We start from the raw sequence: 72,089 nt of genomic DNA on the forward strand, positions 1-72,089 counted from the left end.
CTGGATCTAGATCATCATCATTGATACTTTTTTGCAATTTTTTCACTGAATGAGGATCAAAATGATCACGAGATGGACTATCAAATAAAGTGCTTCCTATCTGTTGTTTCAGAGTGGTTTGATAGGGACTGACAATTGGAAATGAAAGTGTATTTACAGGTTCTTCAATAGCTAAATCTGTTTCTAAATCATTATCAACTTCTGTAGGGTTTTTAATGTCTACAGGTTTTGGTTCTGTTAATGTTTGTGTTGAATCATCAATGGATTCATCCTTGATATCTGGTTCTTTTCTACTCTTCGAGGATAAACTGTTGTCAAATTGTTTCTTTCCATTCTCAAATGCCAAACTCTCAGATTGCTGGTCCAACTTTCTATAGTCTTGAGTTGTTGTATTTTTTTGCTGTGGTGCAGAGGTGGATGGGAAACTAGGACTTGTCTTCGAACCAAAGTCTTGATCTTGTTTGTTTTGGCGATATCTTCCACCTCCCGTGGTTTTATGCTGTAGTTTTTTATGGTGATGGATAATATTGTTCTTCTGACTCAAACCAAGTTGATGACAGATGTAGGAATTAGGGCAGATATCGTAGGCCTTTTGAAGTAACGCCTCAGCTTCTTCAAATTGGTAACAATGTCTGAGAAGTTTTCCAGCTTTCATTAAGACGGCGGTGTTTTCAGGTAGACATTGTACTCCTTTGTTGACTAAATCTATAATATAATATTTATCAGTGTTAATAAGCTTGTCAGTAACATTGGCTGTCGAGTATAGGTCAGCCAGCTCAATATATGATCTTGCTTTGAAAAAACGATCTTTTTCGTCAGTGCAGTTCTCTAAAACATATTCTAGGTGTTTTTCAGCTTCATTAAAACAGGTCTCCAACTGTAAATCTGGAAACATTGCCTGGATGTTTGTGTTCATACATCTTCTATAAATAAGAGCTAAACCAAATTTCCATGGGAAGTTGTTAGGGTTTCTTTCCACAGCTTCTGTATATGCTGCAATGGCTTTCTTGTAAAATGTTGCATTAAGTCTTGTATAGGCATAGGCCAATTCTGATTTAGCTACATCAATATTGTAAGGATCAGCTGCTAATTCTTTGATGCGGCTTAAATTTCTCTTAGCTTTTGTGATCTTTCCTTTTCTATAGCTCAGTATGGCCATCATTGCACAAGCATTGATACTAGAAGAGTGGGTATCCTCCAAAACTTTAGAAATAATGTTTTCAGCCTTGTCCACATCACCTAAATTATATGAAGCACAGGCTTCCAAATTCTGATTCTTTATTCTGTCCAAATCACTAGAGTTCAAAAGTTCCTCTTTTTCATCTTCAACTTTTTTTTCAATTTTCTTCCAAAAGTTGGAACCGCACTTCTCTGTTCCCATTTGAAAATAATTAGGATATTGTTGAAGATCTTGTAGGAATGCATTGTATTCTTCATCCAATTCCATGATCTGAAAAACACAGAAACAAGAGGTAAGCACAAAGAAATAAATGGAGTTTTACGTCCTACTGTTCTACACCTTATGGACTAATGTAGAAGGAAAGACGTCATGCAGTGTGCAATGAGAGAAATTTTGCCAGGACAGCAGCATTAGCCTACTGTTTTTCTATATCCAACTGTAGGGGAATCTTTATCATGCACAGCCTGTAACTCATATAACCTACGTTTTGCCATGTCAGCTCTCCGAACCTACATAACTGACAAGGGGAAACCAGGTTGAAAAATCAGAAGGTACTATCTCCACATTTGCCAGCATTGAACCCTGGAGCACTACTGCTCCAGAACACAAAGAAAGGACTAAAAGAAAGCATACAAAAAAGTAAAGATTAAAGGGTACCATTGGATCTGCAGCAGTTGACATGAGTAAAACATTCAACAATCAAAGTAAGATATACTGAGGATGTATGGAAGGCGGAATGGCTTTATATTCAATGTTCTTCATTGCTATTTCTTAATTCTTAATTTGCACGCTTAATTTAACATTTGTTATTGGAAATGACATTTGTATACTAAATCATAATTTGTACTGAAAATGATCATTCTTCGATAAACTTTCGGTTTTCAAGTTCTTGAATTAATAGAATTCTTGCCAAAAATATCCTCAAATACAAATCTACAAATACAAATCTAGCTCAACATATCTTCAAATGCAAAACGTCAAACACAAAACTCTACCAACAAATGTTCAAATACAAATCTCTCTCAACAAATCTTGTGAAACATTTCTCCAAATACAGAATTTAGAATTAAGAATTAAGAAATAGCAATAAATACCATTGAATAAAAAGCCATTCGGCCTTCCATAAGTAAGGATGAAGCAATAGTCAACCACAGTGATATCATGGTGTAAGTCTGATACAGTTGTCTCATTTTTTGCTTGACACAGTTTAAGCTGTATGATTTCACAAATTTGACACAAGTAATTAAAATCAATTGAGATTTAAGTGACATAACCTTGTTCATTCAACATTTACAAAAGGTTAAAACAAATTTGGTTGGTCTTAATAAGGCTAGTGAATTTCTATAAATTTGGAAATACTACTGAATACTAGTGATAAATAAACCAAATACTAACGATCTGAGCCGCTAAGCGAAACCTGAAGTCCAAGCTAATTAACTTTCCACACAAGGAAGTACCGGTATATCAATCATAAGTGAGTAAGTACACCAGATTATTACCTGCATTAATGACAGTATGAAACCTGGTTAAAAAACATAAGTGATAGTCTCTTCCAACTAAACCTGTTTGTAAGAATTAAGAAATCAATACCGTTACTAACCTTTATTATTTAGGCTATCTGTTTAAAAATCCAATTCTTTCCTCTAATTTCCTTGGTCAGTCCATCCAAACCACATAAAAACAAAATCCAACAACAGGCAATATACACATTAAGGACAGAAAGCAATATGTCCAAAAAGCATAATAAAATCACAGCCTATACACAACATGACTAATAGTCATCTGACAAAATATTTCTGTGTAATTTCGTAGAAAAATCATCAAGTCTTTAAAATACCTACTTTCACTTTCAACATTGTAGTACACATGACCTAGTTTGTGTGCATAACATATTGTTGCAGGGTTATTGGTTGTATTTACCAGTCATGTCTGACTAGAGTTCTGGCCTGTTGATTTGACATGTCTGAATGGGGCTCAAGACTGTTGATTTGGCTGTATTTACCAGTCATGTGTGACTAGTGCTATAGACTGTAGATTTGGCTTTATTTACCAGTCATGTGTGACTAGAGCTCTAGATTGTTGATTTGATTATATATACCAGTCATGTCTGACAAGAGCTAAAGACTGTTGATTTGGCTGTTTTTACCAGTCATGTCTGACTAGAGCTCCAGGCTGTTGATTTGGCTGTATTTACCAGTCATGTCTGACTAGAGCTCTAGACTGTTGATTTGACTGTATTTACCAGTCATGTCTGACAAGAGCTATAGACTGTTGATTTGACTGTTTTTACCAGTCATGTCTGACTAGAGCTCCAGGCTGTTGATTTGACTGTATTTACCAGTCATGTCTGACAAGAGCTCTAGACTGTTGATTTGACTGTATATACCAGTCATGTCTGACTAGAGCTCCAGGCTGTTGATTTGACCTAATCTATATATATGATGATTGCAGTTAAAATTTCATCTTGAACTATGCACAACTCAATTCAGTTTATTATTTGAAATCAGGTCAGGTGTAACAACAAAAGTAGCGAAAGTAAAAATAAGGATTTTGAGGTTTTGAGAGTATAGATATAAAACTGAAATCTCTGAAAGCTCTGAAATCTCTGAAAGCTCTGAAATCTCTAAAGCTCTGAAAGCTCCAAAAAACAAGGTCAGTCAAATTAAACTATAAAGGCCCGTCTATAAGATTATACATTTGTTCAAAACATCGTCATACATTTGTATGACAGTGTTCGTGGACAAATGTTTGATCGTGTAGACGGCTTTCCCAACAAGGTTGAACATGGTCAAACATGTATGATGTTGTTCAAATTTTTAGCTGCATGTTTCATCTTTCCAACAAATGTTGTTTAAATTAGTTATCAATCTTTAACAAATCAGCTGCCGTATGGACGTCATGTGACTGCCTTCCCACCTTCAAAATGGCGACCAACGCAGAAAAAGTTTGGACCATACAGGATGTTACTAAATTAATTAACCTATATGAAGACAACCCGTGTCTTTATAACACTTTAATTAAAGGCTATAAAGATAAGGCATTACGAAAATTAGTAATGCACCGAATTGCAGAGGAATTACAAACAACTGGCCTGGTCTGTTAGCTGTAAATCACCCAATCAGGCCTGATAAGCCCCATGTTGACCTCTTCTTTGGATCCAGTCCCTAACCCATTGGCAAAACTTTCGCGCTCTCCTCTTTCGCTTTTTCGCGACGAAGAATTGTTAAAATGATAACTGATGCAGCAGCACCACTCAACAGACTGCTTTGAGCATCCTTGTTGAATTATTTTCCCACCAAAAATAATATTTACCCTTCATTATTGGTCATACATGGTCAAACATCATCATACAAATGTTGGATCATGTTTGATGGTGTTTGATAGTGTAGACAGAAATCCACAACAAGCTTGAACATGTTCTTACAAATGTATGATGATGTTTTGAACAAATGTATGATCGTGTAGACGGGCCTTTAATTGTTGTGTGCATATTCAATTTTGACAAATGAAACTATGTGATGTTCTTACACTTCATATAGAAAGATATCACTCTCCTCATATGATGAAAGTTTTGAACCTGGGTTTTGCCCAGTGGCACTTCTATTAATCATGAGTGGGACAGGGCTGATCTAGAAAAGAAATGGAGTTTTACATTCTACTCTTCTGCATCTTCTTGGGCTTATGAAGACCGGCAACATCATGCAGTGTACAATGATGTCACCTTGACATTTACGACGTCATCTTATTTTATGATTGACAGTCGAAAAATGAAAGGTCAAAATAACAAAAATAAGGCGAATTATGTAAGAAATATGTGAAAAACATTCAACGCTTTGAAGTTAATAAGTTCTCATTACACACAATGGCAAGTTTCATTTATTCCCTAGAAAATAGTTACAATAAGGTATAGCTGTCGCTAGTTACACAAAAAATTACCAAAGACAAGATTTTGGACTTTAGTGAAACAGTGTCATGTGTTCTTTTTACCTCTTGTTTCTGTGTTTTTCAGATCATGGAATTTGATGAAGAATACAATGCATTCCTTCAAGATCTTCAACAATATCCTAATTATTTTCAAATGGGAACAGAGAAGTGCAGTTCCAACTATTGGAGGAAAATTTCCAAAAAATTAGAAGACGAAAAAGAAGATCTTCTAAAATCCAGTGATTTAGACCAAATACAGAATCATAATTTGGAAGCCTGTGTCTCATATAATTTAGGTGATGTGGACAAGGCTGAAAACATTATTTCTAAAGTTTTGGAGGATACCAACTCTTCTAGTATCAATGCTTGTGCAATGATGGCCATATTGAGCTTATTAGAAAAGGAGAGATCACAAAAGCTAAGAGAAATTTAAGCCACATTAAAGAATTAGCAGCTGATCCTTACAATATTGATGTAGCTAAATCAGAATTGGCCTATGCCTATACAAGACTTGACGCGAATTTTTACAAGAAAGCCATCGCAGCATATACAGAAGCTGTGGAAAGAAATCCGAACAACTTCCCATGGAAATTTGGTTTAGCTCTTATTTATAGAAGATGTATGAACACATACATCCAGACAATGTTTCCACCTAGAATATGTTTTAAAGAACTGTGCTGATGAAAAAGATCGTTTTTTCAAAGCAAGATCATATATCGAGCTGGCTGACCTACATTTTACACCTGACAAGCTTAATAACACCGATAGAAATTTTATTATAGAATTAGTCAACAAAGGAGTACAATGTCTACCCGAGAACACAGCCATCTTAATGAAAGCTGGAAGAATAATGAAACATTGTAACCAATTTAAAGAAGCTGAGGCGTTACTTCAAAAGGCCTACGATATCTGTCCTAATTCCTTCATCTGTCATCAACTTGGTTTGATTCGTAGGAACAATTTTATTCATCACCATAGAAAACCACAGCAATATTCCAAGAGAAACCAAAGATATGGCCCAAGCCAGGCTTCCGGTTCATGGAGAGGTTCTTCTTTCCCATCGACCTCTGCTCCAGTCCATACAGGAAGCACTTCATCAAATGAAAAATCAGATGTACAAAACAATCCAATGATGAAAAGACTGATAAATTCACAGGGAAGGAAACTTAAGATTTTTAATTATCCAGAAAACTAGACCCTTGCATTGATCTGTTTAGGCAGTCTGCTGAGTTAGGACAAGAACAAAACATGGCTGTATATTATGATTGGGGAATCACCCTATTACAGATGACACCTACTAACTATGATGAAGTAATGGAGAAATTCAACCACATTTTGGAACATGATCGTTCTCCATTTAATCGATATAGATGTTACGAACAGTATGGGATGTGTAAAATTCGTATGAATGAGTCGCAAGATTTCGACCAAACATCGAGAGAAAAATATCGTAACGATGCTGTGGAAATGTTTCGAAGAGCAATACGATGCTGGGCATATTGTCAAAAAATAAAGATTAGCAAACATTTTGATGATGCTGAGGCAAATTGTACTTCTTTGAAATCAATTCGCGAAATTATTTTGGGAGAAGATTCAGAGCATAGAACAAAACCAAAGAAGGATATGGCAAGTCTGTATTACTTGGTGAAAAAGTATGGCTTTTCTCTAAGCCTTTATCAGGAAGTCCATGACGAGCTCAAACGTACCTCTTATACTGACACTGACAATGAGGTTATTCAAGGTATCATCAACAATCATATACAGCTTCAACAATTCACTGGTGTCCTCGATCTGCTGGCTCTACTGCTGTGTTCGAAAGAAGGACTTAAATGCCTCGAGTTCAAAACTGAAGTACTGACACAGATGATGCACCATTCAATTGATACAAATGATTACAACCTAGCAGAATCAGTTTTTAATTTTGAAAAAGATCCAAATGAAGAATGTGATAGCGATGTTGCAATAATTTTCAACGAATACGATCAAGTTACTAAAAAGACAGGAGCCACTCTGCAGAATTGGTTGTGTGATTTCAGCAAGTCTGGTCTGAAGATGATAAAAAGTTCTGAGACAGCAGCAAATCTGCCCGGAATACAAGAACAGATCAAACTTATCCAATTATCATCAATGAAGGAATGGTTCCTGATATTTTTCAGAATTCCAATTCTATGAAGATGACTCAGGATTCAAGTACTGTAGATGAGCAGTGCAAATCATCATTCTTGAAAACATTTAGTAAGATATTTCTAGAGTAAACTACATGTATTGTTGTGTTGTTTAACACGAACACAATTATATGGATAACAATTACTTTAATAAATAACTTGCGACGTTTCGACGTTGATTCTTTCGTCTTTATCAAGCAATGATACAAAATAACAAGGCATTCAGGATATATAGTGTGGGGCAACAATAACAAGGATTAAAACAATAGGAATACATTAATCAATTATGTAGGGGTAATCACAAGGGTGTGTGATTAGAGAAACCATTAAAGGGGATGTAGTTGTTGTTTAAAGAACAGTTTAGAGTTAGATTTTGACACAAGTTTAATGTTTGTTAAGAGTTTCTGTTAAAATGTATTTATTGATATGAAATGATATCTATATTGCCATGATATATTGCTGTGATATTAGAATATTAAAGATAGCTTGCCAGTCAAGGTAATATACGCCCACTGGCAGCTTTGATTATGAATAAAAATATTTAGCAGTACAGTAACAATCACCAGTATGAAATATTCAACCTTCAGTCATACACTTCTTTTGAACTCTTTGGGGCGATACTGAATAATATATTAAGTATGAGTTATTGCCTTTGTTCTTGCAAACATAGTCAATTTTTAGCTTGTGAAAACTCTAGAAGGTCAATATTCAATCTTCAGCACGGTACTGAATAATAAAACCAAGTTTTATCAAAATACAGCCAGAATCATGCCGTTTAGTGTTTAAGAGCTAAAATTTGAAAGTGTTTTCAAGAACGAAGTCAATAACTCCTATGAAACATATTTCGATTTTTTTGATTTTCGATAGAGTTCATCCATGAGTGATAATAAACAATTTCAACAAGTTGCGTCAAAATCTGTCACCAATTGTGCCTTCTAGAGTGTTTACAAGCTAAAAATTGAAGGGCAATAACTCATACTAAATATTTTTCAATTTTTCTGATTTTCAATAGGGTTCATCCTTGGGTGATTACGAACACTCACACCAATTTTGGTCAAAATCAAAGTATTGTCCCTTCTAGAGTGTTTGCGAGCTAAATATTGAACGTTTTCAAGAACAAGGGAAATAACTAAATATTTTTCGATTCTTCTGATTTTCAATAGGGTTCATCCACTCATACCAAGTTTTGTCAAAATCTGTCAAGAATTGTCTCTTGTAGAGTGTTTACGAGCAATTGTGGATGGACGGACGGACGGACGGATTGACGGCAATATAGGCCCCCCATTTCATGTGGGCGTATAAAAATTATAATGTCTTTTAAGTGATTAATTTATTTTCATTTATCTCAACATAGGTTTTATTTCTTTTATGAAAATGAAAATGCTAATACTTATATAAATAGAAAGTAGAGGCGTTTTAATGAATGGGAAAAATGTCAGTTTGTCTCACGCTAATTCATCATTTACTTAGAAGAGAATTACCAATGAGTGACCGATCAAGAAAAGTCAAAAAGTCTTATTTTTTTATTTTTCAGACTGTACATACATGGATATTTATGATTGGTTAAAACTTTTAATTATATGAAATAAGAACATTTCTTATGATTAAAAATACGTGATAATTCATTAGAAACACCAATTAATCAAATAGTTTACTTGCAATGTCCTAAACACTATAATGTTACCATATTGTGGGAGCGTGATGTTCTAAACACCATAATGTTACCATATTGTGGGTGTGCAATGTCCATATCATGGGTGTTTGATGTTCTAATCAACTGTAATGTGTAATGTTAACATGACAATATAATTCAATACACCATGGTTATAAATATGGTTATAAACATTCATTATATGTTTTAACTATATTGTTTCAATTTTTAATCAATTTTTAAATTATTCATGTAACATATGTTTTGATATCTGATAATAACGTTACATTAATACAGATTGATATTTGATGTTCTTACTAGAGGGGCCACGGTGACTCAGAGAGTTAAAGCCTTACTCCTAAACTAGGGTTCAGGGTTCTATCCCCAGCAAAAGTCAAGATGAACTTTTTCAACTCAGTGATGCAGATCAGAGGGGCTGATATGAAAAAAGCATCTAGTCATTTAGATGGGAAAATAAACCACAGCCCTGTGTGCTATAGGCTGTGCACGTTAAAGATCCATCCACAGTTTTTTTTTATGTGGACAAATATCTGTTCCGATTATAGTTGTCAATCACATGTCAGCCCACCTTTACAATGTCAAGGTATTATGAACTGCTTCTTAAACCTTGACTGCAATAACCACATTTCCTGTAACACAGAAGTTTGTAAATACAGAAATTTAGATGCATAATACAATACAAATCATTGCATTCTGTGTTAAAAGTAAGGTGGCTATTGCAGTCAAGTTTGTAAGACCTTGACATTGTGAAGATGTCAGTCTGACAAATATTATTTAATAAAAACTCATTTACAACAGTAAACAATAAGTAAGTTAATTAATATGCAACTGATATGCAAATGATATGTAAATGAGATCAGTGTTGAATAAGTACATGATCAATTATAAAAAATAATTATAGATAGTGATCTAAAATAGGGAACTGACGGACAGACGACAATGCATGTCAATATTTATAGCTGTGAGGGATGTAAAATAAATTATCTATAACATTATTATAGTCGCGGCTGTTACTCCTAAATTTCTCAGTTGAATAATCTGATCTACACAAAAAAAAATCAAAAAAAAATATAATAAAAATAAAACATCCAGGTATCCTGAGAAAGAGAAAGAAACTGACGCAGATCGAGATTAGAGGTAGGTAGGTAGATGACAAGTTAACGTTAGCTTCCATCAGATGGTAGTTATTGGTGGTCGTAGTAGTTGGTAGTTTGATCGAGATTAGAACCCACAGCCACCATTTGTAACTAAGCAAATCACAATACGTAAAGAACCAACGCAATGCGATGCAAAATAATAGCTGAAAAGGAGTTGCCTTCAGGAAAACGACGAAATAAAACATATCTGCAGTTTAGTCAGATAGGAAAAGAGTAATGAAATCAATTCCTATGATGAAATGATAAGAGTTGACTATTGTCTCAAACCAATCTTTATTCTTCACCTTACTTCACCAATAAATTCACTCGTTTGTCATTCCAGTCTCCAACTTAAATCAGTTGGAAAGATAAGACATTTGATTGGATCATAAATTGGTTCAGATCTAAAGACATGTGGGTCATAAAACCAGCGTAATGTTCAACGATATTGTTTTCAGATTTAATCTGAGAATAGAACTCTTATCTTAACCTTGTCTCTTGTGGTTTAACATCATAAAATACTCGTAAAATATCTGGCCCTATTTCATTGTCCCGAGCTGTCTCTAGCCTCAGTTTCAATGTCCCTAGTCTCTGTGTCATTTTGTTAATATTTTTCTTCCTCAGTTATTGTATTCTATGATTAGATTGGGTTGGACTTCATTAAAATTCCATCCATAAACATTTCCATAAAATTTGGCATTTTTGCTCATGTGATGTCCTTTGTTTCAAAAAGTTAATTCTTATGGGAAAACCATGACAGACGTCAAATTTACTAACTGGGACTATAAAACGTCAGCCAGTCAAGTCTGACTAAAGATTCAAAGAGACTTAGTTGATGTGGTAAAAGAGTCTTTTGAACCCTTCTTTATCTGATCTAGATGGTGATGAGAACATAGTCTGATGAAAGCACTGGCCTAGGTGCAAGTTAATGGTTAAGATAATTAGATATGTTAACTAAGGATGTCTCTGTAATACTATCTGTGGTAGTATCATTTCTTTAGCTGAAATAGCTGAAAATATAAGAGTCAATGTTCTTCTGATATATCAATAATCATCTCAAGATAAAACCTGTATCATGAAACATAGGCTTTGAGAATTACGCAACTTTCAGTGTTAAAAACACGATTTACCTGAACAGAATGATTTTCAGAAAATTATATAAATATTTAAGTACATTCTTACAACAAAAAATACTTTTGCCATTTTCCAAATAAAAAGAAAGTTATGTTTTAAACTTCAGATTTTAAATTTTACACAAATCTTGTAAAAGTGAAAATAGGCTTTCCTAATAAGGATACTATAAAAAATGAAATGCAATTACCCAGCAAAAGAACTATCAGCAGGCTTTTATCAGAAATATTTTCAAAGCAAACAAGATGATTCAGCCAAGACAAAATCAAAAAATACAAAATCTCATCAACGTGCCTGTGTCAGACTGGCCATTTTGAATTGACAAAGCTGTCATAATTATAATAAATCTGCCTGCCGTGTGACCATCCACAAATTGGACACGGATCTAATTTCCTTGAACAAATCAACTTGGGGTTGATTGTCTTTTATTGTGAAGAAACTCTGGCTAAAATAAACAGTTAGTTTTCTAGAGAGTCAATGAAACCTGAACTAGATCTAAAACTTGGTAGCAGTTACAATAGGGCACGACTTAATAAATCAAGTACTAACGATTCGATCCGCATTACAAAACCCGAAATCCAAAACAACATATTAGCGAACTTTTTACATGAGGAAGTAAATCAATCATAAGTGAGTATTTCATAAAATATGAGACATTATGGTTTACAATCACTTTATTCCTTAAACACGACTACGTTTCCACAAGATTTCACTAGTCGTTATCAAGTGTATTGTTTTATTCTTGTTAAGAAGGTATGTTTAAAATTCATGGTTTCGATTTATTGAATTATAATCACTGTGGATTACATATTATTATTAACTTCAGATTATATATTTTTATTAACTTCAGATCGAAGTTACAGGATGTTGATCAGAACTTAGACATTTGTTATGTTCGGACTCGCTTAGCTACATACAGTCCTCCTGGATCTATCTTAACATTTAGACTATCATAACATATACAAAATAAAGAAGCATTGAGGCAGTAGATAATAAATACAAAAATCTAAACAGTGAGTTGTGAATAGAAATGTAGATGGTGTTTTTGGTGAATTTTGAAGAAATATTATAACTTATTGGTCTCAATTACAAAACAAGATGGAATCAAATGAAATGAGTTCAAGGGTTGTAACTACACAAATAAAAATTGCTAAATATATGGTTTATTTGATGTCTATATTAAAGGTAGGTACTGTTTCAACAGGTACAGTCAATTAAAAGTGTTACAATGAAAGACATAACTGACTTCATAGATAATAGGATTTTTGCCTCATTGAAATAAGACCCAAGTTACAGCCCCGACCCAAGACGTTAGGAGTTTTAGCTCAAATTTAGCATTTCCATATTTCTAATATTTTACAGAAAAAAGAAGAAATATTTGAGCATTCCTCATCTAACATCACAAATGAATCAATTTCAAGAACAAAAGAATTTTTATTACTAATAAAAACCATAATAGAGAAATGACAAATATTGGTCTTCTAATAACTGGTGGTATTCATAGTCACATGACTGTCACATGTCTGTCACATGACTGTCACATGTCACAACGATAGCATTAACGACAATTCCAAGACAGGTCCCTGTGAGGGCAGGAAAAGGTTATACGCAGGGCTATTTCAGATCTCGTGACAACTCAAGATATGCATGCCAATACAATCTCATTGTTGTTTTTGTGATGTTTAATGCAGGGCTGTTGATTGATCTGTATTTGCCAGTCATGTCTGATTGGAGCTCCAAAACGACTGATTGCAATTTTGATCTTTAGGACATTTTCAATGTGCTAGATTTCTTGGCATCCCTATGGAAAATGATACAAGTTCTAAATTTACGTTCTTAAGGCCAAGGATAGCTTTCTGAAGGGTCCACATAGCTTAGTTATTAACAATAGGTGTTATACTATTACAGCTAAGGTTGATACTTTAATGGATTGATGTTAAGAGTGAACTTCATCATATTGTTTATTTTTAAGTATATTGATTATGTACATATTAGTCATGCTCATATGTTGGTGGGGAGCGGGGTGTCCAGTTTCATAATCAAAAAAGAATGTGCCGTGATATGCAACCAATAAACCAATCAAATCGCAGTTCAATATTGGTTTAAATAAAATGATTGGATATAATTCTTCACCATATCTCTGGCTTTATTTCACTAACTAGATTCATTAAACACAATCCCTTTCATTTCCCGAGAAATAATTTCAACTTTAGAGGAATTTAACATCGTCAAATTTCATTAATCAGAACAAGATGGACATTCTTGGAGACAGAACAATAGTTGTGGCTTCCGAGATTTCAATTAACGCCATTCAGTCACCAAAATTTGATTAGGAAAGTCGTGATAGTGCTACTTGTATGATGAGTGTCCATTGTTACGCTCTTTCTTCAGGAATTTAATTTATTCCTTGATTAACAATAGTCGTTAATTATTTATTTACCCATAAACCACTTCACCTTCCCATAAACCACCATCTTTCAGGCATTCATGACCCGCAGAGAAATTAGATTTCCTAATTTCAAATTATATTGAAAATTCTCCCTAATCATCCAATAATATTCAGATATTTTCTTCAGTTTCCTATTTTCTATGAAGCAGATCTTTTATTTGTGACCTTGGCCAGTGCTTTACATGAGTTTTTGTGAACTTCTTCAATCTTAAAGGGACATTCCGCTTTTTTTGTATGTCCTAAAAAATTTTTGCTCAAATTTGTGTTAACTATACACCAAAATCTAGAGAAATTTGCCCTTTATCTAAAAGTTTAAACTACGTCAAACTGTTTAATTAACAATTAGTACTTTCCGTTTTTAATTAACCATTTTAAACATATTCAGTTTGATCAAGAAGATACGTAATTATAAATAGCAGAAATATTTTCAGATATAATTTAGGATGTTTTTGATAATGAAAACTTTTTACTAAAAAGTGGAATGTCTCTATAATACAATTTATTCAATCCCAGAAACAAGATGAGAAATGATTCAATTCTGATCCTTTTGGTCTTCAATGTAATTATTCAAACACAGAGTTATTGCCCATTACCACATATTATTACCTTAATTGTTTGAATAGAATGCAAGTAAACTGCACACAATAAACTTTGAAATCTGTGTTACAGAATACAACAATGTGGAGATAAACTGAGTTAGTCCAGGACAGATGGTAATAAAGAGTAAAGGTACCTTATCTAAGTCACCCATGTCAGAAGTACATTGGTCAAAAGATTTTGAGAAAAGGATGGTAAAAACATCCCAAGCCCTATCTATCAAAAATAACGTATTGGCAATATATTGGTAACAGCTAATGAACTTTTCATATGATGAATTATATCAATCATAAATGAAGAAGTATTTTATAATGAAATTGATTCTCCCAGATGTACAGGCCAACGATATACAAATAGTTCATTGATAAACTGGAAGAGGTATCATTGCAACAACTCTCTTTACCACTGTCTCTAAGAGAACAGATGACAACTTAGTTTATCTTAGGATGAAACTAATACCATTATGACAACTCAATATTAACATTATCATATTTTAATCCCAATATGGTCCAGAAGAACAGATGGTAAAGACCCACAATATCTAAGTCTTGTCCAGAATAATCTTTAAATAACATTTAGTAGAAAGAACAGTAGATATAGATAGAAACAATGTTAGAGATTTTCTACTCCTAAATTAACCAAATATGAGCAAAAAGAACAGATGGCAGTGCTGCACAATATCAAAGTCTTGTTCAAAAATATGCATATCGATATCAGTATTACCTTTTAAAGTAAACAATATTACATTAAGACACCTCTAGAATACCTTATATTACCGTCTCTAGTTTCACTATAACAGATGACAGACGGCCAAGTGTGACGATATATGATCTCTTACTTCAACAGTCTGAAGTGTGGTCACGGAAATAGCAGACAATAGCTTTACCTGAGTAGAATAAACAATATCAAAGGTTATAAAGAGTTAGAATCGTAATTTAATTGTATCATGTTATCACAATGATAAAATTCAGTACTTAAAGGGGTAGATGTGACATTAAGGGGTTTGATTTTAGTCTTGAATATATGTAAATAGAATTCAGAAGTATTAGAAATATACGAAAATCACATAATTCTTTCAAAAATATCTCAAACTAGGATTTTCTTTTCTAATTTCTATAGATGTCTTTTCTATATATGGCAGTTTCTATCGAAAAGATGACTTGTCTTTTTATCATTCCAAAGCAGATAATTTTGGACACACATGGATTTGAAGGCTCAAATTACTACAGTGAGCTGTGAACACTATTACTGATTGGCTTAGCTAAAAGAATTACTGTTTCTGAGACTAAGGTACGATTGGTCAAACAAATGGTGCAGATGTCCCTTTGCAAAGGAAAATAAACCCACTTGCAATTGATATAGTCTCTCTCATTAACCTCTTCTGTTATCTACAAAACCTATATATTGGTGGCCACTGGGAGAAGGGATTTATTAAACCTCTATTTATTTCACCCTCCCTTTAACAATGTATTTAGTATCTGTTATCAACCTGTACAAGCTGTTGTCAAGTCAATATGTTATAGTAACTAGTCATCTATATACTAAATACAAAATAACTGATGTCTTTTTGATACACTTCCCCCATATGTTCAGTTGAAACATTTATATCGCTAGTAAGACATAGTATTGCTATTTATAAACTATGGTGTAAAATGTTACAGATTTTTTTGCACATAAAGTAGCTAATTATCATCTAATGATACTTGAAATATCATCTTTTTGTACAAACTGTTTCAAAATTATTTGAATCTCTGTTGTTATTAATTAAAAGCCTGACAAAAAAGGTAATAAAAAAATAAAAAAATAACAGGAAGTGATCCTATGTTAAAAGAATGGGGTCAGACTGGACTAACTGGACCAACATATTTAATATAATTGCACACACATCTTGGTTTTTTTTCTATATTCATTGAAGGTATTAAAAAGGCTTGATTGAGTAATGTGAGAAGAAATTTTGGTAATGTAATAATATTTCCAAGAAAAATTTTAATGGATTTGTAACTGGACCAAATCATTTTATATATCATCGCACATCTTTGACTTTCTTTTTCATTTATTGAATCAATAATATCTTTGTAAGCCCTCCCCCCCCCCAAAAAAAATTAGTAAGGGCCGAATCAACTCTGAAACATAATTGATCGTATTGCAGACAAGCCTTTTTTTATCCATTAATTAGGACCAATAATTAACTGATATTAATCAGAGTTTTCTCCTTTCCCAACCACTCTCTACCTTTAAACACCATCTTGAAGACGTCTCAACTCAGACAAATGAAGTCATTAAATTTCTCTCATCACCTGGTCACCCTGAGGTCAAGGCTTTGTCTTACAAGTACCTGCTAAACACTACAGGTAATTACTGTATTTTGAGAGGATCCAATTTGTTCATGTATACAAATAGACTCATTGATCATGAATTATTCATAAAAATTTGACAAAAAATAAGAAAAATGGCTACTACAGTTGTTTTCGCACACAAATGGATACTTATAAATTGATTGACCACTTCAGATGATTGTAATTGTTTAGGGGTTAAAAAAAAACCCTAATTTTGATAAACTGAGCAATGGTTGCCTCAGATTGAATTATTCATATTAATTTGACAATAAATGAGAAAAAGGACTCAGGTTTTTTTTAATAATAATGGACACTTAAGAATTTTTAAGCCAAAAATATTAAATTTATGGCTGCTAAAATAAGCCTATTTTTGACAAAAGTGAGCATTGGTTGTTTGTTGTAACAACAAAAGGATTAAAATTGTTTATATTTTTTGAAAAAAAAAAAGAAAAAGGGGCAGATGTGTTTCTGTATATGAATTAAAATATGTTACATGTTATAAAAAACAGATATACTTAATATTTTTACCTTAAACAAACTACAATCCAAGAATACCAGTACACTGAAATCCCAACTTGATATCAAATTATTCTACAGATATTATAACTGAATACTCACTAACAAATTTCAAACTGTTTTCTGTATTATTCTATTTTCCAACAATTTCAAACAGTCCTAGTCAAACTTCTAAAACTTCCTTCAACACCAGGCTTATTTGATCACCATTCCATAGGAAACTGAAATTTAAAAATTCAATCTCTACAGTCTTCAAACCCAGCAAGTTTCATAGCTAGCAAAATATCAATTATTCTTTTTCCAATCTACAACATAAGCACATCACAAATCTTAACTTTTTGGTTTTTAAATCTCTGTTCATGAAGTTTTTCATTCATATATCACACAGCAGCACTGGCCAATATCTCTGAAATGTCCAACATAAAAAAGTTGTCTGTTGTAAGTCATACCAATATGGCCTTCTGTCTATATATCATTGATGATTTCAATGTTCACAGACAAAGTACTGTTTATATCTTGTAAGGGATGAGTTTTAGTTATAACAGCTTCAAATAATTATTGATCACTATGAATTTATTGGATTTCACTAATTAAATCTCATCATTTAAAAATGAGTACTCTCTTCACACCAAGCTGCTCAAATACATCCCTTTCTTCTGTTCTTCTAACAATTCAAGAACACATATCTTACTATCATTAGAAACAGAAAATTACTATTCTTTTAAACCCTTATTACAATAAATGAAAATGCTGAACTTTCTCCCAAGGCTCTAAAAAACACACACACAACTATTAAAAATATTATTAAACCTTTTACTGCAGAGTTTCATTGATCTGCCAAGCTGACAACAACTCACTGCTGTCCTATCTCTTAGTTTGGTGTGATAGAGTAGGCTGAGAACAATACAACAGCCTGGTTGGAATAATGTTCACTGATAATATGGAAGACAATTCAAGCCATTATAACAGATAAAAACCAATACAAGCAAAGCATGTTGAACAGTTGATCAGTTGATTTGTTGACTATGGCAGTCCATACAATAACATATAAGTTATATTATTCAATTCAGGCTAGAATTATTTTCACTGATATATCTTTATGGAAAACTGTTCATGCCATTATAATCAATACAAGCAATAGTAATACTGATATTTGTTCAGAATTGTTGTCCATACAAAAGTAGCCTACAACAGTGTTCACTGTTATTACAGAGGACATTCATGCCATGCAACCACATGCAACCACATACAACCACATACAAGCTGTTAACTTGATAGTTGTTAAAAATAACAGTCCATACACTAATCAGGCTATCTTTTAGACCTGTGAAAATATATCTAATAGTGTAATCAGTCTTAACTCAGTGGTGTATTTAGGATGTGGGCCATTGCCCCCTCTCTGGGCCTGTGAAAGCCCTCTAAATCTGCAATTTTTGGCGCCTGGGGGCCACTTGCATTCCCCCACACCAGAGGCCTGGAGGCCAGCCCTCAACCATATTCTAGATACCCCCATGTCCTAACTAAAGACTAAATTACAATTAAAGACTTTAAAATACTGTTTGCTATCAAGAGTGAACTGCCCTCAGAGAGTCCAGGATTTGAAGTGGACATAAGTAATAGAAGTACTTTACAAAAAAGCAAAAAGTTTTGTGAAGTTTTTCTTTATTTTTGAAGAGAATTGGAATATCAGCCTCAAAATAGTAGAAAGTCAATTCAAAAACTTTCTACGACTAACAGTGAGCTATCTATTTTGAGGTTCCTATTCCAATTCTCTTAAAAATATTGCAAAACAAATAAAAAACTTTTTACTTTGCTCAGAAAATAGATTAATTTCCCAGTGACTATGATAGATAGCTTGTGAAAAACTCTGATGAAAGGATATCAATGTCGCCAGGGTGGAGGTTGACCTTTCACAAATCATAGACACCAATTTACTCAATGAGAAAGTTAAACAGGTCTAATTTTATAGGGATATTAATTTAAATTTTCAGTGGATAGAAAAATACAGTTGACATAATCAATATTAATAAAAAAAATACAAAAACATACTGGAGTTTTACTACCTACCCTTCCGCACCCAATTAGGCTAATGAAGACAGGCAGTGTACAATGAGGGAAATTTTGTCATGGACTATATCAAAGGATTGGCCAGTCAACAAATCAGTCCTGAAACAGGAAGTGACACCAGCTGGTCCAGAGAGGGAAGCGTACCACAGAGACAAAATATATAAATGTTAAAGAATGACCAGAGAAAGAGTCTGTTCCACTAGCAGAGCTATAAACTATTGGTGTGGAATAAACATAGAAACCATTTTAACAAATTTAGCTATGTGGACTCTGTAGAGTTAAGGGCACAAGAAGTACACAGTTTTAAATGTTTCAAATCAAATCAAAGTCAGTGACACATATTTATTAATTTACATAGATATAAAATTTAATTTCAAGATCAAATTAATAAGTAAAGTAAGACACTTCTTTATAAAATCTTTAAAGATTTCTGAATATTAATTGATCCATACAATAAACAAATATTTAAACTAACCACATTTCATTTTGTTCACATACCATCTGGGGTAATCACTTTAACGTAAAGATTCTGATTGGATAATTACCATTCACTCAAAAAAAGGTTATCATTTTAAAATTCATCAGTGTAGTTAAATCTGATAAAGAGAAATAGATTGAAGATTTGACAAGAAGATGACAGGGTTGTTTTAACTCTTTTCGCCTCTGTCAAAATTTATAATTTCATTTCAATTCTTTTTCTCAGCAGATATGAATATACGATAGCTTGTTAGGCATGGTAATATAGCCTACTGGCAGCTTTGTGCATTAGCCTGCTTTTTTTATACGCCCACATCTCTCTATGTGGACGTATATTGTTGGCACCCCTGTCCGTCCGTCCGTCAACATTTCCTTGTAAACTTTCTAAAAACTAGATTTTTTGATGGAATCAAATGAAATTCAGTATGTGTATACATATTCATAAAATGAAGATCAAGTTCGAATTTGAGCTATTTTCGACCGTTAGAAGCAGAGTTATTGCCCTTGCCCCAAAATCTTGAATATGCTATTACTCTCTTAGTTTTCAACCGATTTTGATGAAACTTAAAATGGATGTTATTGGACCTAAATCGAAAGGTTTGAGAAAGTTTACTTTACTTCTGATTAAATTTAAGGCTTTTTCAAGATTAAGGCCTCTTATGTCAACCATCACTGACAGGGGAAAACCAGGTTGAAAAATCCAAAAGTTCATCTCGACCTATTCTAAGATTGAACCCTGGATCTCCAGATTAGCAAGAAAGTACCTTACTCACTGAGCCACCGCAGCTCCCTTGAAATATAATTACTAGTAATAAACTAATGTAATAATATACAAAAACAACATTGCCATACATCCTTTAAAACAATGAAGTTTAAATGTCAGAAACACATATAAAATGCTAGTATTAAAATGTAAATGACAAGTGGTTGCCTAGCAATATACACCCACTTCCCTGATATATATTCAGTATATCAAAGGCCGTGGCCAATCTGTGTCAAATCGTTTTATTATTAGTATTAAAATGTAAATGAAAATGAAAATAGAATTATCATAGTAAAATATCAGATGTAGGTGTACAATACAAGTATTACTGTAAATGTGATATGTAGTATAAAGACAGGTTTTAGATATGACAAGATAAACCATCAAACCTGACAATAAAATGACAGCCTTATATTAACCCTTAATTCTACTCTTTAATTTATAATATCATTTTGATAAGGGATACGGTTGTCTAAAAATTTCTCTTTAACAGCTGATAGAACCTGGACTGGTTAACACTGAGACGTCTTTGGTTCCTGCAATTCGATTGAATAAATAAACCAATTCCTAATAATCCAAACTGCAAAACGAAACCAGAAGTGCAAACAAGATATTGATGAAATGTTAGTTGCAGCATTTAATGACATCACTATCGCCAAAGCTGCAATTGATATATAATTATTTTTGCGATAGTGATGTCATCAAATGCATAGTTTGACTAGAATCACAAGAATCACAGACGTCTGACTGAAAAATGGAATGGTGTAAATAGATGCCATTGGTGTCCCCGATAAACATAACATTTTTAGAAAATCTCTTTACAATCCCTTTAACCAAGATAAATCACAATTTAAAAAAATACTGGATAACCTAACATAATCTACTGAGTTTGTATTCTGTTAGTTAATCAAAACTTACTGATGTTTTCTCATTGAATTGAAAAGGAAGAACCAGAAGAACAAAAAAATTCAATGATAATATCCCTTTAATAAAGTGTATATCACATCATGGTATCATACAATAACCAGATGCTAGAATAACAGATGCTAGGATAACAGATGCTAGAATAACAGATGCTAGGATAACAGATGCTAGGATAACAGATGGTAGATGGTCTATTATCAAACTTATATGGATTGATCTTAGTGATGTGCTTTTAATTATGAGACGTTAAAAATCATCATAAAAGTAGAACGGAATGATTTATAACTTATAAATGTCTGATTATTATATTGGTATCCCCCTATTTTGTCATTAAGCATCCTTTTCAGAGTGAAAACATTTGGTATTTTTTTGGTATTAGGGGTTGAGAGCCAACACCAGTCCAACTCTCAAAAGCACTGGCACAGGAATTCAAATTTTTCTTACCTAAGACGATTTGAACCCACAGCGCCCAATCGCCATTTTTTTTTATGTAATTCTGATATGCAATGCTCTTTTGGATTTTGTTCATATCTCCTACATTTACAGCTTAATAAATGAACTGGGCACTTAGAGGGTTAATTAAGATAGTTACATTATAAAATATAAAACGGAAGAAAATAATTACAGACAAGGGACATTAGGGGATATTTGATGACCAAGTTAACCCTGTGCATTCCAACTGTTTAATCTCCAGTTTTATGACACATACTTGATTATTCTGGACACATTAAAGTTGAGAGTGAAAGAGTTAATGTAATTATATTATAACAGAAGTATTATTATAATGGTTTTCTGATAATTCTGATGGACTATTCCATTCATTCAATTCATCTTTAATTATCTCAAGTCTAAAGAATGGTACCTATTCACAAAAGCTCAACTTGATAATGATTTTAGCATTCTCTTCAATCTAATTGGTCAATCCCTAAAATGGGTAATTAATTCTAAATTTCATCATCCAATCAGATTATTTTTTAAAATCTGGATTTTATTTGAGAATAAGACCCCAGGTTCATATTCTGCGCAACTTACTGCAACAAATGTTTTAAATCTGTTATATTTAATATTCCACTTTCATTGTTCACAACTATAAACGACTGGTAATCGCTATGGTGTGAATGTCCCCTTAATTTGAAATAATTGGACATAGTACTTTGTGACAAAACATCAAAATACTGTTATATATATTCCATAATTTACAGTTACAGTTACAGTTCACCACCATGCTACAGTTACAGTACACATAACACCACCATGCTACAGTTACAGTACACATAACACCACCATGCTACAGTTACAGTACACATAACACCACCATGCTACAGTTACAGTACACATAACACCACCATGCCAAGTTACAGTACACATAACACCACCATGCTACAGTTACAGTACACATAACACCACCATGCTACAGTTACAGTACACATAACACCACCATGCTACAGTTACAGTACACATAACACCACCATGCCAAGTTACAGTACACATAACACCACCATGCCAAGTTCCTTATTATTGATCTGGTATAAAGCTAAGTGTAATAATAACACTACGTGTGAAATAAAATTGATTATTAGTATGTAAATATATCAGGACAGTTTTCATTGACACGGAGCCCCGCCCCAACACTTGACAATATTTACTCAGTAAGTCGACCCTGATACAACAGACAATAGACAACTACACAGACACAATACACAGACTTTATATCCTGTTTTATACAATATGCTATTATTCCTAGAAGCATGGAAGTGTGGGACAGATATTGAATTGCATTAGTCACAGGATGGAATGATAAAGTTGAATGAATGAATGATATAGTGGAATGAATGAATGAATGTTTTAAGGCCAAAAAATGTCTTTATTCTAGTTTAATAATAAATTCCCTGGATGAATGAAATATTGAAATGAATGAATGAGCAATCAAATAAATGGAAAAATGGATGAATAAATGACTGAATTAATCCCTGCTTTTGAATGTTATTCCCAGATTATCTTTACCTATTTGAGCTATCAACATTAGCCAAATCTTGTGCAGAAAAGCAGGACATAAAACTCCATTCATTTCATTTCAACAACTTTGGGGTTTATCAATCAAAGGATATAAAATTCCTGTATATTTTCCCACACATAAAAACAATTCATCAAAATCTTCATCAATCAAATTTCAGCAAATACCTAAATATCGGTAGATAATAAAATAGAGATTTCATTATTAAATAAAATATATATACTATTCAAAATATTTACTAATCTATATAAATTACAATTATATCAGCTAATTATAAAGATTTTGGTATTTATTCTGAATAAGGCAGAAGCAAAGTGAACATACTAAAATTATACATAAAACATCTAAATTAATAAAAAATATATATAATCAACAAATTTCTCATTTCCCCAAACTTCTAAATATCATTATAAAAAAAGTAAATTAAACCTAACCAATTAGTTTTAACATTTTTGATTTGGTCAAAAGATAAAACAATTTATTTTTAATTTATTCTCTCCGAAAATACAAAAAAAAAATCCATCCAATTTAATAAGAAAAGATAGAACCAACAATTGTCCAATTTCCACAAATTTTCTAATTAACATGACAAAACAGTTAATTAAACCTTGGCAATTAATTTAACCCTTTTCACAAAATAAAATTTTGACCATCAAAACATAATCAAAGTATTGTCCAAATTTCCCAAATCTCTATATTTAACAGTAAATGAAAACAAGCCAATTAGTTTTAACATTTATATCTTAACCAATTACAATAACTATATTTTGATAATATTATTTGAATTCTTTGATATAACAACAAACATCCAAAATAAACGACAAATGTCTAATTTTCCCAAATCCCTATCCTTGATGACAAAACAGTAAATGAAAACTAACCAATTAGTTAAAATCATGGTTGACCAACTCTATTCAGACCAGACGTGTGACCGGTCAATTTACAACAAACAGTCATATCCTACAATTCCTTGAAGAAAAACAGTTTTTTGATTAAATTTCACAGTCCAGTAAATTTCAACTACTATCACAGTGAAAGGAGGCTCTGGAGAAATCTTACTCAAAAATACAAAGATTTTCTTTCTTTTAACTTAAAGGATAACTACCCAGGGCCCCATTTACAAAAAAATCTTACGATAGAATTTATCGTAGGTGAGAAATGCCATACTTACATCAAAAATTGATAGCGAGATTGTTGGTGGAACTATGCCCAGGATCATTACTAGGGACTTTTTTTCTATGAGGCAAAAATCCTGTTGTCTTTCAAGTTAGTTAATATCTCTCATCCCAATACTTTCGGTAGACTTCAAACACTAACTACCTTACCATAGACATCAAATAAACAATATCTTTTTTGCCTTGATGAAGTAACTGTCCTGTTACCTCTTAGAATAAAAAAATATTAAAAGTTAGATTTAAAATGCATAGTTATGATCCCAGGTAAGTCCACTGATGAATAAACTTTTATTACACTCTTATTGACCAAGGAGAGAATTTAGAAATTCATGTTCTGTCATTCTATGAGGTCACTCATCATTTCAGAGAAAGATATTGACAGTAGACAATTTGATGTAAGTTTAAGATATTATGAGAGTCTTGATGCAATAGAATATTCTTGTTGTCCACTTTTTTCCTCCTGTTCACTGAGTATGCTTAGTTAGTTCACTTACTTTACTCAGAGACTAAAGTCCCAAATTAAAAAGTTCACCCCTACTTACTGTCAGGATTTACTGTCCTTATGATGATGGGTGATATTTGCAATGGCAGTACAAGGTAAGTGCTAGTCGCTTAAGTTTAATAATGGCTCTCAAGCGAAGCTGGTTCATAGTGTCCAAAATGGAATGGAGCTTCACATCCCACTGGGTACTTTTCTACTCCAGATTGGGCTAGAGAAAAAATCATCACCAAGCTCTGTGTATGACATACCTTAATCTGTCTTTATTAACCAATATCGCAGCAGAAAATTAGGACGTAAAATCTGTTTCTTTTAAGGATTAATGTAGATTTTGCGTTCATGGTGGACTCAGATAACAAGGTTTGTTACATTGTATTGTCTATTTTTAGTTGAAAGTTGTTGTGTATTCATACGCTGCATTAACGTCATAGGAGATCACGTCATTACGTCATCATTACGATATCATTACGATATCATTACATCATCATTACATCATCATTACATATCATTACGTCATCAATACGTCATCATTACGTCATCATTAGTCTTCAGTGATCACTAAGGAAGTTTGTAGTTCATGAGTAACTGAATGCATATTTTTAACAAAGGTTTACTGTAACAAGTGACGTAAAATGTAAATGTTTCTCATGTATGGCTTTGATTGAACAAGTATCAGTTTCTTAATGAAAACAAACATCTTCTCTTAGAACAATGGACATCTGCTGACCGGAAGAAAAGTCTGGATAATCCTGTCTTAACGTCTGCTGTCTTCACAGCCCTCTGACTCATGTAATGTATATTGTATTTAAGTGGTTCGAGATCTTTCAACTTGGCCTGTCAGGTCCTTTAAATCTGCTTCAAGCATACAGACTTCCAATCAAGTACAACTGAAGGATTTGTTAATGGGAAGTTAGTAGAATATCGTATGATTTTTTCTACAATGACAACTTTTGAATTGCCGTTAAGCGAAAACAAGTGGCCATATTTCTTCGTTTCTGCTTCACTTGGACCATCTGTTAAAACAATATCTTTTAATTTTCTCTTATCTTTGAAATAAAGATGGGTTCCCTTCTTATTTAGTCTAAAACTTTTTGATTAATTGTTGTTTCTAATGGATTGTCATGTATTCTTAATCACATCATTATGTACATATTGCATATAATCAAGAGTTTTAACCAATCATAAATGTCCATGTAAGTACAGTCTGGACATACAAAAAAGACTTTTTGACCTCTCTTAATCTGTCACTCATTGGAATTCTGCTGATAATTCTCTTCTAATTTAGCTAATTAATTATGGACATGTGAGACAAACTGGTTTTTTTCCAAGTCATTAGAACACCTCTACTTTCTATTCATATAATATTAGCATTTTTATTTTCATAAGGGAACCCATCTTTAACATCTGATAAGCTTCAAATGAGGTGCTGCTATAAGAAGGCTGACAAGGTTGGATAGGATATATAGATTTCAAGCACAGACCTTTTATACTTTTACATGCTTAAAAACAGGACAGACCAGAACTGAGTTGGTGAGCGATCACCCTGACCTCCAACTTTTTCGTCATATATTGAGCATTCAACCAAACCAACCTGATCAAACCACTTGTATCTTGTACGTGGTTTCCAAACATCAGTTACCGTCAAGAATTTAACCAAATATTTAACAGTTGAGTGATTATAATTCAGTCTGATTGAGATCCACGTCTGTATTTTACACAATTTCTTGTTTTTTTACTAATTTCTTTGTTTGAATAAAATCATCCATTACAGCCTCATTTTAACAATTTACCATTTTACCGTAAAAAACATAGCGAGACAAATCTCTACGGTGACAATCAACAGACTTGACGTTAGAGAACAAAGACACGAAAAATTAAGATAAAACGTTCAATTACTTAAATATCCATTTAAATCAAACGGAGAAAAATCGTTGAAAGAATCGTTGAAACGAGGCAATTAATTTGTTAAAAATTGATTAAACTTGTACTAATTACCTTGTCTTCATTTTATTCTTCCGGAGTTATTGTCTTAGCAAAGTTAAAAGTTATTTGAATTTTTTCAATGATTTTCAAGAGAATTGGAATATCAGTCTCAAAATAGTACTGATAGTCTTAGAATGTCTATGGGGTGATAAAAATATAATCTTTTGTAAGTTGACATTGAAAAGAAACACATTTCTCTCCTAGAAATTTCAACCCCAAAAAGTCATAAATTTTGGCTGAAAATTGTCCTCTGTAAAATTAAATTTTGAAGACATTATGTGTGATGTTTATATTTTTATCAACACAAAGTCATTCTAAGACTATTTTGAGACTGATATTCCAATAATGGGACAATAGACAATAGGATGAGTTCAATTGATGTAAGATATGAAATAGAGTTTTATGTTTGATTTTTCTGCTTGTTAATAAACTAATATTTACATTTCTACTATCACTCCCTTCAATAAACCAGTTAGCCAAACCGGCGTTTATTTTCCAATAACTGTAGTTTGTCACGTGACAGTAAGGCGTATGAATACATCGAAAACGAAAACAAGGATTGCAACAACGGTTTTTCAGGTATTTTTACAATTAAAAAATAGAACATTTTGGCGTATTTTATCAGAAAAGATAAACCAATGTAAATATAAGGAATGAATGTGGATCTTGTTATCGTTATCGCCGGGTCATTTGTCTTGTCACATGATAAACTAGCGTTTATTTCCCCATAACGATAACAAGATCCACATTCATTCCTTAAATACAGATATCAAAGCTATGCAATCTACAATAAGGGCAATTTTGTAAGAACAGTGGAATTGGCCAACTCTTCATTCAATTCCCAATCGTCGAGAAATCTTTAATATGCACAGCATTGATAAATTAAAAGTAAGAAAAATAATGATAAACCTTCAAATCAGAATACTGATAATCTGCAATTATTCTCCAGATCTCTAGTAGTAAATTTGTTAAACATGACATGATTGAAGTCAAGAACAGTAATCTTTCAGTCTAATAGTTAATTTAATAATAGTTTTCTTTGATTTAATACATAGATAAAAACATTTGTTAATCATCTGTAACAATCAATCTAAAACTGTAAAATATGTGGGAATTCACACAAAGTATCATAACCTTTAATTACCTTACTATTTTCACTCTAATAATCATTTTAATTATAACTTTCTTAATACTTTGATAATACATGGCTTAAAAAACTATTTCTCAACTTTAGTGAACGAACAGTAACAATCAGACTCATTCAACATCATAAATTCTAAATAAAGTACCATAACCTTTAATTACCTTACTATTTACACGTTAATAGTCATTTTAATTATAGCTTTCTTAATACTTTGATTAAGTACATGGCTCAAAAAACATATTTCAACTTTTGTAAAATTAAAACAAAATCTACTAGTGATTAGAAATAAGAAATTGTTCCAGCTTTGTTAAGTGTCAAAAAGAACTAGTTAAGTAACGTAACCAATAATTAAGTTACTAGTATATTCAGTTTGATAGAGGTTTAATTATGATGTATAGAGAAGACAAACTATCTCTTCTCAGTCTCCAACTTTTTATTCAGAAAACATTTGAAGAGTAAATTTCCCTCATTGCACAGTGCATGGTGTTCTCACACAGAAGCAGAAAAAATCACAGACTAAAACTAAACAGCTTTATTAAGAACTTTTAGACTTCCTCTTCTCAGTCTCTAACATTCTAAAAAAGAATGAGTAAATGCTTGTATGTTGAAAAAATTTCCCTCATTGCACAGCGAATAGAGTTGTTAGTCTGTACTAATCGTCTCAGGAAACCTCAGACTAAATTATCTGTAGATCAAGAAAATGACCGTATGCAGTATGCAATGATGGACATTTTGCCAGGTTCGTTGATCTAAAAGTGATTGTAAAGAGGTTTTCTAAATATCTTATTTGTAATGGGGACAATTATAGCATCAATTTGCACCATTCCAATTTTCAATTAGATTTCTGAGGTTCCTGCAATTTTCTTTACAATCCCTTAAAGAAGCATGATATTCTGATAATATATATTAACACTACCATGAAAGAAACCTATAAAAGGTGATGATTGTAGTAAATAATAAAATCTATACAAGAGACACCTATAGTAAATTATAGTCATATCAATAGAATAGAAACCTATAAAAGGTGATGATTGTAGTAAATAATAAAATCTATACAAGAGACACCTATAGTAAATTATAGTCATATCAATAGAATAGAAACCTATAAAAGGTGATAATTGTAATAAATAATAAAATCTATACAAGAGACACCTATAGTAAATTATAGTCATATCAATAGAATAGAAACCTATAAAAGGTGATAATTGTAGTAAATAATAAAATCTATACAAGAGACACCTATAGTAAATTATAGTCATATCAATAGAATAGAAACCTATAAAAGGTGATAATTGTAATAAATAATACAGTCTACGGAATAGAAACCTAGCAAGGTTTTAAATAATGAGAAGGTTTTAGATTTAAATGAAACCTAACCAATGTGAAGTTTGTAAATTAAAAAATCTTGTCAAGGTTAAACCTGTAGTACACATATATAATAAATAGTCAATATGAAAATTCACAAACAATGATGCACATATAAGTTATATACAGAGTTATTGCCCTTGCTCCAAAATATCGAGAAAAAAACACACTGTAATGAATGAATGAATGGAGTTTTACGTCCTACTTATCTGCACCATTTGGGCTAATGAAGACGGGCAATGCCATGCAGGGTGCAATGAGGGAAATTTTGCCAGGACAGCGGCATTAGCTTGCTCTTTTTTCGATTTCCAACTGTCGAGGGATCTTTAATGTGCACAGCCTGTAGCACGTTAAAAATCCGAAGGTATTATCTCGACCTATGCAAGCAAACGTCTAACTCACTGAGCCACCATGACTCCCAAAAACACACTGTAGCACTTTAGGGGATTTTCACAACTATTTGGTAAATAGTTACATTGTATTACAAACATCTGTTTTGTTTCATACCATATAGTATATTTTCAAATTGAAATTTAGTTTTATTTCCTTTTTGGTCCAAATTTTGCCAATGAAGATGGGTAACACAATGCAGTGTGCAATGAGGGAAATTTTGTCAGGACACTAGCATCAGGTTTCAATTTCCAACTATAGAGCCTCATTTTCATGTGTATATTGATTTATTAATTGCTCTATGTACATACAGATTATATATTTTAATGACTATTTGATTAGGTCATTACCGTTTTATAAAGCGTACCAAATTATATTACAATTTTATTGAGGTACTATTGCTGACTAAAAAGCTTGCCATTTGTTTGACAGTACTCAAAACACTAACAAAGCTTAAAATAAGTTTATCATCCAGTTGAGTGGGTTTATGACAAGTTGATATTAAAATAATAAACTTCCCTACGCTTCATTACTTTATATATTATATAGTCTACACTTCATTACCGTCTGGATAATATTAATATAGCCTTCAGTCATCCAGACACTTTCATCTCAACTCAGTTGTATTAAAAGACAAAACTGAATGTTCTGTTTATGAGGGAAGCGGAAAGGAGCATTTAATAGCTAAGCTGGAAAGGGCATTAGATAGCTGAGGGGAGGGCATTAGATAGCTGAGGGGAGGGCATTAGATAGCTGAGGGGGAGGGGAGGGCAATAAATGGTTGAAAGAGAGGGCATTAGAAGGTTGAGGGGAGGGCATTAAATTGCTGAGGGGAGGGCATTAGATAGGTTGAGGGGAGGGCATTAAATTGCTGAGGGGAGGGTATTAAATTAGCTGAGGGAAGGGCATTAGCTAGCTGAGGGGAGTGCATCAAATTGCTGAGGGGAGGGCATTAGATAGCCGAGATGAGGGCATTCGATAGCTGAGGGGGAGGGGGGCAATAAATGGTTGAGAGATAGGGCATTAGGGGGTTATCTAATGACTGAGGAGGAAGGAATTAGATAGCTGAAGGGGGGAGGGGAATGTAACTTTTCACATGAGGAAGTATATCGATTGCAAGTGAGTAAGTATTTAATAATGAAAAGTGGTAGCAGGTGTCTAGAGAAGTAAGCATACCCTGTCCTAAACTAGAAACTAGTTTGTATGTAAATTATCATATAAACTTTGATAATAGATATAAAATATCACAATTCCTCAACTTCTAACACGATAATATCATGACCTTCACACTAAATTACATGACCTTGACACCAAAACACCAATTAAGAGTGGTAGAAAATGTCATCGTTTACCAGACAAATCATTCAAATAACTTTAATTCCTTCAGTTGAAATATCATTGGGTTGATCAAATGTTTCGTTTTATTTTTTTAAATATTAGTTTTATAACCTTAAAAAGTTACAATAACAAAATATTCTCACTGTCAAAATAGTGCTCTATACATTTATTGTATATTTCCTGGACTTACCCAATGTTATAACTATACAATAGAATTCTTCTATAATCAAATAAATCAATAAAACTAAGAATTATCCTTATAACTATGTAATTATTGTAAAACATCTAGAAGGTGTTAAACAGGGATTCTGTTGTTTTGTTATAACACCAGGTAATCCACTGATGAATATATGCTTTATTAGCCAAGTTTATGAAGTTAAATTTTATGTGCATTATAAGAGGTAGAATTTCTTTCTCCAGGTTACAGAAAAGATCATGACATCTTTAATTGTTAACGAGAGCCATCCGTGGGTTTACTTTCCTCTGGGGGTAGGACATGAACAATTCAACCCCTTGCTGGCATCTCTTTAACATTTCTGGCTAATCAACTCTGACACGATGTAAAGTGCTCCGGGAATTTCAAGATGGATGGAATATGCCATGGGTTAAAATATTAACTATAATTTTATCATTACACGACAACCATTATGCAAATTAACTTCCATCATGTGACAGACATATGCAAATTAGCTACATTCCTTTGAGAAAATATTTCTTCGAAGTTGGGAAATCCGTGTCATTTTCAATTTTCATCAAAAATAATGGCAATTCATGCACATTTTAATGAGATGAAAAATGACATGAAATATTGCCAATGTCAAATTTATTCAAATTATTTTAATGAAGATAAGGATCTGCCGTTTTGCATAATTTTCTCTCATGGTTTGATGATGAAAAACAGAATTTAAATTTTTTTGAAAAGTGGACATTTATGTTTGAATTGGTTTCTAAAATGTACAGTTATGATCCGGGTTACGTATTCTCGAAACGATCTTAGCACTAGGATGTCCGATGCTCTTATCTTCTAACATTGATTCTAGGACATCCTAGCGCTAAGATCGTTTTGAGAAAACATAGCCTGGATTTTAAGACCTACAGTAATTTTGAAAATAAGTCAGAACAGAAGATTTCTATTACATTTACATACTGAAAAATTCTGATATAAATAATCACTGGCTCAACTAAAATAGAGACTGGTTGAACCAAGTCTACTGGCCCCTTCCTTTAAAGGCACCAAACCCCACGATAAAAAAAATACAAAACTAGAATATGTATCGCAGTAAGTATTGTAAACACACAATATAAAATGGTTCACAACCAATATCATTGTCCTTATTTAAGAAAATGAGGCATTGACTTGACTTACAGAGGGGTCTCAGAATGTAGGATAGCATATATAAAAAAATTCCCCAGGGGGAGGCTCCAACTCAGTCTTGGCTAGATTTACCATAAATTTTATTAGATTTGAATATGCATGAAACTCTAGACCTGAAGATATTCTTATTCTTTATAATTAATTCATATATTAAATGGTTGTTTTAAATTAAAATTACAATTGTTGATTCTGGGAATACCAAAATATTATATATTCAAAAAACAAGATATTAAACCTTGTTATCATTTTTTCCAACAATGTTCAGGCTAATAATAACTCAAATACCAATCTACCATCACGGTATCTATTGTAGTAAATTATTTACTACATACATCACTACAGAGTCATATTATATTATACAAACTCTCTTACAAAGATTCTTTTAAATCAGTCCAGTAAAAACGGCTTTTGAAAAGTTAGGGTAGGATTTCTTTTATAACGAATCTACAATATGACTTCATGGTTTTGAAACGGAGCAAGGCAAATATAGAGAGAAATAGTGGAACAAGATGCCACTTACTTGAAAGAATGGATGCAGCTTCCTTGAAAATTCAAAAAGACAACTCTTGTATACTTAGACCGATATTAAATTCTATAGTGTTTTAAAGTCGGTATCATCAAGGCCAAAGACCCAAAGTCTGGATATAAGCAGATATTTCGGTCTTGGTGTTTGGGGGCTGCTAGAGTTCCACAGAAGCCAGCGGATTTTAGATGGCCTGAGCTGAATTTTTCAAAATAAGACCTTTCACAGGCCTGAAGGGGTGTGTCTATGTGTGTGTGCTTTTACCCAACTCCTAAATATGCCACTGATGGGACTAACAGGATGTAATTGTTTCAAAGACTTGGTATCTGGTGTTTCAGGCAAAAATATTAAAATATTAGCCTACAAAATTTTTGATAGCGACTCCTTTAATCTGACCTTAATCTATGACAAAAACGATAATCCTGGTGAATTCCATAAGGATGCCTATTTTACTACAAGACTAAATGTTCTGTAAAAATGCCACGGGATATTGGATTCCCGATGTTATTTTGTTAAGAGCAACGATAAGGCCTTCACATTTTCTTAGCATTTAAAAACAAGGAATTCTTCTGTCCTATAATTGTGCAAAGAAATTACGAATCCAACTTTATTAGTTGGACCATAAAACCAGGCTGGGATCGATTACAACAATCGTTAAAATCCTCCTATCAATTGGAAAGGTTTAACATTGCGCTTAGGATTAGTGTGGACCAGTCGACTTGTCTAAGCATGGTGTAAGGGAGGTAACTGCTATTAATAGTGACAGCTTTGGCTTCAGACCACAATGGTGTCATTGACTACTACTATTGACTGTAAATAGATTTCAATAAAGAATCACATCAGAATTAATATTTTTATTTATGTACACCGCTAAAAGTCTACAATATATAATATACACAGTTTAATTTACAATTTATATCTTTATGAAGGGATCGTTACCTTTAAATAGGTTCGAAACTCCTTTAAAGTATAGACCAGCAGTCCTAAAACAAATATAACTTTAATATCACTATTTCGAGTAAAAGAAACAATTAATAAATTTACTATCAATATCAATATTGTCATGATATGGGTACCCGTCAGAATTTTGTTTCGGGGGGGAGGGCATGCCCCTCCATGCCCCTGTAGCCACCTACCTACCTACCAACCAACTCTTGAAACACAAAAAGACAAAAAAGAAAGTTACAACTATGATAAACAAGGATTAAAACTCAGGTTCACAATTAAGAATCCTTTCTACCACCTGGTCAATACATAAAATTGTATCCGTCTAAGAACTAACTTTAATATTATTCAACAACTAAATGTGTAAGTCACGTGGATCCGCTGGTTTAAAATAACGAGACCTATATACATATTTACAAACAATAACATACAGTTGACATTTAAACACAAACGTTTACATGGTAGTCATCTTCACTATGTCAAGATATGAACTTCTTAATATACCTTGGCATCATTAGACACATGTTGTTCTTTATCACGAAGTTTGTGATTTATTTGGACTGTAAGTTAGAGAATACAGCCAATCAGAGTCCTCGACAGACAGACTGTGAACAATAATCCAAAAATGTTTTCAGTCTTTCTGTCGAGGGCTGTGATTGGCTGTATACGCTAACGAGCAATCCAATCAAATTGCCGAATTTACTTCCATGATACAAGATTAGTGGCTATAGCAGTCGAGGTATAAGTCGAAATTTCGCAATATTTTGTCATTAGAAACAGCAGTCATGAATTTAACGATTTAGCAAAATACGGGGAGCTTAAAACCGAGTACTCTCTACAGTAGAAACGTCAGTAGTGGAATTGGTAAAAGCAGGATTGGAAATTCCATTCTTCTGAGCTGAGTCTGGAAGTTGAATTTCAAATTTTTTATTGTCATCTGGTTCCACATTTATTTCCATGGGAACGTCGGTCTTCTTTAACAAGAAAGGGGCAGATAATCCAATTCCTGCTGCCCCCAACGGCGCTGTTATCAATATCGATAACACTGCATATGTTAAGATCTGAAATATCGAAATGAGTGGCGTGCAAAACGAGCGATAGAATGAATGAATGAATGAATGAATGAATGGACAAAAAAACGAATGAATGTGTTTTTTTATTCAGTGGAAGGGAACCAAAAGTAGACGACTATCAGATTATTTTACTAATTTACCACCAAAACTCTACCAGAATTCAAATCAACATGTAAAAATTCAATCTTAAAGTTAATTTTGAAAATTGTCCAATTGTACACTTCAGGGCCTATCTATAAAGGATTTGGAATGATTAGTCCAGTTCTGTTATTGTCTCTAGAGAAAAAAAACTTCAACGAAACCCGAAATCTAAAACAATATTTTGACGAACATTGGAGCAGCTAATGAACTTTTTAGACGAGGAAGTATATCAATTATAAGTGAATAAGTATTTCATAATGAAAAGTAGTATCGGAATAAAACAATTACAAACTTACTGTGGTTGCCAGGCCGAGGACATCATCACCAGCACCATTCTTTATAGCTGTATCCAGGGCAACGGGACCAATAGCAGCCTGATGATACAAGAATTACACTTAAACCATAATAATCACAAAAATCAGTCATAACCTCGATATCGTACGATATAAATTATACCATTTCTTATGAAATGGACCTGTATAGCAGCTTTAATTTACAAAGATATCGTTACATTATACAATATTATGATAATCACATCTTCCTTTCCTGTATAGTAGCTTTAGGCCAATACCGATATACAATTGTATCCGCGATATCGTGATAAATACTGCAATACCTATCGTATGATATCGATTATATCTGTATTCAAGTCTTCGATATTCGCAATATCATGAGAAATACTGCAATACCTATCGTATGATATCGATGTACAAAAGTATTCGATATTTTTCATATCGTGATAGATACTGCAATACTATCGTAGGCGATTGATAACCAGTGGTTCTCCTTACCTGTACAGTAGCTTTCGGTAGCCACGATATCGTGATAAAAATTTTCTCTTTTAAATTGAAATTCATGCCATAGGAAGAGAAGAATGTTACGAACAATCGACAACCCAGACCAATAAACAACATGGCAATTCCAAGACCTGAATAAAACAAAATTTAGATATATAAATACAGAACGTGAAACATGTTGTTATTCAAAGTTTCACCCGGCGTCACTTGCGCATACAAGCATGAAACAGGACATCTAGATTCGCTTATATACCAGAGTGTATCAACATCTACCTACCTATATTACCAGTCTGTAGATTCTCAATAGAAACAGCATTACCAATCAAACCAAACAGTAGAGGTTGAAACACTTTCCAACATTTAGCTAAAACACTTTTAATTGGGAACTGAAAATACAATATGGTTATTTATTATTATGCATGTATTTTCATCAAAAGCATTTGACCGGACTCTGGATGAACTAGTTTTATAAAACACACTGATAGCGAGGGGTAATCTTCAAATTTTACCTTTTCTTGATGTGAAAGGGCATGATTTAAATAAAATCTAAGCTGAGCATGAGAAATTTTTGTGACTCTGAGACCAGGATCAGATAAGGATTTACTCAAAATAAAGAATTTAACTTACTTCGGAACTAGTCCAGCCCCGTTTTCTCCAACCAATACCAGCAACAAAAGCTAAGATTAGTGTACCGAGGGTACCCGCTCCTGGAAACCCGGCTACCCGGAATCCAAACGTGGCCAATAAACCCAGAGCGATGATCATGATAAATCTGTACATTAAAAGATTTTTCTGGAAAGAAATTTTCAAATAGATATTATTCTTTGCCCCAAAGTGGCAAAGCGTCACAGCATTTGTTAGCATTAGCACAGGTCAAGAATTCACTCTTGCTTAGTTGTTCTAGTGAGTTCAATCTGAGCGAAACGGGTAGGGCCGTACACACCAGATCAAGGGTGCCCTAAAGGTGTCCTTTGTTCATAGAATTAATATTATCATTTGAGTTCCAAATTATATCCCTCGCGACGTTGGTTATTTTTTACAGGAAAATCAGCAGTTACTCCACCTTAAATCCCCGGGTGGTCGGTTTTAACACGCACTAACCATTTTAAGATAGTGATCCATTTCTCCCTTCCACCATCCCAATCTGTAAATTGACCAGTAGTGGTCCATTCCCATGAGTAACGTGCACTACTTACACTGTTTTTATTGGGTATAAACCAGAGAAAAACTCCGACACCCACACCAAACACAACACCAATCAATAACTCCAGAGGTCCATGAAATATATTATAGATCAGATCAGCTGGAAAAAAAAAACACATACGTAACGAATACAAATCATGGTAACTGCTCCGTGGCAGGTACGACTTGATTGTTTGGAGGGGCAAATAATATATCCCGAGGGGCAGTTGTATATGATGTTAAGTTACAGTAATGGAACCTTACCCCACCTTAGCTACGGCCGTCGCAGTACGGTGAGGGTATAAAGATGATTTAGTTTTCACTGAAAGATAGCTAACTCTCGTTCCACAAATTCAACTATTGTTTTGTCTATAAAGAACAGGATGGAAGACAGGTTGGTACTCAGGATCTGATTTGGCTGCTCATCAGTAACGTTGGACATAATTTTGTACCCAGATGTAGATATAACAATTATTATTATTATCATTATTATCAAAAGGGGGAAGTATGGTCGCGTCAAGAACGAAACTTCAAGAAATTCATAATAGGTTGACATTGTAAAGATGATGGATCCTAGATTCAAGCTTTCTGGTTGGTACCTACCGTTAGAGAATGCCATTCCAAGAACAATACCAAACCCACTGATAGCTATGACATCATTAACACTACAGGCAGCAATCAGAAGGGTAGGAATTCCCTGGTCAACTCCAAGACCTTTCTCTTGGATTCCGATCATACTGGGAACAACTACGGCGGGTGAGACAGCTGACATCACGAACCTGAAAAAGTCATATATTTGAAAAAAGGTAGCTAATGTAGGAGTAGGAGAGTTGTCGCTTATAACACTTTATTCTTTTGCTGCTACCTCTCAAAATTTATGATCTTAAAGTCCACAAAAGCATATATACAGAACTGAAGGCGAGCTTCATCAAGGCGAATGCAAATCTTCACAGTGGTACATTAGTAGTACTTTCCCTTTTAGAGCTTGAACAGCTGTGACCTAAACAATCGTATATCACACCTGTCAGTAACTTTTAAAATTTCAAACTAAAGCAGCAACTTACCCCAGAACGACCGCCCAGATCCAAGGAAATCCCAACAGAAAGTGAGCTACCACAGCATCTACACCAGCTTCAACAATACAGGGGAACAGCGCCAGTCTTAGCGCCATCCATTTCACTTTTCTCAGAGCATTGGGATCCAGTCCCGAGCCAGCTCGAATTAGGATTACCACCAATGCTATAGTTCTGGAAAAGACGAAACAGGCAATTGTACAAATACATTCTATATTTTGAGGTTAACTCCAACTTAACTTTAAATTACTTAAAGTTACCAGTTACTAATGTTTCGTCAATGTGTTGTTTGGATTGCGGATTTTTTTTTACGGTTCGGATCGTTAGTATTTGGTATATATATATTTATTCTGTCCATTGCATACAATCATTGGCACAGCAAGCACCTGCAAGTATTGGCTTTGACCCTTCATGTTGCAGAATTCATTTCATTCATCAGCACAGTCAGGTACAGGCCAATCTCAAGATGATATGCTGTGACCATTAACCCAGCGATTATCCCCTTGCAGTGATGAAACAGGTCGGAAGGGTAACATTGAAAGAATGTGATAAAAGAGAATCTAAACCGAGACCACCTGTGCTACAAACTGTGCATGAAAAAAAAAAGAATAATGCCTTTTTCTTAGTCGAATCAGAGTAGGAATATCGGACGTAAAACTCGATTTTAGTTCTATTTAAGCTAATAAGATATAAATTATATATATTAATATCCACCTTAAATTGGAAGCCCAAGCTTTCTCTATATCTCTACCAATGTCTATTCCGGGGACGTTTCTGAGACAGAATCCGACCAATAACATACCTAGAATAGAACAACAAAATCTGAAATCCTTTGAACTAATTCAGTTTCATTGGTCATTATTTAGTGGTTTACAGAGAAGGACTTCCAAGGAGAGTCAGGAGACCCAATGGACTCTCAGTGAAGGTCCACAGGGGTTCAAAAAAAGGTTTTCCAGCTTCTGTGGATCATTAGTAGACTGTTACGGCTGTTGTTAACTTCTACCGATGAATGTATTGTCAATATGTTGTTTTGGAATTCGGGTTTCATTTTTCGTCTGAAGTTCTTTTAACTCATGAAGGTATGCAATGTAAAGATTGATAGGTTTCCTTTTCTGAGAGTAAGATGTTGCTCAAATAAATGGTTGATAATAACACAATAAACAATGTTGAAAAAGCAGTGTATAACACTTACCTAACAAGGGTGGAAAGGGAGTTAATTCTATAATAGCAGCTGCAACCACACAACCATAGATCAGCACCAACAGGGCGAAGAAATTCCCTCCTGGTAGAGCTTGATCTCCTGTTATAGCCCAAAATGTTCCCCAGATAGCTGCTGCAGCCAATATTTTGGAAATCCACATAGCTAACTTCCCATGGGGTGGGCACATAAAGGCGTATTTCAGCCTCTCACAACACCCGGCACCCTCGTCAGGTACATTATAGTCTGCCCTACACGGCATACACCGCGGACGGCTGGTCCTGCCCGCGACATCCATGTTGGTAATTCTGTAATCTTCTTATTCCTTGCTCCTAATAAATTCAAAGAAAACGTTTATTTATGTCTTTATTCCATACAAAAGTTAAATGAACTCTTCAGTAATAACATCGATAACATGAACGAAAGATCCCAGTTATTTATAAACGGCCTCTGGAATTCAACGTTTTTCAAAAATCCTGGAATATATTCTCATAAATTACTTCAAGGGTTTACAGTTATCAGGAATTCAAAGCAGATCCAGATATCCTTAAATTTGTTCCAAATATAACTTCAAGGTTCACTTTTTTTCAAAATTCGAGCCCACGAATCCAAAACATTGTGCAAACTACTAGCCTATAAGAATTGACAATATTCAGGAAACGAGTAAAATATTCAAACTTGCGTCAATCAAACAACAACAATGACTGTTAATTTCTTAAAGGAAAATGTCCAAAACTTTTTTAGAATCAAAATGCCAATGTCGTGACCTCTGAACGAAGGTCCTAGATTGCTAGTAATTGAACACAGTGACATTCAATTCAAGAACCTATGGTACGTCCACAGCACTTCTGCAGTTTGAATATCAACCCCGACATTTGAAGCACGATTAAGTCAGTCGCCTAGGCACCGCAGCTGTACGTATGTACTGGCTTCTCTTTAGGGAAAAATGTGTACCTTAAATTTACAGATAAGTGTGTTTGAAAATAGTTATTTGTTCATTTCAATCGATATGAAAACATTGGAAATTGGCTCATCTAGATGCTTGAGAGTTCAATAAAGGGTTGTGGTCCGTCCACGAGGAGTATTGTTGACACATGCTCTAATATATTGTTAACACAGCATCGGTTTGCTATCCTTTAAGACGCTTGCTTAGGGTATATTTTTTTGTTTAAAACATTGTATTTTTTTTAGAAGTGAGGATCTCCTTTAGGAATGGGGGCGGTGGATTCGGTTCTACCAGTCCCTAGAGTAGTTGAACCACTGATATTGGACGGTAATGGCCCTTTAATGAATCCGATTCATCAGTGAAATTTATTAAGAAGAGAGTGTAGACCATAGTTCCGGGTAGCACCTTTTATATAACAAGGAAACAAGCCGCATACTGATCTTTGGCGTGTGGTTATTCAATCTGAACATACCGCTAAAGGTGGTGGGGTCACATTATTTCAAAGTCTTGTTTAACCCAGACTGACACACGGGGTCAAATGGTATTTTATTTTTGGCAATGTCGCCAACTTACCCATGCCTTTTGTTTTTAAAAAGTACATGACCCATTTAATGTGACCTTATCTGTCACCAGATGTGTATGGTTGCGAATAAGAACAGCGGTCACAAGTTTCGAACGCATTCTCATGCAACTGAGTTGTGAGTTACATTCGGATCTCATGACCACTTTCATTATTCGTAACCGTACGGTACTGGTAATCGCTATTGTGTGGGGATACTTTGAGATTCAGGTTATAAATGAATAATACCCGAGACGAATAAAGATGTATTGGAGCTGGAGAATTTGATTTAACGTTTCTTCATCTAACACTTCACGTCACAATGAGCAAAAAGGAAGATTTTGGCCAAAAAAAAAAAAAAAGACGTCGAATTCCAATAGTACCATAAATAGACAGACTTTCTTTTCAATTGAAATAAAGTTATTACTATTCAGTTTGAAAGGTTCAACCCTCATAGAGAATCTTCACAAGTTCAAGCTAAAACGAAATTTGTCAAAGTCCGATTTATACTAAGCTAAACGAAGCACATATTTTTCTTCGCTCGAGCGTAGCAAGCTTCAAAGCTAGGCTATGAAACGAAGTTGCACCTTTATTGTACCTTCGCAAATTCATTTTCAAGCTAGGCAAAGAAGTTGGAGGGGGCCTTACTTCTTCGCTTCGCTTTGGTCTTTGCAACCAATCAGAGACAGACGAAACAAACTGGCGTTGACAAATTTGTCTTGAAATCGCGAAGTTAAGCGATGCGTAGCGAATCAAAGCTACACTCTTAAAAATAAAATCGACCTATTGCGTGACTACCATAGCCACCTTTCTTGTATAGTTTGTAGATAAAGTGATTTGATTGGATTGTTCACGAGTGAATACAGCCCTCGACAGCAAGTCTGAAAATAATTAGCCATAATATTAACAGTCTTTCAGTCGAGAACTCTGATTGGCTGTATTCACGGGCGTGTAATCCAGCCCTAGTCAATTCGGCATCCCTTTTGTGGATCTTTATCAATTTGAATATAGTGGCTATTTCAGTTAAGGTATAAGATTAAGTTTATAATAGCTAGTGAAGATGTAATAGCTATCACTGCAACCCTTTCCTAAATCTATATATAGATTTAAATATTATTCATAAAAATTTGAATTACATTATCTTTAAATATACACCTATTTTTCTGAATATAAATAAATTAAATGCGTGTCAATGCATCAAAGAAAACAAATTTAAAGTAAAGAATGATAGATGATAGATTTTTAAAAGTGTTGTATATCAATGTTGACAAGATATAACGACCATGTAAGATAAATGAGGCTCATCGATCTGAAGGTCATGCTAAAAAATTGATACGTTCTCGCATGTCATATTGCCTTTGTACATGAAACTTTAATTTGAATATGACAGAAGTTACCCTCAGTTTTAATCCTATAATTACATGTCTAAAGTTACTGTTTTGTCATCAGCGAGGTAGGTAATAATTTATGCACCCGTTTATGCATCGTATCGAATGTCTGAAATCTTTATAAACATAAATGTTTTAAGCAAATAAGCAGTCGCCTACGCAGCCCCGAAAGCAAGTTTTTCAGGCAAAATTCTCATAACTAGATTAGAAATTCGGGCAATCTCAGACAATCCGCCCTAATCAAGTAATCGAGTACTCGTCAGTAAAATTGATGTACGAGAGGGCTTTAAATGGTAGCCTTGTCTTACCCCAATATTGTTAAACTGATTTTTAGAGAATTTGCTATAACATTATTAGCTAAGAGATGTTTTAAAGGGACAGATGTGCCATTTTGGGGGATTTTAATCTTGAATGTAATCTAAATAGTACTACAAATGTATGAAAATCACACAATTCATTTAAAAATACTTCAAACTAGGAATTCACTCACTATTTCTATATATGTCTTTTCTATATATCACAGAGTCGTCATTTTAACGTTCAAACGCGGATAATTCTGGACACACGTGGATTTGATTACTCATATTTCGACGGTGAGCTGTGAACACTATTACTGATTAGCTCAGCTAAAAATTCCAATTTATGAGACTAAAGTATGATTGGTCAAAAAATGGCCTTCTTGTCCCTTTAAAGGACAAACTAATTCGCAGTGAGTGAGTGAGCATTCCCTGTGAAGCTATTTAAACACAATATTATGGGATGCTTTACAATTATCAGCTTGTTATATGAGCTTGTCAGTAACTGTATGTGTTTCTTGGTGACTGTTTATGCTATATGGTTAAAATATTCCAAATCTCATGATGTAGAACTTGTCAACTATTAGTATGTAAGGTTTGGACTAATTTAGTACTACAAATCGTATAACAAGATTGAAGCTACCCCATCAAACTTCAAAAACATTTTAAAAACAGTAACACTTTTTCTTGGAAATTTTGACATATATTCAATTATTCAAAATGGTATAAGTGACAGTTTTGTCAATTTTGGTGGTTTATTTTGGTCTTGAATGTATGCAAATAGTCATCAGAAATACTAAAAAGTTGCATAATTCATTCAAAAATCTAAAACTAGGAATTTCACTTTCTATTTCTACATATGTCTTTTCTATATATGGCAGCGTCTCAAGAAAAGACGAGTCGTCGTTTTAACTTTCGAACGCAGACAATTCTATACACATGAATTTGAAGACTCAAATTTCAACGGTGAGCTGTGAATACTATTACTGATAGCGAATTTGTCCCTTTAACAAGAAGAATCTCTCTGCAAGGATCGTACGAGATAAACATTACAGCCACAGACCGAAAATAAAGGTATATAGCCATCTTCGCAATATTCCAGTCGACTAAACGGGCCACCTGATGGTCCATGTTTACCCGACCCAGGTATAAATGGTCTACAGGCAACTTTTACTTAGCTTATATCAAATTCAAATACTATAGAAAAACCACAAAAAAGCCAGGTAAATATGAAATTTTCCTCTTCTAATTCATAAACATTCATCTGTTATAAATCATAGTAAATGTTGTAATGCTCTAGATGATTTAATAATGACGAAACAATGTCAAACGTTGTGTTGATGACGAGCTGCCCCGAGGGTAGAAAAACTAGTCCTGTCAGTTATAAATATCTCAAACAGTGTCTGTGATAAATGTTTGTGTTTTTTCCATAATGAAAAATATTTTACGATTATTCTCATCATTAGGGCGAGTATTGTATCTAAATAAAGCCACCAAATTAGTCTAAGGAAAGGGATGTGGAGAGGATAAACGTTGTTGAAGAGAGACACGAGGTGTGTCAAAATGGTAAAAATGTCCCCAAAATAAGCTTGTTAGGCTTTTTTGAAATATCAGGCACACAGAATTTTCCCACATAAACAATATACAGGATTTGTGGCCTCTTTGAATGAGTTATGGTGTTGGAAAACCCAGTTGCAGAAAGTATCAAGTGTCCCAGAGGAATGAGCTTGTCCTGGATCACTAGTGTTTTAATGGTTGACAGTTTGTTTTTCTTCTCGCTTCATGTTTATCCCATTGATTCTCACACCTAGACTTTGCAATATGAATTCTGGTTTTGATATGTCAGTTTTCTCCTTGTGATATGAATAATAGTTTTGATAGGTATATGTCAGTTTTCTCCTTGTGATATGAATAATAGTTTTGATATGTCAGTTTTCTCCTTGTGATATGAATAATAGTTTTGATAGGTATATGTCAGTTTTCTCCTTGTGATATGAATAACAGTTTTGATAGGTATATGTCAGTTTTCTCCTTGTGATTTGAATAATAGCTTTGATAGGTATATGTCAGTTTTCTCCTTGTGATTTGAATAATAGTTTTGATAGATATATGTCAGTTTTCTCCTTGTGATATGAATAATAGTTTTGATAGATATATGTCAGTTTTCTCCTTGTGATATGAATAATGGTTTTGATAGATATATATCAGTTTTCTCCTTGTGATTTGAATAATAGTTTTGATAGGTATATGTCAGTTTTCTCCTTGTGATTTGAATAATAGTTTTGATAGGTATATGTCAGTTTTCTCCTTGTGATATGAATAATGGTTTTGATAGATATATATCAGTTTTCTCCTTGTGATTTGAATAATAGTTTTGATAGGTATATATCAGTTTTCTCCTTGTGATTTGAATAATAGTTTTGATAGGTATATGTCAGTTTTCTCCTTGTGATTTGAATAATAGTTTTGATAGGTATATCAGTTTTCTCCTTGTGATTTGAATAATAGTTCTGATAGGTATATATCAGTTTTTCTCCTTGTGATTTGAATAATAGTTCTGATAGGTTTATATCAGTTTTCTCCTTGTGATATGAATAATAGTTTTGATAGGTATATGTCAGTTTTTCTCCGTGTGATTTGAATAATAGTTTTGATAGATATAGCTTAGTGGTGACAGATCTCTATGCTAGAAAACGTAATGATCTTGCAGTCTAACTAACGAGCTACATCATGATTACTCTTCTGAATCTCTCGATCTGCAATGCCAATATCATTTCTGGAAAATCGATTTAAATATTGGAATATATCTAATCTAATGCATCACCTCATTTCTAACCTAGTTCTTCCATCTTTCCACAAACAGGAATCTTTAGGTGACAAAGTTTGTAACACCATTATATATTTACAATTATAAAAGCCAATGTAAAAAGGTTGATCAGAATAATGCGGAAACGTTATCTTGTTTGAAATCTTCCAAAAGTACGTTATTATAACAAATAATAAAGGGTTTCATAAGATCACGAAACCGTTCGACATTAGGCTAAAAGCATAAATTAGGCCAACCACTTGTAAAATTTATATTTAACATCGTTTTAAAGATATGCATAGTTATATTTAAACTTTATTTACCTTTTATCTTAATAGACCACTGGAATGATTTCAGTTGTTACTCCACACAGATCTGACCGACAACGTCCACTGATGAAGTTCCCCCTTCACCTTCACAGTTCCACAAACAACACCAACTGAAATATAGATCCACTTCAGGATCAAATCGTGTCCTAACTCTAAAGATCTAATTTAGTTCACGTCAAAGCAAATGACAAGTTTTTTTTACATTTTATAATTTATTACCTGTTTATTAACTTGTAGGGTTCCGCCTACATCGAATGTCTCCATTTTTACCAACCCTATAGACGAGGACGAGGCAGTTTACGAGCCCTGCAGTCAGTACTTGATGCATCGTCTGTAGAAACAAATGGTTGAAGGGTTAAAGCTTGTTTGTTATGAAATGTTACGGCGTTCCAGCGATCCATCAAGAATCTAAAACTGCATGTCAAACCATATTTAACGTTAATGGTGTTGCTTGTTAACGAAGGATTTAGGTAAGTTTGTTTTATTTACAATGTATAACATTGTTCTTTTGTTTGTCTGTTGAGGTTGGGAAGGGGGATGTGAAGGCGATTTTTTTTCATGAATGTCGAAAATCGTTGCGCTAAAGGATCCTGCCTTCTAAGAGTGGAATACGTTTGGTTCACAATCATGTCGTATTCATATTTTCATTGGGAAATGTTTGGACTAGGTATCCATTACATCTATTATAATTCAGTTTCATTTTATTCAATTTTAATTCCCTTGTCAACTATGAATAAATTGAGTAACCAAAAAAGTGGAAAAACAAAACAAAATATCCCGAGAACTTGAGTGTAGTCTGATCTGTTAAAAATATTGAAAAATTACCGCCCGTTGTTTTGTCACGTTGAACAAATGGTGGTTGTGGGTTCTAGTCCCGGAACCCTTCTCGCTTACCACAGGGTTTGAAAAGAGCGATGGTAAACAGGAAAAATAATGATAGCATAGTAGCACGAGAAGCATTGAGACCACATTGTTAGATTGTTGGCCTATATTTGGTGCAATTGGTATTCACACTTTTGCATTGACTTTAATAATCATAATCCTGTGCTATGAGTTGTAATCCTTGTAAAACCATTGCCCAGAGTAATGCTGGTAGGAACCTAAGTGGGTTTCCTTTTAAATTCAATGATAATAGGTTTAGGCCACAGACCAGCTGGTGGATGTGATCCTAAAGAACCTAACTTGTTTTCCTTGAGAAACTATTTGAAAGGTTTTTCAAAGGACGAGCTGGTAGCCAGCTTTCTCGAGAACCCAAGATTTGGCAATAACACACAGGTTTACAAGATACTTTAGAAATAAAGAGGTTATTCGTAAAAATATTGTCGTCATAGTACCAACAGGTAACAACGATCTCTCCATCTTCACAGTTAATATATTAGGCAGTTCGTAATAGCTTGACATCGTGAAGATGCGATACAATAATACTGACTATCACAGTCAAGGTATTAGATGTAGTTCGTAATAGCTTGTCATTAGGAAGATGCGATACAATAATAATAATAGTGACTATTGCAGTCAAGGTATTAGACGCAGTTCGTAATAGTTTGACATTGTGAAGATGCGACCTCTCATGCCTGTTCTCATTCTATCAAATTATGGTATTCAGATTGAATTTAAAGGATGGGGACCTGACGGAATTACAATTACAATCACCACAGAATCTTTTCCGTCATAAACCCAGTCACGATTTAATATAAAATATAGGTTTCCTTATAAACAGGTTGAGTGAGCTTCGGTCATTATGTCTAGAATTGTCAAATGAGCCGTTAGTTTGGTCGATTATCTACATAGCTGTCGTGATGGGGGAGTGGACATTGTTACATTGATTAAAGATGGGTTCCCTCATTTGAAGCTTATCAGATGTTAAAGATTGGTTCCCTTATTTTCATTTATGAAAATGAAAATGCTAATACTTGTATTTATAGAAAGTAGAGGTGCTCTAATGACTTGAAAAAATACCAGTTTTTCTCACATGTCCATAATTAATTCATAATTAATTCATAATTAGCTAAATTAGAAGAGAATTACCAGCAGAATTCAAATGAATGACCGATCAAGAAGGTCAAAAAGTTTCATTTTGTTTATCCAGACTGTACATACATGGACATTTATAATTGAACTCTTAATTATGCAATAAGATCATAATGATATAATTAAGAATACATGAAAAATCATTAAAAACACCAATTAATCAAATAGTTTTCTTAATTTGACATAAATAAGGAAACCCATCTTTAATAGAATTATCTTAATAATATATTATGTATTCTTCAAGAAATGAAAATACTAATACTTATATGAATAGAAAGTAGAGGTGTTCTAATGAAAAATAGTTTGTCTCACATGTCCATTAGTAATTCATTATTAGCTAAATTGTAAGAGAATTACCAGCAGAATTCAAATGAGTGACAGTTGTATGATCTATTATGAATTAGGCAGATACCCTTTATATATTTTTAGAAAAATCAGAATATTCAAATGTTATTTAAAATTATGCACCACTGAAAATAAATTATTAATAACATATCATTTAAACATGACTCATGGATTTTATACTTAACAATGACTCATGGATTTTATACTTAACAATGACTCATGGATTTTATACTTAACAATGACTCATGGATTTTATACTTAACAATGACTCGTGGATTTTATACTTAACAATGACTCATGGATTTTATACTTAACGATGACTCATGCATTTTATACTTAACAATGACTCATGGATTTTATACTTAACAATGACTCATTAAAACTGAATTTTATAGTATGGGCCTTGGCTATTTATGGGAGAGTTCTAATTTTAACAAGTCGTCTTTTTTTATTGTAAAAAGTAGAATTTTTGATATATATAAACAGAATTTGAATTTTTATTATTGTAAAATGTATTGTCTGATGAGTCAAATGACTCAAAGATAAAGAACTTGACCGATCAAGAAAGGTCAAAAAGCCTTTTTTTGTTTATCCAGACTGTACATACATGGACATTTATAATTGGACTCTTAATAATATGCAATAAGAACATAATGATATAATTAAGAATACATGGTAATGCATAAGAAGCACCAATTAATCAAATAGTTTCCTTAATTTGACACTAAAAAGTAAGGAAACCCATCTTTAATAGAACTATCCTAATATTATAATGATCTATATGACAAGTCAAGTTGACAAACATAATGTAACATTATTACAGGTAGATTTTTGAAAAAGAAGTGGAAAGATTGGGCAACTCGGCCAACCTAAGCACAAAAAAATATCGTTCATTTATCTATTTGAACTCATTGAAGTGTATGACAAGTTAGTATTACTAGCCATGTAGACTCTCCAAAAGGATGCCGAATTAACAGACCCACATACCAACATAAATTACATTAGCTATGTGGACTTCAAAAAGCCAAAGGAATGTCCAAGTAAACGAACCCACACACCAAAAGAAAAAAAGAAAGATTTTACAGGGATAACAAATTAGGTTCACAAAGCACCCTTTCTGTCGGTTGGTCCTTGCCCAATTCTTGGCATTGATCAAGTTATGAAATATATAAGGCCGACTTCGATCTACGATCTGAATTGCAGTCGTTTCTGAACGTTGACAATCGTAGTTTGCTACCTTGGACATGATATTTCATACTGTACATTTTGTGCCTATACAACCTTCCACTTTAAAGTAAATACCAGCTAGTGCATGTTCTGAATATAATTTATAGTATACACGAGTGAGGGCATGAGATGTTGTAAATATTATATTGATAAAATATCTCTTGGATATTTATGGATTACCTATATACTTTATGTGCTTGTTTAAAAGGATTTTAAGGAGGTTTTCGAGGTTATGTAAATATGTCAGGGGACACTTATAGATTCTATTTGCACCATTCTGATTTTCTAGTCTTTGTATTTATATCAGGGATACTTATAGCTTCTATTTACACCATTTTGATTTTCTAGTCTTTGTATTTATATCAGGGACACTTATAGCTTCTATTTACACCATTCTGATTTTCTAGTCTTTGTATGTGTATCAGGGACACTTATAGCTTCTATTTACATCGTTCTTATTATCTGGGCTTCTACCGCTACTTTTTGGCGCCTTGATGTCGATTCATCTTTGAATTTTTTTAGGTGATTTTACTTACATATATAAGCATTTAAGATAAATATGTGTGTACGAGATATCCACATGACATTCAGTATATAACTGCCCCGGGTAGATATATTGTAAACAATGTTAATGATGATTAGTTTCTATCTGTATTTTTATTGTTAATTGTTGACAGTCAGTCATTGATTAAGTGATCTATTGACATTGGTGATAGGGGCATCTTCACAATGTCAAGCTATTACGAACTTTGTACTTATACCTTGACTGCAATACGCATATAATTACCTTTCTGGTATCATGAAAGTTTGTAAATGATAAAGATTTGATTGGATCGTACGTTAGCGAATACAGGCAATCGGAGGCTGAAAGTCTGTAAACGTATGGGATGCCGACAACCCGTGTCATCCCACATCACACCTTAATTATTCCCGTTTCGCCCCAATCCATATCGCCGCTTGCTCTTTTGCCCCTTTCCCCATACGGCCTCCACCAATTTGTCTCTTTCCACTTCGCCCCTTCCCATTCGTCCCTACTTTTTTGAAAAATTATGCCACCTAATAGTAATAAGTTATGCTTGTTCCGATTTGAATCCTGGTCCGTGTGCATTGTGGTACTGGAGCAATTAGAATTTGATTAAGAGTAAGCTGGAATGTCTCTGCCACGGCAAAAATTTACAAACGACAAACAATATTAAGATTTATATTCAATAACTTCAATTAGTTGAAATTTTATGTAAATGTTTGACGACTGAATAGGCTTTTTTTCATTTTTTTTTTTATATCAATCTAATTAATTAATTCTTTTTCTTTGGAAGGGAGCAGAACGGGACAAGGGCGAAAGAAAAGGGGACAAAATGGGAATAAAATGTGGTAACAGAAAATAGTTACAATTTATCCACAAAGTTTTAATGATTTATTACGACTATATATTTTTAGACAATAGTAAAAAATATTACTAGTGATTTATTGTTGACAGCAAAACTTGTCACGTTTATTTTACCAATGGAATTTCAACCTTTGATTTCTTTTGCATTCAGATGATGGATAATGTTAACATAATATATGTTTACACTTGCCTTGTATCTGAAGTATCGATACACGATAGTGCCGTATTGCTATATGTATCGCCTCGCCGATATTTTGAACCAATCAAAGCGTGCCACGTAGCATCTGTTTCTTTACAACAGAAAGTTGGAATAGGGAAGCCCAAATATGAGCAAAATGAAATTTTTATTTTGCTCTCCCACAATTGCCCTAAATATCAATAAATGGGCCCTTATGACGCGCTTGGATTAAGGATAACGTCTTTAGAACGGAACTGTGGTAACAACCTTGTTAGATTTCAAGAAGACGAAATTTTATATAGGGTATTAAAGAAGCCTGCTATTGCTGCTCAAAATACACAATAAAATGCAGGCAAAAAAAAAAATAGTGACAAGACTGCTACAATTTTATAGTTCAAGGGAGATAACTGATGAATATAATATTTTAATACGATTGCAGACAACCTCTTGAAGGGTTGATGGATGATCACATGAAGTTGTGCCTCATAATCTAATCTCCCGTAAACCCTTTATTACTCTTTACGATCTGTTAATTACACCTAGAGACAGGACAATATCATCCAATCATTGGGCTTGATTACTTCTATAGCGTCCACAAGGGATTTCAACAGAATGTGTGGATTGTTGATTGATACCTGGGGCATTTCCATTGTCTTTTAGTGCAATTAAGAGGTCCTTAAATATTATAAATGGCATCCACGTGGATTGTAATTGGATTAATTGATAAAGTTTTTGATTAAGATTTAGTTATCAGCGTACTGTAGGAAAGGCAAGGCGGTGAATATTCTGTGACCTAAATGTTCCCTTAAAGCAAGTTTAAGTTACCTAAAACAGATGACACGAGGGTAGGATTTATTTTAAACTTTGGAATATAATCGAACGCTGTGTGTTATGTCCTTTCTGAAGTGTATTTAGAATTCGGTATAAAGTCTTGAATGTAAGTCGAAAGCTCCTTTCAAATTTGCGTCAATGGAACTGCTGATATTTGCGGAATCGCTATAATTTAGAGGTTCTTATATCGGGATAGATAATTATGATGCTTCTCTACACGAGTTGCTTATATTAAAGACCTTTTTACGGCTGACAATCGAGACAGTGTCTCTCGCATGAGCCTCGCTGTTCTTGCAAAATGTCCCCAATTGCACATTCCATGGTGTTGCAATGTTTTATCTGCTGATTAAATGCCTCACTTATTATGCAACCCTACTCGATAAAAATATTTTACTGAATGTGAAAAATATTATTCTGTAATTATTATGTGATTTCAGGTGAATATCATCATGACGTCATCATCAGAAACTGATAAACCGGAAGTAACAGACATATTATTAAGGGACAATGTGGAAGAAAACGGCGCAACACTCACGTTCGCTGATGCCACACAGAGCGAGTATGGGCAGACCGAATCAGACAATTCCAGCGAATCGTACACAGGACGGTGTTCTAAATTGCGGTGGTGTTGCAACAGAATTTCACGACCATTCCGAACCAAATATCATCCATTAGAATTCGAAGCGTCATATCCGGAACGTTTTCTATACGCTATACGATGTCCACCTCATGGGCGAGCTGCCCGGTGGCTAGTGTTTTTGTTGACTATATTAATGCTATGGGCTGTAGTTTGGGCAGTGAAAGAAGACGAAGCCCTGCCCTATCATAGTTATTTTGGAATGATTATATTGTTTCCATTGTGTATTATTGCTGGGTTAAATGTACAGCAGATTCGATTACCTCCCCTTTTAGGTAAGCTTGTTTCTTAAATTGTTCCTTTTCTACTGCTCAGTGCTATATTAATAACTCATACCCAGTTTTCCTTACAATAGAAAAGTAGGAATTAGGGGATGAGAACCGATTCTTAAATATCACTGGCACAGTAAGAGTCGTGATGGAGCTGGTTAATGAACCACCAAAACCATTATTCTTTCGGCATCAGAAAAGTTCGATCACAACACTGATATTTTTATTGTCCATTTACATTAAGAAAAGGAGATTATTTAGAGGAGAAATTTTAAGACACCCTTATCAAAGATTTCACATTTACTTAAACCTTAAACTTTTGTCATAATTTTTCCAGCGTTTCAAATATTCCTATGACGTGATTACATTTTCCCATTCAGAGATGTCGATCCTTGCAGTCACAATACATGAAAGGGATCGGAACAACTTCTCTGTATGAGAGATTGCTGTGATTATTCCCGCGATGAAACTCTAATGGGTATCACAATGTATTTGTATATTTATAATTTGCAGGTATGTTATTATTGGGATGTTTATTGAGAAATGTTCCTGTTATTAATTTCGCTGAGAGTATAGATAAACAATGGTCGTCTGCTTTAAGGTAGGTACATGTCCGCCATCTTTAATTTGTGTTTTCTTCTTAAGGAACGATTTAATTAGAATTTGTTATCTTTCCAATAGCTAGGTGCTGTCTTCTGCATTTGTTTTTCTTTCTTTATACGATTTTGCTTTTGTGTTTACAACTAGCATGTCGATTTGATGTAACTGTGCAAGTTGAACTGCAATTAAATATTCTGTGCTTCTATTTCAGGGCTATTGCTTTAGTGATCATCCTAACTCGAGCAGGGCTGGGTTTAGATCCACAAGCGTTGAAGAAGCTATCTTTTGTGGTCCTGAGACTTGCTGCTCTACCTTGTTTGTGTGAAGCTGTTACAGTGGGGGTAGCCGCCTGGGGTATTCTAGGATTTCCCTGGTCCTGGGCTTTCATGCTAGGGTAGGTATTCTTGACTAGTTCATGTAATTTAACACATCCAGACACTATGATAACACCAGTGGTGGCACCAGCCTCCCAAGACTTGGGGTACAAAGAGGGGACAGACTGACTTAATTGTCGATTCAAAATGCGGAAGTTCTGTGGGAGCGCCATCGACACAAGCCTCCCATGGAGCATATAAGAGGGTTCTCCCCAAAAACATTTAAATACGTATAACACAAATAAAACAAATAACGTGTACAATTCATATTTTACAATTTGTTAGAAATGGGGGTGGGGTGCGAAACTACTTTCTTGAAATGGTGTAAATTGATGCTATCGGTGTCTCTGTTAAGAAAACCTCTTTATAATCCCTTTAAAGGTTCATCCACTCTGCCGTATCTCCAGCTGTCGTTGTTCCCAGTATGTTGAAGCTCCAGGAGGAGAAGCTAGGTACAGATAAGGGAATTCCCACCATGGTTATAGCTGCTGGTAGTCTAGATGATGTAATAGCTATCAGTGGTTTCGGTATCGCTCTAGGTATAGCTTTCTCTGAAGGTAAGACAACAAATCTTTCGATGTTAGCATGCAAACAAAGAATTTGCATTATTTAAAATTATCGATTCGCCATTTTGTAAATGTTCACTGGTCAATGTATCAAATTAAAGACAGTGCCCCACTTTTTCAGCGGGATCTTTGAGACTGTATTTACGTGTTTTACCTTCCAGGAAATCTAGCTATGACGCTGATCCATGGACCAATAGAAGCGGTAGCTGGTCTAGCTTTTGGACTGATTTTTGGAGTCACGCTGTGGTATCTTCCCAATAAAGACAGTGTAAGACATTTTTTTTGGATTATTTATGTTGTCAGTCAACTGCCTGTGTATGTCAATAAAACCCGTACAAGCAAAACAATTCCACACCCAAAGATAACGTCCAAAATATGACAAAATCTGGAGCAATAAATGTATTGTAGTTGACTAATCAATCGAGAAATATCATCAATATGGCCTAAGTCGTTCCAACACCTTATCATTTATGTCACCCTGCTGTCTGGCGTGGCAGAGCTGGGTCATATAATTTGAAGTAAACGTTTTAGTTAGAATGTTATCATTAGTTTTCTAATCATGTCATCAAATGTTAGAAATAGATATGTCGGTTTTACGTCAGTCTCAACTAATGATCGCATGTAGCAATCGAGAGACATGAGCACAATCTTGAAAAGCTAACAACAAAGACAATTATTTTTTTTTAATTTTCAGAGCCGAGTTGTATTTTATCGATTCGCTCTGATATTTGGGGGCGGATTGTTCTCGGTGTTCGGGAGCAGAACCTTGGAGCTTCCCGGAGCAGGTGCTCTGGCATGTTTAACCATGGCGTTTGTTGCTGCTCATGGATGGAGACGTGATGGTTGGGCTGGAAACGTAAGTTTTGTTCAGAATTATTTCTATTGGCTGGAGAGACGAGAATGCTGGAGTGGCGATCCAGAGCTGCTATGTGAATTGGAAGTATGGTCTCCTTTCATATCCACCTAATTTATTTTGCTGGCTAGTGGTCTTACACCACGGGATTGTTTATGTGAAAGACACACCTCAGTTTTCTTTACAACTTATTCACCGTGTAAATGTTTATACTGTTTCAGAACGAAGTTTCTCAAATTTTCGCCAGATTATGGCAGATTTTCCAACCATTATTATTTGGTTTAATCGGTGCGGAAGTGGATATTTCAAAGGTCAAGGTCGATCTCATTGGTGAGCAATTCTTTTTATAAACATACCACCCGAATTTAAAGGGAAATTAATGTAATCGACTTGCGTTCGTATACTTTGTTTTGTTTGCAATAGATTCCCTCGTATAAACCCTGGACCTCAAATAGCTTTCCAGCCATGACATGTCGTGATTTTCTGGTGTTTTACCTGGTACGTGTGGTCGATCCTCTATTTCGACCACCGTCATCTGCAATCTATTTGAGATGCTCTTGAATCTTTCTGACTACACACAACTGAAATTGTGGCGTGTTAGCTAGATGTCCGTGATAATTTATGAGTCCACGTGTGAGCACACTGTATCAATTAGAGGACAACTGTTTTTGAGTGTGTTCTCCTCAAAAAAAACTATTTGAAAAGTCATATTTTGAAATTGCTCTGAATTGATGTGGGGGTACAGACTATTTTTTGAATGATCAAATGCCCCATCCCTAGTGGGCCAAAAATCCTATAGATGAAATGATTTATCATTCAGGATCTATCAGGGCCAATACTGATGTAAATGAAATATGTTTTATCTTGCAGGATCTGGTACTGGTGTATTATTTATCGGACTAACTATCAGAGTTATTGTATCATTTTTTGTTATGTTCGGTACAGAATTAAACTGGAAAGAACGATTCTTTGTACCATTCGCCTGGCTACCTAAAGCTACTGTACAGGTATGTGTTTAAACAATTTGAAAGAAGCAAAATTTGCACGCCAATGCCAAGAGCTGGGAACTTATTTCTAGAGATGTATATTACTTTTGTTATTAGTTTTATGTATGGTATAGGTATTGTTTCTTTTGATCGGAGAAGTTTCCCATAGCAAGGTGGAATAGGCGTGATTTTCGAAATCTAGACACTGAAACTAAATTACTTCACTTTGATGAGAAAAAAATAATCTTCACTGTGACAGATTGTCTGACAGGTAATCTTGTAAAAAAAATTTGAATGGAATGACCATTTTGACAATGAAATGTGTAATTTCAGGCAGCTGTGGGTTCTGTTGCTCTAGATACAGCACGTGAAAAGGGAAGCGATCCAGAATTTATAGAACTTGGCACAAAGGTAGGGGCGAGTGATAAGATATATTCAACTGCATGCGGGGTGGGTACTAGAGGTTTGCGATCCACAGACGACAAAAAAGTTGCACATACCTATTCTACGATTTTAGCCACACATTGAGAAAACGAGATAGGATTGATAGGAGTTGTTGTGGTTGTAAATGAAATGTTCTTTGTTTGTTTCAAAATAACCGTCTATCAACACCTTAAATACTGGCAAAAAGATGACGTTTATGACCTCTTTGGAACGGGTAGGAGGGTTGCCCGAACCATCCTTCAAACTATGCCCCTGTATCGGAAAATCGGCCGTGATGTCATAGATGTGGTTTGCTTATCACAAGATGCACAGCTTGAAAGGTTGTAAGAGTGGTTTGTGCTATCAATTGTCCTACTCAAGACAGGCATTTCTTATTTTCCGCATATCACGGCTGAGCTGATTTCTCCTATTAGGAGTGATCCGGGTAATGTAAACATGTTAAATTGTAAGCCTAAAATCCTTATAGACCAATTTGTATATTCATTATTTTTTTCAGGTTCTGGCGATGGCTGTATTGGTTATAATCATCACCGCACCCCTCGGGGCTGTAGCTATCTCACTTACTGCTCCTAGACTCCTCAATAAAACCCCCACAGATATCGAAATGACTGTCGTTCGTCAGGAGAATGATGAGAACGATCCCGAAAGGAAACTCTCCAAGTCTGATCAAAAAGCATTGCGAGCTTTCGAAAAGAAGAAAATGTCGCTACAGACGGAACTGGAAAACGTTGAAAAGAAAATTGAAACCCGTAAGATGTCTGTACGATAGAAACGTTGAGGTGTTTTTACAATGTCCGGGGTTACAGATAATGTGGGTTTCAAAAGATACAGTAAAAGAGGGCGGGAAACATAGGTTGACAAAGTATACGGTTCTGATATAAACACGCGTTTGAGATATAAAACCCCCAAATTAGTAGATTTAGTTTTGGAAATAGGGAAACTTTACATTAGGCGTAAGAGCAGTCTAATTAAAATTAGACCTAACTTCCGTTCGTATTTTATTAGTTTCGTTTCGAATGTTTTATTAGCTATTAGTTTTGTACGTAATCACTGCAGTAAGGTCTAACACTGTCCTTCTTGACTCTGTTTTAACCAATCACGTGGCTGTCCTTTCCAGCGACGGAATAATGTGACGATGGGTCTATTCCGATGTATATTAGACTAGCTTATTAAGTACTGCAAATACTGTAGTGGTTACGTACAAAGCTAATAGCTAATTAAACATTCGAAACGAAACTGATAAAATACGAACGGAAGTTTGGTCTAGGTCTAATTTTAATAAGACTGTGTAAGAGCAAACTGGGAAAATTTTAATTTAGTCGGTGGCCAGATTATAAAAGAAGAGGTTTCGATGGAATTGAATTAAATTCACTACGAGAAGCGCTTTGAACAAAAATCTATACAAGCAAGACAATTCCTTCAATCAAAAAATCTTGTATATTAGTGGACTCCTCCTAAGAGAAGTACCATCAGGTGTTTTGAAAGGAGTAAGTGTGGTCTGCATCACCCGCAACTACATGTAATATTATTGTCAAAATCATGAGATACAACCAGATCAATTTATGCTTGATCAAACAAATCAGCCAAATTCAATAAACAGATTTATTATATTCTATCTATGTGTTCTATTGTGTTCAGCAGTGTTATGTATCTAATATCAGGTCGATTAGCGGTTTATAAGAGTAAAACCGAACTGAATTCGTGCATTTGTTCACCCTATGATGCGTGTATTCTATTCGCTCAAATATTTTAGTGTTCTCTATGTATTTTTTAGAACTTTTTATGAACGTTTTTCCTAGTTTAATCTAATCCGCTAACTGTTATTGTAAATATTGTTATAGTATTATATTGTTTGTATATAGTGTTTTATATAGATATAAGATAAAGAATAAAGTTATAATATACATGTTGTTGCTCTGCTCTCTGTTATAAACTACCTTATGGCTTCGCATGTTTACCCCCTCTTCTTCATTTCGTCTGATGACGACACGTGTAAATTGTGTTTTCATAAATAATTCAGACCGATTTGAAGGCTCGTTTAAATGGGTCACTGATATTTATGCACGTTTCCTAAAAGATACTCGGTAAGTCTTAATTTATATTTCAGTGACGGACAAAATATAAACCTGTTTATTCTATTTTGACCGGATTTTTCCATTGAAAATCATATTATACAAACTTATCAGGCGCCCATACTGCATATAAAACTTGCTGACCAACTCAACAACATAACTTATCAAAAATAAAAGATTTTCAATGGAACTATAATATATCCACGATATTGGATTGTCAGCTATACCCAAATTGGGGCCAAATTAAGTTATAGTATACACTGTTAATCGACGAACTAAAAATGGTTATTATTATGAGATAATCCCCTCGGTTAATCCATTTGTTTAATTAATCCTGTTATGAACCCTAGAAACGCAATACAGTAATCATTAAATGGCAGACGGCAGACAATTTGTATTTTTCTGGTATTTTCACTATCTTTGCTCAACTTGAGGGTCTTTACCTACCAGTTTCATACTTACTACCTGGACATCATCAGAATGGTAAGAATTTAGGATAAATACAGCTTTGCAGTTCCAAACAAGTGGTTATGTATTTTGCGCTTGAAACCTTGTTAAGAGCACTAGTCTCTCACTTTGAGATAAGCAGAATGGAACTAGCTGGTGTCTATGATGTATCTCAATTTGGATTAAAATATTGATCTGGGTGTTTAGTTTCGTGTAAATGCCAACAGTTTGTCTCATGTTGCCGACAAGTGTTTCATGTCCTCAATCCTCGCCAAGTTGGTAAAGGAGTATTACTTTCTACTATTGAAAAGAAACACGCCTACGTTAGAATGTTCACAAACACTCTAAAAATATATTGACCAGAGCACATCTCATGCTCCCAACACGTGTTTCAGATACACAATCAAGTTCATCTATTTCTATTTGTCACTAAATGTTTGTAATGTGTTCTTCCAGAATGGTGAAGGTTTAACTCCATCAGAGGCCGAAGGTCAGTATGTCTTTCTCTTTCCAACACGTTTTAAATCTTAGCCGCTGCATCAGTTTCGATTTTGCGATTTCCTGAAATTATACCCTCAAGAAAACAAACTGTGGTAAAGAAAGGTGAAGGCCACACGAAATATTGAAAACTTAAATAAATACCTGTTCTGAAACACTTTAGTTTTTGTCCATATCTATTTTAGTTTATGTTCTGGATCGTTGGGATGTGGTGGCTCTACTTTTGAAACACCCTATTTATCATTTTTTGTCGTTTTACCTCAGAATTAACAGAAGCGTTTCACCTATTTGATAAAGACGGGAATGGTAAGATCTGTACAACAGAACTGAGTAAGGTCCTTCGAGTTCTTGGATTGAACCCGACAGAGAAATCTATACAAGAAATGATGGAAAAGTTTGACAGCAATGGTAAGTTGATTAAGTATTTACTGAGGAGGACGTGCACGAGCTATGCATGTGGACTATATATATATATATATTTCCAATTTTCCACAAATTACAAAAGTTTCTCCGTTCCCCTACAAAATACAAAATACGATTTTTATACTTTTTTATCCCACAAATATGTGAAAATGTATCCAATAAATTCTATTCTACAAAATATATATTAAGAACCCCCGTAGACCTCAGTGGCAGACTACACCGTATTTGGAATCTTAATCCTACAGTTGACCAAAAATTCCAGGAGTTTGATGCTTGCTTTAGCTGTTGCAAATTTCCTCATTGCACAATGCATTGAGTTGATCAACCTTTCTTCATTAGTCCAAACTTAAACAAAAAAGTCAATTTTAAAATTCATTTTTTCTAGAATCAGGATATATTGAGTATGAAGAGTATATAAAATGTATCCAGGGTTTTATGTTGAGTGCAGACGAGATAGAGGTACAGCTGAAACAGGCCTTCCTGGTGTTTGATAAGAATAAGGACAGCCGACTGGATATTGAAGAGTTACGTAGGGTGCTGATGTCTATGGGAGAACCATTAGGCTATAAGGAAACCTGTGAAATACTCAAGTTAGCAGATGTAGATAAAGATGGGAAATTAAACGTCGATGGTACGTAGACATTGTACCAATGTACAAATAGGCGGAAACAACAGATTTAAATGTGTTTTCCGTGAAGTTTTAAATTTAAGGAAGCTTTTTTGTTGATACAAAACACAATGCATTTTTTTCTAACACACTCGACATACTTTAGTCACTTTTTACACACCTAGCGTTGTGCCCTTCGCAGAATTTTTCCCTTTCCCTGCAGCTGGTATTTCAGTATAAAAAGAAACAAAATTACAGCACTTGGTATTTTGAGGTTTTTGAAACAATAAATCTTATAGGATGATAATTCATATTTACTTTCTGTCTGTGTAAAATAATTTGAAATCTCTGTAATAGTTATTCAGCAGTCTGTGCATTAAAGGGGAATAATTCAATTTATTTTGTTATTTCAGAATTTACCAAGTTTCTGTGTAAGAAGATTTAAGATTGAGAGGATGAAGAATTCACTAGTGCTATTCAGTGTTAATACAACCAAACCGGGAAGTCATGTGAAGATTATAATGTAGTATTAGATTGGATATGAAATGTAGTTAGAGACGTAGGAGCTTGAAGTTTGGAAAGCATCTGCTCATCTCTTCCAAAACGAATAAAAAATATTATTGTCCATCGCTCCATTTCTTCTATTGTTTGCTTGCTTGTTTGTGTGTGAATCTACCTATCTGCATAGTTAGGGAAAGAGTGCTGATACCATCAATTCCACTCCCCTTACTCTGATATCAAACGATCTATTATTGGCGACGAATTCACTATGATAAAACGGTTGTGTAATCGAGGTTATTTGCTGTTTATCATTTTTTGAATTAAATTGTGGTTTTAATCTCTATTATCAAATAAATAAAATATTTACAATTTGAAGAGCACACAAAATAGTAGAATAGATAGTTTAAATGATATAACGAGAATAAAATACAACATGAGAGTTGATTCACTTTTATTTTACAGGATATTACAAGTTAATTCTTTTAATCACATCCTTACCGTTCACGCTAATCTGATTAAATACAGATCAAGATGTTCCGTTTCGTGTTTTTAATCTACAAAAATATCACCAAACAATTCAGCATTTAACCAGATTGTTGCTTATACAAGAAGACATTAATAGACCCTGTTTGAACAAATCGAAATGTTACAAAAGTGAAACTATACATCAAATGCTTTATGAAAATCATCGATGTGCATGTTCTCTATTCACCAATGTCGGTGTCATTATTGAAATATTACTTTATCACACCAATAACATCAAATCCTTAACGAAGATAAGTACCGCCAATGTCAACTTTGGATAAACAATCACGTCAGTTTATGTCAAATGCTTTTACAAAATCACCAACAAGACAAAGGCACCAAACATAACACACAACGACCATCACACATCACCAGGTCTGGCCTGAAATTAAACAAGATTTTTATCCGAGTGACTTAAATAAATTGCAGTTTTACTTCATTTCCACAACAACAGTACAAGGTTTATATAATAGTATTTCTTTTATAACAGAAAATATATGTTTGCTATATAATTACCTAAATCGGCTCACGATGACAGATAGTTTAAAGTCTTAAAATTGACATTATTAAGCCTTTTTTGTCGAATTAACAGTCTTGATTTTATTTTCCTCGGTCCTATTATTCAAATTACTAGCTTCCGGCATCATTAGCCGCCTCTTTCTAAGATAATTGATGCGTAGGATAAACGATTCGGTTGTTAACCCACCATTGTTTTTGTAGTACGATTTCACAAACGACGGACAATCACCTAAATACCGCTCTATATCCAGTCTCGGGAATAGAAATGGCTTCACATTTTCAAAATTTGTCTTTGAGAAATCCAAATACACGTCTTTACTTTCTTTCACAACTTTTGGTTCCTCTTTTTCGACGACAACGACGTCATTTTGTTCGTCTGCCATGATGGGTTGTCAAGCTATGATATGATAATGTATGTATATATAATTATTATCGTATCTTGACGATGTAATTTAATATCTATTATGTTTTATAAAGTCCCGTGTAATCTTCTACTATACCAACATTAACTTAAGTTTAATCTTATTATACTCCTTTATTTCAGTGTGACGACGGTTAAAGGACACTTTAAGAACATTTTTAAGCGAATGGTTTAATTTAAGTACCATAGACCAGTGTTTCTCAACAACTTTTAGCCCTCACACCTCCAGAGCAATGATTTGATATCCTCATGCCTCTGTATATTGTGTGATATTTATTTTCGAGCCAATCATAATACCCTCAATGTTCTCGACCAGACTTGGTTAACTCCATAGTCGTGGATGTTATACATCCATCGAGTACAAAAACATGCACCATAAGTTCTAAATATAGATCCCCAAAGATAAACTCTACCCCACACACCTAGAGGGGAACCAGGGCTATAGATACCTGCTCGCTAGCCATAGAATTCGGGATTCTTTCCGGGTTAAAAACACCTTCTGAAACAAAATTTCTAAGAACTACGAGGACTCATGTGTTACACCGAGTGCACGTTATTTACAATTTGAAATATAAAAAGATTTCTGAATTTAGAATCCCATATCGAGAGCTGCTCAAGAAAGAAAACATGGGTTTCTGTTGAGGGCTCAGATTGGCTGTATTCGTTACCGTACAATCCAATAAAATCGCTACACTTAAATACAAGAAAGGCATCGTATCACGAATACGGGTTTTGGCATGATTTTATTAACCCCGAGTAAGTATGAAGAATGGGGGTGTGGTTTGGACAGATGCAAGAAAGGTGGCTATTGCAGTAAAGGTATGTTAACAAGACAAGACGAGTAAACACCTCATCTCTGAGGAAAAAGCTTAGCAGAAGCTAATTTTATAAACAGACCTGTTATAGACAAGTATTTATGTTTATGATCATGTTTTTTATTGAATCATCAATTATATATAATAAAACTCATCAATACAAAATAACGACTGAATGAAGATACTGGCCTGTGTTTATATGGACTGAGAATTTCAGTTGGTTATCAAAAGCCAGGAAGTGTTCTATTTTTCAATCTGTACTGTAACTTAAGAAATGGCATAAGAACCCAAGCTTTTACACAATAAAATACAGATCATGACGGTGAATTGAAAACCACATGATGTTCCACAGTCGTGCCTATTTTTATTTAAAAGAGAATCCTGCACATAAATTTATCTGTACGAAATGAAATGGAGCGACTGAGATTTCATCGAGATGCACGCTGGAAAGATTAACAAATTCCAGCATTAATGAGTCTTTAAGATGCGACATTATCAGTTTATACAGAACAAAAAATACGTAAATAGACTTATTTGGACAGAAGTAAATAGATCCCACCATTTTTGCATTTCCAAAAATAAAGCACTATATCAAAATGAACCAAAACATTCGTTCATATCCACCCTTCTGTCATTTAGAGGTACTGCAGATTTTTTCTAAAAGTAAAGCACTTATCAAAACGTAAAGATACGTTCGTATGTCCGTTTCTGCACAGCCCTATCAACAACTTGAGCGACTTTCAGATCGCAATTCTTCTGTTATTTCCCCAACCATTGCCTGCTTATAGTATTCCCAATCCGTTTTGATTTGCAGGTTTTCTTGAAACGTTTCTTCCGCCGGATATGGTCGGACTTGTTGACGGATCAGTTTCTTCACCTGTTCGTTTGCGTGTTTGACGTAGAATTCTTTAGAAACCATGATGCATTCGGCGCCTCTGCTTACCAAACTAACGGAGGTTTCAGATTTAGCGATATCGTCATCAAACTGAATAGATGGAAGACCCTGGAATAAAGACCAGAAATGTGGCTATTGGAGTCAAGGTATAAGCCGAAAGTCGTAATAGCTTAACATTGTGAAGATGTTGTAGTCAAGGTATAAGATTAAGTTAGTAAAATACTGACATGTGAAGATGTATAAATGAATGTTCAGTCAGATGGCAGATGACCTGAACCCCAAAGATATTATAAACACTTCTTTTAAAATGGGCACAAAATTGGTATTATCTGGAGACAGATAAAATTGATATTTCCTTAATCCTAAGGTTAATATCATTATTTATGTCACTGCCGTCAGTATTAAGATTGTAGACAGTGATAGATAATATGGAAGGACAATCTATCGAAATGTAGGTCATGTACGCGCATTTGTATATCATAATGTAACTAACGGCCTAACGAACTGTTGTTAAAAAGATGAGCATGTAATACTTACGAAGACATCACGTGGTTTGAGATGTTCAACTTGAACAAAAACATTGCCTGGTTTAGTTGGTGCTAGGTTAGGATGAGCCGATTTCATTATTCTAGGTGATCTATATTTAGCACTCATTCTCTCCCCTTTTTTTCGATCTCGTTCTTCCTTAGCTGATTTACACATTGACTGAAAGGTCAAAGGTCAAACATTAAAGCTATACCGAGGGCTAAAATGCTTTCTTATGACATTAATTACAATTTCTGTGTTGTAAAGAATTCATTTATAATCAATATGTTTTATATTATATAATTTATATACTTCGTTAGATATAAATAAGACAAAGTTAATTCGAATACTGAAAAATATCACATTACTGATCTGTATTGAAATGAAAATATTTTATTTGTATTGTAAAAAAATACACAAAAAAGCTATACAAGCAAAGAAGAAAATGAGAAGATATGCAAACGACCCCATATTCCGAATCAGGTTTACCTGACAGGAGTTAATGAAGGGAGGAGTTAATGAAGGGGGAAGATAACAAGTGATTGTTAATCTTACTCTGAGAAAAGGGAAATTGATTAATATAGGTATAAAACATGAAATCATAATGCTATATACGTTAGAAAAATCAACAAAAAATTAAATCTAGTAAAAAAAAAACAGTTATTCTAAGCAAGCAGAAGAAGCGTCAGTTAGAAGTTTATGAAAGCACATCTAAATTTTCTAAGCCAGGGTCATACATACAAAATGTGGCTTAGACATGGTTGGTTGTTTTTTATAACTATCCAATGAAAAACTGTCGTTTCTATCAAACGAAACCTCTGGAGTAGTCTCACTCTCTCCTAATATCTCGTTCCACTGTAGAAAATAAATCTTAATTACACCATAGCTTGGTAGCTTTAAAGATGGGTTTCATTATGTCAAATTAAGCAAACTTTTTGATTATTTGGTGTTTCTAATGAAGTATCATGTATTCTTACTCATATTATTATGTGTACGTACAGTCTGGACTTTTTGACCTTTCTTGATCGGTCACTCATTGGAATTCTGCTGGTAATTATGGACATGTGATACAAACTGATATTTTTCCGAGTCATTAGAACACCTCTACTTTCTTTTCATATCAGTATCAGCATTTTCATTTTCATAAATGAATATAAGGGAACCCATCTTTAAGCAAAAGTATCAGTTTACATTTTTGTTCAGTATCAAGACCGTATTAGCCACAGGCTGTTCGTTACCAAAAAGCAGTAACCTTAAAATATAGATGTTCCTGATCTGACCAAAAAATCCCACATTGCACACAGCACACACATTGATTAAGAAATATCGGTTTACACATGTTTCTAATTACCCTAATTGAAAAAGGCATTAAAATATGAAACTTAAATTAAATAAAATATAAACTTTATGAATAAAAAACAACAAAGTGCTATAAACCCTTAATACCCCTAAAAAGTTAACAAACGTATTTTTGTTGGTAAAATTTGTTAATAGAAATTTGTAAAACTGCAACCTGAACCAACACGAATACAGAAGAACGGAGTAAAATAGAAGAATCGAACATACCCTTCTAAATAACTGTTCTTCAGTTAAGTCTTCTTTTCTTTTCTTCTTCCTTCCAGTGTCAACTTTAGCTTCTGAAACACATTAACGAAAATTTGAATTATTAACATATATTGCGTGGATTATCATAAAAGACAAACCAAATCGAAATCTGGTCTATTTTGTCAAGGTCCCAGCACCCACCACAATACTTACTAAACTTAGACTCATATTCAATACAGACTTTAAAATTGGAGTGGTAAGGTAACATGTTGAAGATTGACCAGTTCTTATTAATTTCAGTACCGGTATGGGTTCTTATACACATTCAAACGATGACAATCTACTATATTTAATAACAATAACATGGGCTATATAAACACCAACCGCAAGTAATGTTCATATTTACAATCAAATCTCACTGAGCAGAGTGTGGTACCAGGCAGGGTAAGCTTACTCTTGTAGACACCTGATATCACTTTTCATTATGAAATACTTACTCACTAATAATTGATATACTTCCTTATGTCAACAGTTCATTTGTTGTATTGCCAAACTGTTATTTTGTGTTTCGGGTTTCGTTTTGCGGTTCGTATCGTTAATACTTGGATTTGTTTATATTATTCCAATTCAATATAATGCCGATATATAAAACTCTCTACCTTGTTCAGCAGTTGGTAGATTAGGAAGTTCCCAACTATCATCCATCTTGACATCTTTTTTACTTAAACTGGTTCTAGCTGTTACCCCTTTTAACATCTTCATTACTTGACATGATCCCTGAAATTATTTCAAATGTTTTCAACTATTGGTGTATCTCCATTATCTGAATCTATTATTATGTCTAAAACGTGAACAAGTAAGCATGCCCATAGCCAGCCCCTCTCCCTCCACCTCCCTAAAAAAATTGTTCCCACCCCTGGAAAATTTAGAGGACTTTTAAAACGACTTGTTGAGTCGCTATAGTTAAACACCCCTTCAAAAAATTCGCCCCCGCCCCCTTGAAACCCTGTGCTAGATATGGGCCTGTCAGTAAGTTGTATTGCTTTGCACAAAACCTTTGTAAATGCTGCCCGAAAACATGTTGAAGTCTGGAGGAAAGTAGGGCAAAACTAAAGGGCACCTCCATGGCCTATGCTTATGAAAGTGATATGTCAGCTTCACTAAATTAAGCACTGTGGTGAGTGTCTATAACGAGGCAGGACAGGCTCAACTCTTCTTTCGAGAGTCTACATAGCTTATATATGGAATATTTATGACTACTTACTGATTTAACAACATATAGCCAATCATTAACTCTACTATCTTTTACTATTACTACATTTCTTCTACAAAATAATAAATAATACATGTAATAGTTCTTAACGGGATTGTAAGAGGTTTATATCTTTGTGTGTATCTGTGTAACCACAGACGTCTGACTGAAAATTGGAATGGTGCAAATTGATGATATCAGTGTCCCCAATATACATACAAATTTTATAAAACTTCATTACAATCCCTTCAATGGTTTTTAATAGTAAATAATGGAGATAAGGCCATTGAACTGTAGGATGAGAAAAGTGATCGACTTTACTAATATTATATAATATATCGCTAACAAGGCATTGAATGCGCTCACTCTTTCGGAAAACCTTACTGTCAAGAGTGGCAAACCACACCATGCATTTAAGACAAGAAATCATCTGGAAGGCCGAAGCCATTCATGAATGTTTTAGGGATGATAACCAACGACGTTTGACTTACTTGAAGAAATGTAACAGACAATGTTGTGAGTTTTCTACCAGTCTGTCTATTGGCCAGTTTTTCATGAAATCTAGCTGACTGAAACAGATTATTGTAGGTCTATTGAGGTACTCAGAAAGTAGTACAGTTTTAACATAACAGGTAAAACAAAAATGACACAGAGACCTATACAGTATGTTAGTGAAAACACTGCTGTATTTTCATCGTATTGTTCTAAAAGATAAACAGAAATGAACTGAAAATACTGAAGGGAGCTGGACGTAAATTCCTTAGAAATGTCACTGAAAACTCGACGTGTGTCTATGATTATACTATATTATCTACGAAACAGTAGTGTTTCTACTGAGGGTTGGGTGCAGTTCTGGCTCGCCCCGACCTTATATTCTGTAGCGATTAAACCTAATGATTCACGGAATCGGCACTGCTACGAAAAGAACCTGATGTAAGTAAAAGAGGCCTTACCTTACAAATTTGATATGATCTGGTATTTGCCCCGGGCCACTCCCAGCCATGAAAATATCAAAGAAATCTTCTCGACCAATAGTTAACATCTGTACAGTATCCTGACTGGACACAGTGGCTGTACGTCGAGAATGATGTAGTAAGGCAAGTTCCTGCAAAGGATCACAATACAAGAGGGTTACTGGTGTTTTTACATTGTTTAACCAGGAAGACGTCATTATCGCAAAGGTCGTTACATATCAACAGCAGGTTTGAGTTTTAGTGGAAAATTGCAGAAATTTTTGTTAACACTTTTAAAGATTTAAAAAAGTCTCCGAGAACCCCATCAAAGTTAAAATAAGTCAATATTCTGACGCTGTAGGAAATTATCTGTACTGTGAAACTTACCCCAAAACTCATCCCCTTCCTCATGATGGTAGCCACTCTGTTGACTGATTCCCCAGTTTTAGGATCTTTTACCAAGATCGTTACTACCGCTGGAAAAGAGAAGAAGCCTTGATCTGACTACCTAGCCTAGTTGTACGCCAGAGTTTGGTACTACAGGACGCAGAGTATTGGTTTTAAAACTATGTAAATACACTGTACATTGGAAAAACAACATGCTAATTAAAAATGCCGACTTTTCAAAAAACATTCTTATAAATTCAGTTACATTGCAAAGGCAATATGATATTGTAATAACGAAAGCACTGAACAATTGCAAATCAACGACACCACGAAATATTGGAAGGATATTTCAAAGTTATTGCGAAGTTGAGAAAATTTAGAATGATGCAAAAAGGATTAAAATTGTTGATGTAATGCACAACATACCTTGTCCTGATAAAATAAAGTAAAAATTCTCGGCATGGTGACCTTGTCTAATTAGAACACGTTTTGGTGGCACCCTGAAATAAGGATTAGTAGTTATATCTGAAAAAACAATCTCATAATCTCATCTTCCTCGGTTTTGGTATAATACGAAGTTCGTAACAGTTTGATATTGTGAGATGATTGTAAAACGGCTCCAGTAGTAGACATAAAAAGGTATCAATGAATCCAAACCTTGCAAGGACTAGTGGTAGTTTTGTGTTCTGGAGAAGGCTAATCATGGCTCATTGCTTCGCACATTATGTTAAGAGGATGAGCGATGAAACAAGCAGGAGGTAAAGTTTTCCAGTACCAAGGTAGTAAGTGTCTTTTTCGGACCCAGATAGCTATGTATCTTGATTGTGCACACTATGTAGGGAATACGTTGCTTCAGATCAGAGAAATAGATTTGTGTATTTGCGTTGTCACTCACAAGCTTGTAATTCTCACTTACACTTCATAAATGGCGACCTTGCATAGTTTTTCCTGCATGTGTAGAGGGTATTCAGCGAAAGACCGTAAACTTTGTAAACCAAACATAGCCTGAAAAGAAACAGTCTGAATGGATGAAATGGTGGTCGATGGTCATCTTTCTTCATTATTCTGATAGATCTATCTGTAAATGAGTACGGATAATCTGGGAGAGATCAAAGCCAAAAAGTTTGGCGTAAAAGGGTTTCAGGGAGGCGATTGCCCCAAGCCTAGAAATATTGTCTGTGCCCCCACTCGTACCCCTACTTCATTCCCAAGAAATTTCAAATTAGATTTTTTTGCGTTTTTCTCTCAAATTATGTGTCGCACCAAATCAATTCTATTCAAACCGGGGGAACTTCTCGGAACCTTTATGGGAGGTATGCACCTATACCGCTTCCACAGTAAGAATGTCCACCAAACGTTGTCCTCAATTAATCAGTCTTCCCCCTATCTGTACCCCAACTTCCGGGAGGATGGCGCCGCCATGTAGACAGAATCAGAAGAAGTGTTAGTTTCTTATATTGTCCTATCGTACCAACTATGAATAACTTACTGTTTGAATTTGTTCTGGTGTTCGCTGTTCTTTCTCTAAACTTAGTATATGTTTCACCTCACTGCTGATATTGATCTGAAATATATAATCATATTTACTGTCAATAAAAATTCATCAAGAGTCGCATACTGAAGACAGTTGCTCCATGATGGGTCAAGGTCAATCTGTAGGGTCATATTAGGAAGTATACCCAGTCTAAGTATTTTAATTAATATCCTGTGAGAACTCAATTTAACAAAATAACTATATTTTACAAGGATAACAACTTAGGATCACAAAGAATCCTCTCTACCAGCTGGTCCTTTGGCAAACCCCAACCATTGATTTTTCCCGGGTTATCTATACCCATTCACAGCTGGGTTAATTGGAATAAATATTCATCTTCTGCTCAGACGGTTGGTGAGGCTGATTAGTTGGAATTTCATTTGGCGCCTTGAAGATGATGTAGACGACGCTGTTACAAATCAAAAGGAGAACAATAGCTGACCTCTCGTTTAGCTTTAAAATAAGAAGGATCAAACGACAGTCCTTGATTCCTGAGGTTTTCCTCTAGAGTGTCATCAACTTGTGTCAACTGATTCAACGTGGATGGTTTATCACCAGCATCAGATCTAAAAAGGAAAATCAACAGAAATAATTAGAGCCTCACGTCTCACTGTTCACACTCCAAAAATAGAATGAATGGAGTTTAATATCCCATCTTAATCAATCCTACTATTGATACAGGTCTCATGAAATATATGGAACCAAAATATCTTTGATACAAGAATAGTGGCTATTGTCAAGTCAGGGTAAAATACGAAGTTCGTAATAGGTTGACATTGAGAAGATGTATATCGGCATGAACGTTTGTGAATTAGATAACTTACTTTTGAGCGATACATCTTTCTACAACTTTTACTATCATTAGTTTTCTGACAACTTTATAGAACCTCTCTCTAGCCTGAAAATACAATATTATATAGACAGTAGAGTTTATAGCAAGAATGACCCCAGGTAATTTCAGTGACGGCGGCGCAGGTAGGAGACGTTTGAATGACACAATGTCATGTTCTGACTCGGTGGGGAAATCTTTAATTAGAGCCTGAATCATATAAAAATACCTTTTCTGGGAACAATGGTAACTTCATGTTCCTTTTTTATTTATTTCCTTTTTCTTGTGCTATCGCAAAAACCGCAAAATATTACTATTTGTAAATGTCCATATAGGCCACAGGAATATAAGTCTAGTATGTTATAGTCGATACAGGTCTTCATGGAGATAAAAGCGTGCCTTAAAAGCCTGTTAGCAAGCCTATTACAACATAATCATCAGAGGAATGATAGATCTGAAACAATTTGATCTTTAATTTTGATAAGGTCAAGGTCACAAGCAATTCAATTACCATGACGTTGTTCTTCTAAAATTGGCTTAAATTAGTTAATCAGAAAACATGTTATCATCAGCCATCTTTGATTTGTATCCAATTACCTTTTGTGGGTTGGGAATATATTGTTTATTGATTGGTTTGAGAACATGAAACAGGCTGTGTGATCGCCTCATCCGTCTTCTCTCTCGAGCTGTCATGTCCACTTCCGGTTCCAGTTGGTTAGTTTCCGGTAGTAGTGACG

At 34.2% G+C, this 72,089-nt stretch overlaps 7 protein-coding genes across 7 annotated transcripts in view; 4 read left to right on the plus strand and 3 right to left on the minus strand.

Moving 5' to 3' along the window:
* The window catches only part of LOTGIDRAFT_158335 (hypothetical protein), a gene marked incomplete at both ends in the record, with an annotated part of 3,215 nt that extends 1,541 nt beyond the window's left edge, over nucleotides 1–1,674 (minus strand). Inside the window, 2 exons of the mRNA XM_009051049.1 lie at nucleotides 1–1,450; nucleotides 1,600–1,674. The exon at nucleotides 1–1,450 is cut by the window's left edge and continues 1,541 nt beyond it. Coding sequence (XP_009049297.1) covers nucleotides 1–1,450; nucleotides 1,600–1,674 — 1,525 coding nt within the window. The remainder of the gene's footprint in view (nucleotides 1,451–1,599) is intronic.
* Nucleotides 1,675–4,103: 2,429 nt separating this feature from the next.
* On the plus strand, nucleotides 4,104–5,537 carry LOTGIDRAFT_158336 (hypothetical protein; the record flags this gene model as incomplete). Its single annotated transcript, XM_009051050.1, has 2 exons — nucleotides 4,104–4,274; nucleotides 5,190–5,537. 2 exons carry the CDS (start codon nucleotides 4,104–4,106, stop codon nucleotides 5,535–5,537), a joined length of 519 nt encoding a protein of 172 aa, XP_009049298.1.
* An 815-nt stretch (nucleotides 5,538–6,352) lies between these two features.
* Nucleotides 6,353–7,276, plus strand: LOTGIDRAFT_158337 (hypothetical protein; the record flags this gene model as incomplete). Its single annotated transcript, XM_009051051.1, has 1 exon — nucleotides 6,353–7,276. One exon carries the CDS (start codon nucleotides 6,353–6,355, stop codon nucleotides 7,274–7,276), a length of 924 nt encoding a protein of 307 aa, XP_009049299.1.
* Nucleotides 7,277–33,983: 26,707 nt separating this feature from the next.
* LOTGIDRAFT_186688 (hypothetical protein) lies at nucleotides 33,984–39,763 on the minus strand. The gene is made up of 10 exons (XM_009051052.1): nucleotides 39,543–39,763; nucleotides 39,069–39,176; nucleotides 38,346–38,528; nucleotides 37,885–38,060; nucleotides 37,296–37,402; nucleotides 36,727–36,891; nucleotides 36,377–36,485; nucleotides 36,094–36,230; nucleotides 35,620–35,676; nucleotides 33,984–35,149 (listed from the first exon to the last, which is right to left on the minus strand). The coding sequence occupies exons 1-10, from the start codon at nucleotides 39,740–39,742 to the stop codon at nucleotides 34,907–34,909; spliced, it is 1,485 nt and encodes a 494-aa protein (XP_009049300.1). The 5' UTR covers nucleotides 39,743–39,763; the 3' UTR covers nucleotides 33,984–34,906.
* A 12,792-nt stretch (nucleotides 39,764–52,555) lies between these two features.
* On the plus strand, nucleotides 52,556–57,190 carry LOTGIDRAFT_63379 (hypothetical protein; the record flags this gene model as incomplete). Its single annotated transcript, XM_009051053.1, has 10 exons — nucleotides 52,556–52,787; nucleotides 53,295–53,382; nucleotides 53,593–53,775; nucleotides 54,137–54,312; nucleotides 54,483–54,589; nucleotides 55,016–55,177; nucleotides 55,396–55,504; nucleotides 56,045–56,181; nucleotides 56,494–56,571; nucleotides 57,101–57,190. Coding segments are annotated over 10 exons (1,362 nt in total), but the record flags the coding sequence as incomplete, so codon positions are not given.
* Nucleotides 57,191–59,122: 1,932 nt separating this feature from the next.
* LOTGIDRAFT_203644 (hypothetical protein) lies at nucleotides 59,123–61,527 on the plus strand. Its single transcript, XM_009051054.1, has 5 exons — nucleotides 59,123–59,159; nucleotides 59,580–59,613; nucleotides 59,886–60,029; nucleotides 60,430–60,675; nucleotides 61,065–61,527. Exons 1-5 carry the CDS (start codon nucleotides 59,157–59,159, stop codon nucleotides 61,094–61,096), a joined length of 459 nt encoding a protein of 152 aa, XP_009049302.1. The 5' UTR covers nucleotides 59,123–59,156; the 3' UTR covers nucleotides 61,097–61,527.
* Nucleotides 61,528–63,537: 2,010 nt separating this feature from the next.
* The window catches only part of LOTGIDRAFT_231021 (hypothetical protein), a gene marked incomplete at its 5' end in the record, with an annotated part of 8,976 nt that continues 424 nt past the window's right edge, over nucleotides 63,538–72,089 (minus strand). Inside the window, 14 exons of the mRNA XM_009051055.1 lie at nucleotides 63,538–64,435; nucleotides 64,865–65,032; nucleotides 66,419–66,489; nucleotides 67,057–67,174; nucleotides 67,662–67,722; nucleotides 68,141–68,218; nucleotides 68,603–68,754; nucleotides 68,990–69,078; nucleotides 69,416–69,489; nucleotides 69,906–69,994; nucleotides 70,479–70,553; nucleotides 70,966–71,089; nucleotides 71,348–71,421; nucleotides 71,950–72,089. The exon at nucleotides 71,950–72,089 is cut by the window's right edge and continues 424 nt beyond it. Of these exons, the coding sequence (XP_009049303.1) occupies nucleotides 64,154–64,435; nucleotides 64,865–65,032; nucleotides 66,419–66,489; nucleotides 67,057–67,174; nucleotides 67,662–67,722; nucleotides 68,141–68,218; nucleotides 68,603–68,754; nucleotides 68,990–69,078; nucleotides 69,416–69,489; nucleotides 69,906–69,994; nucleotides 70,479–70,553; nucleotides 70,966–71,089; nucleotides 71,348–71,421; nucleotides 71,950–72,089 (1,595 nt within the window). The 3' untranslated portion in view covers nucleotides 63,538–64,153. The remainder of the gene's footprint in view (nucleotides 64,436–64,864; nucleotides 65,033–66,418; nucleotides 66,490–67,056; nucleotides 67,175–67,661; nucleotides 67,723–68,140; nucleotides 68,219–68,602; nucleotides 68,755–68,989; nucleotides 69,079–69,415; nucleotides 69,490–69,905; nucleotides 69,995–70,478; nucleotides 70,554–70,965; nucleotides 71,090–71,347; nucleotides 71,422–71,949) is intronic.

This window comes from Lottia gigantea (genome assembly GCF_000327385.1).
Source record: "Lottia gigantea unplaced genomic scaffold LOTGIsca_16, whole genome shotgun sequence".
In the NCBI taxonomy this organism is placed as follows: domain Eukaryota; kingdom Metazoa; phylum Mollusca; class Gastropoda; family Lottiidae; genus Lottia; species Lottia gigantea.

What these genes read in the sequence shown, in the direction of transcription:
- LOTGIDRAFT_186688 (XM_009051052.1), bottom strand. Translation starts at nt 39,742, where the DNA reads ATGTGCCCACCCCATGGGAAGTTAGCTATGTGGATTTCCAAAATATTG. An exon ending in ATCTGGGCGGTCGTTCTGGG is followed by an intron (nt 38,061 to 38,345) that starts GTAAGTTGCTGC and finishes TGACTTTTTCAG; the next exon opens with GTTCGTGATGTCAGCTGTCT. An exon ending in TGGAATGGCATTCTCTAACG is followed by an intron (nt 37,403 to 37,884) that starts GTAGGTACCAAC and finishes TTTTTTTTCCAG; the next exon opens with CTGATCTGATCTATAATATA.
- LOTGIDRAFT_203644 (XM_009051054.1), top strand. An exon ending in AACTCCATCAGAGGCCGAAG is followed by an intron (nt 59,614 to 59,885) that starts GTCAGTATGTCT and finishes GTTTTACCTCAG; the next exon opens with AATTAACAGAAGCGTTTCAC. An exon ending in GGAAAAGTTTGACAGCAATG is followed by an intron (nt 60,030 to 60,429) that starts GTAAGTTGATTA and finishes CATTTTTTCTAG; the next exon opens with AATCAGGATATATTGAGTAT.